This window comes from Perna viridis, chromosome 9 (genome assembly GCF_037379345.1).
Source record: "Perna viridis isolate PV_CMFRI_1.1 ecotype Kerala chromosome 9, ASM3737934v1, whole genome shotgun sequence".
NCBI lineage: Eukaryota > Metazoa > Mollusca > Bivalvia > Mytilida > Mytilidae > Perna > Perna viridis.
The window spans coordinates 20,260,062-20,321,009 of NC_142453.1; the positions used below are offsets into that span (position 1 = coordinate 20,260,062).

At 34.3% G+C, this 60,948-nt stretch overlaps 1 protein-coding gene, 2 long non-coding RNA genes and 2 pseudogenes across 4 annotated transcripts; 3 read left to right on the forward strand and 2 right to left on the reverse strand.

Moving 5' to 3' along the window:
- Positions 1-17,778: 17,778 nt before the first annotated feature.
- LOC148607249 (uncharacterized) lies at positions 17,779-18,877 on the forward strand (annotated as a pseudogene).
- A 7,648-nt stretch (positions 18,878-26,525) lies between these two features.
- On the reverse strand, positions 26,526-33,468 carry LOC148607250 (uncharacterized). Its single transcript, XR_015915241.1, has 3 exons — positions 33,067-33,468; positions 30,431-31,190; positions 26,526-30,253 (listed from the first exon to the last, which is right to left on the reverse strand). It is a non-coding gene; the product is annotated as an uncharacterized LOC148607250 (long non-coding RNA).
- A 153-nt stretch (positions 33,469-33,621) lies between these two features.
- Positions 33,622-36,569, forward strand: LOC148607251 (uncharacterized). The gene is made up of 2 exons (XR_015915242.1): positions 33,622-34,282; positions 36,438-36,569. It is a non-coding gene; the product is annotated as an uncharacterized LOC148607251 (long non-coding RNA).
- Positions 36,443-37,755, forward strand: LOC148607252 (uncharacterized; annotated as a pseudogene).
- Positions 37,756-48,618: 10,863 nt separating this feature from the next.
- On the reverse strand, positions 48,619-56,629 carry LOC148607253 (uncharacterized). 2 transcript variants are annotated; one of them, XM_088545826.1, is made up of 10 exons: positions 56,570-56,629; positions 55,164-55,325; positions 54,588-54,691; positions 53,998-54,143; positions 53,040-53,161; positions 52,271-52,424; positions 51,539-51,678; positions 50,974-51,105; positions 50,161-50,398; positions 48,619-49,168 (listed from the first exon to the last, which is right to left on the reverse strand). In XM_088545826.1, exons 2-10 carry the CDS (start codon positions 55,273-55,275, stop codon positions 49,033-49,035), a joined length of 1,284 nt encoding a protein of 427 aa, XP_088401952.1. In that variant the 5' UTR covers positions 55,276-55,325; positions 56,570-56,629; the 3' UTR covers positions 48,619-49,032. The 2 variants fall into 2 exon arrangements, with proteins under 2 accessions (XP_088401952.1, XP_088401953.1); XM_088545827.1 differs by lacking the exon at positions 56,570-56,629 and adding an exon at positions 56,476-56,497.
- Positions 56,630-60,948: the final 4,319 nt, after the last annotated feature.

A 60,948-nucleotide genomic window follows, 5' to 3' on the forward strand; every position in this document is an offset into this window, starting at 1 on the left:
ATTGATAATATAACAATTCCGTTATAATAATTGTATAATTGAAAAGCAGTAACAATTAGACCTCAAAACGATGCATCATTGATATTGATTTCCTTTAAATAAAATCAACACCTGCGTTCGTTGTAACAAATTTCAATTTTTTATAGGATTTGATCATTTTATTTTATCATTAATTAACTAAGCAGGTGTTTGAATAGCTTCTAACAATTGGGTCCAACTTTTCCGAGAATGATTTCAATTTCAACATGCACAAAACTGCAGTGGCCGATCCAGAGTTTTATAGGTAAAGGGGGGGGGGACATTTCTTGACAGGATCACCGGTGAGGATCACGAAGTGAGTGTTTTCCGTGATTAACACACACATTTTTCAATTATTTTTTTCTAAAGGGGGAGGGGCGGCCCCCCTGGATCCGCCACTGAACTGTGACTGGTACGATAAAATAAGTTGGATAGACCATAATCGTATTTAGATAGTACATGACTAGCCATCTTCCGTGAAATATGAATTTTATACAGCGAATGCACTACTGGTGCAACGTCACTGACTGTTTGTATGCAAACAAAAAGATCAAATCAGGGTATAACCTAGGCCAAATAAAAAAACCAAAAAGCAACCCTAAAAGCACCGAGACAGCAAAACATATGGAACCGCATTCACTTTCGTGTAAGTACATGCGGAAGCTACTAGACCATAAGCTAAATTTCTATGACAGTGGAAAGATTCTGTCAGTTCAGCGTTTGACTTTGTTTCACATTGTTCATTTTTGGTTGGTTGTCTAGGACCGTGCATCAATTTGAAAATATATTTGATATGTGGATTCAGCTGGAACTGAAAGTGTTAATGTGAGTTTAATAGATTCCTGCAGTTGATAGGCATCGTCCATTTATTTTTGAATCTACGAAAGATGTCAATTTGACAACGCTAACCTTTAAATAGTGTATTTAATTTCTTTTAAATAATTGTTAATCAGGTCCAATTGATTTGGAAATATTTTTGATCAGTGCCTATCTCTCATTTGAAGTAGTCGGCCGCCGCAGAATCATTCAAAAATAGGAGTCAAGGATAAAACGGTTATATATTTTTATTTTTCATTAATTGTCAAACATGATTCAGAGTATAACAATACAACCATGGTTTCTGTCCAAGGGAGATAACACTGATTTGCCAACACAATGTATTTTTTGTATTAAAAGGTTTAGACTTCATATGATATGAAATCATTCATTGTCCATTTTTTTTTATTTTTAAAGATAATTTAAAAGCTACCGAACTGATCGAATCTATGCAATAGTCGAAAGGAACAGTAAGAAAGCAAAGAGTAATCAAGGGAACCAAGGATATAGAGTAATCAAAAGAATGTAATCCAGGGACAAAGACCAGACATGGAAAACAGACATACACAACAATGAACATAAAGTAACTAAAATCATACATACAAAGTAACAAAAGCAAATGAGTCAACTCGGACTCCACCAAAAACTGGGAGCATGGACCAGGTGCACCGGTAAGGTAAGCGTCCTCTGCTTTTCTAGAAACACCCACCGAGTTGTGCACGTACAATAAACGGCAATATCAGGGTAATGACTGGAGCATAAATGGAGCATACATGTAACTGGAGCATGATAACTGGAGCATAATGACTGGAGCATAATAACTGGAAACCACCGCATGATTTTAAGGAGGCAGACCAAGGGTAAGGGACACAACTCTTAAAAATCATTGGAACGTTTGTATTCAGCATTTTACACCAATCTTATGTAAGCATCTAACTAACTTGGATTCATTTTATTCTGCTTCAAACGAAAGCTTGAAAGGCTTTGGTGAAATTGAATATGATACAAACATATCCCAACTTTATGAGTTATGTCCCTTACATTAGTTCTACCTCCTTAACTTAGTACAGACATATTCGATAGAATAGGTCGGTTACTTATCCTCCCGCATCCATTAGGATTAAGTAGTTAATGTAAATTTCAACAAAGAAAACCTTAACTACTTTATATCGAACATAGAAAACAAAATGTTCTTTTTTAATGGATCACCGTATTAATGGTAAACGAAGGTGCATTAGCTGCATTTAACCATGTTTGTTTCTTTTTTCTATTATTTTAATGTTATATGATTCTTTCATGGAAAATATATTTGTTTCATATTATGTTATAGCAGAATGCAACTTTCAAGTAAATTGGTTCTATTTCTAGGAATAGTTCTGAACAATTTGTAAAGGTGAGAAAGGTTTAAAAGTGCTTGCAAGGGAGATCAAATATATCTGACAGAGCTATTGTATGAAGAATCAAAGTTTTTTGACAATTAAACCAAAGATCAGTTTCTTACGATTCCACAAATACAGTTTCTTACCATAATATCCAAAAATAATTAAAACAAGGTCTTAATATAAAATACTAGAATTGAAATTTTCTCTATGTTCGACGTCAATTATGATTGTTTTCAACAGTTCTCTTATGTTTTTTTTATACTAATTTAAAGTACAATTTAAAAAAAAATTAATAGTCATTGTTTTTAAACAAGGATATCGGATTTACTATGTGTTATTTTTGCTAGCATGATAACATTATCATAAAGACTTCTAAGTACACGAAATTTTGTAACAGAACAAAGGCTAATTTGACAATGTAGATATTGTAATGCTGGTTAACAAAATTATTAGATTTTTAGGGAGATGTCGTTTTATAATGGGATTGATCCGACCGTTATAAAAATTAAACTTATTATCGATAGGTGGTAGTAAGCTTGTATTTCTGTTCCCATTTCAGCTTAACGCCGCGGATACAGCTGGAGAATTATAATACATTACATTTTCATAAAGCGATCCGATTACTCAACATTTATGATCAGAAGGGTTTGAGAAAAATAACAATAGTCCTTTTTTCATATTTTGCGGAATGCAAGCCGTTTTTTTTCAAACACACGACAACTCGGTAGGTGGTCATATTAGGGGAAGAACAGTAAGCATTTTTCTTTGAAACTTAAATTATTTTACTTCCTTAAGATCCATAAATTATTAAAAAAAACAGTACTTACCACAGCCCCCATAAATCAAATATTTGAATTTGTAGTCTACTGATGTCTTTTGCTCCAATTAGACAGGACAATTAACCAGTCTGTCGGGTTGGAAAGTTACTTCCCTTTACATAGAATTTTGAAAGAAAACGAAGTCAAAGTTCGCAAAGACCGGACGCAGTTATTCTAATCATTTTTTTAATGTAAATTATATGCGATAATTCTGTCTTAATTGCCTACATATTAAATTCATACACTGCACATGGTAGAGGTGATTCATGGCGTAGAGAAACCTACCAAACATTTTCAGTCTATATATTTTATATTATTACGTAAAAACAGTCATTCAGATAGATATGTATTTTAGAGAAGACCATACATTTGTCTCCCCTTTAAATCAACCAAATCAAGAACGATAACTTTTCCATAGTACCAATTCTATATTCTATCAATATAATTTTTATCTCGATAGTGCAACAACCGAATGAAAAACAAAGACTGGTTATGTAGTCAGTAACTGTTTCTGAATTTAGTATAAAAGTATTTTTTGTTACTGGCGACTCATTTTCATCATCATATGGTGTTTACAAATCACAATAGGTTCGAGTTTTTGTAACAATGTTTCGGATTTTAACGGCAGAAATATTTATACAACCGAGTAATTAATACATCAAGACTTTTTATATTACAAGATCGTAAAAACTTTAACACACTATCTCAACCGATACAAGTAATTTATTCTCAAATACAGATGTATTTGTAAACGATTTATTCGTGCAAGTATGTCCCAACAAGGAACTCAGGCCTTTTTGAACTGATTTTAAGGTGTGTTCATTTGTGTAATATGTTTAAAACAGTGGCCAGTTTTAAAAGGGGGGGGTGTGATCACACCTTTTTATTAAAAAAGTACTTTAACCTCGCCGGATTTTTTGCGCCTATCCAACGTCAAGAATTTCTGGCCACTGTATGTATTGTTGTGTTTTCATTTTCAGTTTACTTTTAGTTTGCTAGTGTATATGGGGTTAAATATTTCGCTGTATCTGTGTATAATGTTGTTTTAGGGGTAGCTGCAGCCTGCGTTGTGGTGTGAGGGTTTTTTCGTCAATCATTAAAGACTCATGGGTTGCCTTGAGCTGACATATTATTTTATCCCGTTGAGGTTGTTGTCTCTTTGACATTCACCATATCCATTCTCATTGCATTTTGACATGCACGAACCGTCCCATCTGATTTTTGTAAACTTTAAGATGGTTGCTTATGATTCTTAATCAAGTTCACATATTTTTAATGGACACGACAGTTTTAAAAGTTAGCCAAAAACGTTTATGAAATTGTAAGCAATGGCAGAACAGTTTGAGGCTTCAATGTTATCATTTTAGAATATCAAGAAGCCGTTGTAAAAATCATGCAAAATCTGAAAAATGTGATACACCCCAAAAATCCATAAATTTTTTGTAATTAAATTGTTTTATGAGTCTATATTGTGAAATTTGTAATTGTTCATTCATATCTGCCCGCTCTGAGGAGATAATCATCAGTGAAAATCCAATAGATTCTATTGTATTTAAGTGTCATTTACAGTGTTATCTCCCTTAATTTTGAAATCTACAGTACATTCTATATAATTTTCATCTCATATGAACATGGGTTATATGAAAAACCACATGTTATTTTAACCATGAATCACATTTTGCATGATTCGTATGTGGAGTGCTACTTAATCTTTGATTTTTTTTTTCATAATCAAACTAAAGTGAAACCTGTCTGTTCCGCAAATTGAATCAACCTACAAATATAACACCTTCATTAACTGACGCCTTTCTTTTATTTCAAAGATTAATCAAGGGAATTAAGGTTCTAGCGGTAATCAAAAGAATGTAATCCAGGGACAAAGACCAGACATGGAAAACAGACATACACAACAAAGAACATAAAGTAACTAAAATCATGCATACAAAGTAACAAAAGCAAATGAGCAACTCGGATTCCACTAAAACCTGGGAGCATGGGCCAGGTGCCCCAGTAGGGTAAACGTCCTCTGCTTTTCTAGAAACTCCCGCCGAAATAAAGCAATTCGACTGTATGTTTCTGTTTTAAAAAATGACATAGAATTTTACATAATAACATTGATTTAGATAAAAATATACTTGTACTGATATTCCGCGAGGTGAAAGCCGTCCCTATTTTGATTTACACTCTATTAATAAACAAAAACATTTCATTTCTTTAGGGGAAACGAAATATGATTGTGACATCTGTCAGCCCTAATAAACGAATTTAAATTATTGGAAATAGAATAATAATTGTCTCGATCAAATTGCAGAATTTTATCTAACTCTGTTTTTGCGTTACTAAATTTCATAACAATGTGTATCGAGCTGCAACAATCGAGTTCATTTATTAGTACTATCTAGAAGAGTGTGCTTATTGTGTAAATCATACTGGCAAAATAATTATTACTACAAATTTGGTATGCATAACCGCTTTGGATACTTTAAAGTAGTTTTGTAGGTCGTATTCTCTTAAGAATTTTTTAAAGACGCTTAACTATGACCTGTTGCCATAACAAAAATGAACATACTTTATACTAAATTTAGGCCTGGCAATATATTACGCTAAGCGGTTTTAATTTGCAATTAGTTATGTTTGCACGAATGCAAAAATTCCATGCACAAAAAATTGCTGTATTTGAAAAAAATGTTATGATTTACATCAAAAACTTTCAATGCAATTTATAATACTTTTCATCAACTAAGTGTAAATGAACACCACTTAATTTTTGATAATTAAATAAGTATCATGTTTTGTCAGCTGTTTTCTAGGTGCTAACATGTCGGCCATGACAAGGTTGTCACAATCATTTTTGTTGACACGCAACTTTTTGAAGGGAGCTTGAGAAAACTAACAATAAACAATAAAGAATTAATTATAAGTGATAGTTTTATCCAATAACGGTTTATATTATGATCATGACAATTCATTATTGAATATTCCTATATCATATCAGATGATGGTTTTTGGCACTTGCTCAATTTGATCGACATTATATTAAACCTTATGACGGAGCTATAAGATTTTTACTCAAATAACACTGTTTATATTGTCTTCACCAACAAGAATACGCAAACCTTCTGAAAACAGCCGCGCTGCGCCTTACATATTTACTTCCAAAGTCATTTGCGACTAAATTTAAATTCGAAAGAAACCACACTAAAGCCCGGTATTTTCAGTTTCTCTACGGCTCTCAAAAGTGTAATGTTCACGTCGTCCTTATTTAGCTATTCCTGCGATAAATCTGCCCTCACACAGTTTAAATACGCGGTCGTTCCTCAAAACGTATTACAATGTTCCCTGTAGAAAATATTCACAACAGTTTAAATTTCGCGTTCCGTGTCTTACAGCGAAGGTAGCGAAAACAAAACTACCACGAAAGATTCAGGGTTAGTGGCATAGATCTGTCTCATTTTTGCTTTGCACTTTTATCAGATATTTGCCACAGATTTATTATTACTAATGGCTCTTATGCCTGTTTTAATCGAAAACCATACACAAACCTTTCCCTAGAAAATAAACTCCTTAAAGAGTAATCAAGGGAACCAAGGTTATAGCGGTAATCAAAAGAATGTAATCCAGGGACCAAGACCAGATATGGAAATCAGACATACACAACAAAGAACATAAAGTAACTAAAATCATACATACAAAGTAACAAAAGCAAATGAGCAACTCGGATTCCACTAAAAACTGGGAACATGGACCAGTTGCACCGGTATGGTAAGTGTCCTCTGCTTTTCTAGAAACACCCGCCGAGTTGCTCATAAAAAGTTGAATCCAGGGCAGACAAACGAGGAAAGGAAAAGTATGAACCGTTGAATAAATCAGTTTTCATGTTGTAAAACATTTATTCTCATAACATTCTTTAAATAACACTTGTCGTTGGACGTTACTGTTCATATCGCATGACTGATTTAGTTAGGAATTAACAAAATTTGCGATTGCTGTTTGCATTCGTTTAAGATTTAATTATTTTGTAAAAAAAAATACACCTTAAGAAAAAAAAACAAAACATTACAATAACAAAAAAAATAAATAAATAAATAAAAATATAAATAAATAAATAAATAAATAAATAAAAATATAAATAAATAAATAAATAAATAAATAAATAAATAAATAATAAATAAATAAAAAATAGAAATAGAAAAATAAAGGACACTACTATTGCATTGTTTTTGGGTGGGGGCTTGGAAGGTTATATGTATTTCGAAGGTGCGCATTATATGATGATATGTTTTGTATATAATTTACGACTCTATATCCTATATAAGGGCAATATCACAACATCAATATCTGATATCGTATATATCCTGGAGATTAGTATCTACTGATTACCAAAAATAGTACGTGCTTCATAATGAACCACGAGACGTTATAAGTTACCAAGCTCCATGCAGCGGCAGGCATGCGTTTCCTCTCTTACTTACCGATACAGACAGGCCTTCCGAAATTCTTGGGCGTAATTCAAATCACACGTCGTTTGACAATCGGATAACGTAGTGTAAAATCATTCATTTCTTCCCGAATTTGCAAGATCCTTGCATTTTCTGAAAGGGCTGGCAGCAGCGTCTAGAGTGAATTTCTAACGTCAAACGCTGTTCGGAGCTTGATAATTTTCATGTATATACGAACTTAACTGTTTACCCTATAACTTCCGGTTCAAATGACAATCTGTACATTTTTATGAGCAACTCGGCGGGTGTTTTTAGAAAAGCAGAGGACGCTTACCCTGCCGGTGCACCTAGTCCATGCTCCTAGTTTTTAGTGGAGTCCGAGTTAACCATTTGCTTTTGTTACTTTGTATGTATGATTTTAGTTACTTCATGTTCTTTGTTGTGTATGTCTGTTTTCCATGTCTGGTTTTTGTCCCTGGATTACATTCTTTTGATTACCGCTATAACCTTGGTTGTCTTGAATACTCTTTGAGGACAATAAATTCAGTCTTAAACAAAGAAAACACGCCTCGTTGGAAATACTAAACCGTCCGACTCTTTTATATACGGTATGATTTATGAAATATAAACCGACATATGAACAAGCAATTAATTTACAGCAAGTACAGCATAAATTAAAATTGCTTGTCGATATCTATGATATTTAGAATATTTATGGGCAGGATGGTGAATTATGTCATTTTATGAATATCCAGCTTAATCTGATAACGAATGAACTAAAAACGCCTTTACTACTTTTCAGTATGTATATGTATGAAGTCTGAACGCTTCTTTATTTATATTTAATAACCTTTCAGATTTAGTTATGGTTTAATTGGTAAATGTGACAACGTGTGCAAAATTGTACAAATTTCCCCATTTTTGTTACTCTTATTGGTAATTAAAACTAAGAACGACAATGGTGAGACATTACGAATACGTCAGCCTAAACCTAAACCTAAATCAGTAAAAATAGTAAACACCAGAAGGTCGATCTTCAGCAGTGTATACAAAGGAAAATATTAAGGGTAACGTAAGACAGACTTTTCACATTCGCAATACCTACATAACACTGGTGTAATGCTTATAATTTATAGTTAGTTACATATTTATGGACTCTCCCTTACAAACAGCTATGTTGTTCAGGGGAGAAAGTGGTTCTCGCCTGAAATTACATTTAAATTTGTTTTTGTAGGAAAAAAATCGGTTGCTACTATAAATCTGAATATTCTTTTTCATTTGCATTTTACGGTAATGACAAATCTGGTATTATCTGTTCATGACCACATAATTTGACGTTTATTACAGAAATAATACGGGTAACTCGAAACTTATGAGTTTCTTACAAATTTGTGGAGTTATAGGATCACTTACAGAAGACAAACGATATAATATGACCAATAAAATTTGTGTCACACTGCTAGTAATGTAGTTTTACTGTGGTTATTCTTTGTTAACTTATTAGACAGTGTGGATGAAGGTTAAACGAGTGGCGCTTAGACACGAGACCACACAATGTAACAAACATTTCACAGGGGTTGTTGTACGAATAATGTTTAATGATAGAAATCTGTCATATTTTGCCTTTGACTTGAGTCTTTACCATCTTGAGTATATATATTTGCATGATATCATTTATAAACTTTTACAGCACCAGAAAGTGCAATATGCATTTTTTTTACATATTCGATTTGTACATTTCGCAATAACAAAACAATGCATTATCCAGTAAAACTTATGAAATGTTTTTAAACATTCAAGTCTGTATGAAATGATTTCCCTTGACTACTCTTTTATAAATTAAAAGCATTAAATATATATGGCATTTTATACGTAAACGATATAAAATCCAATTTAAGTACAATTCCATGCAAAGAAATCAAAACCAGTTTACAAGGGTGTGTAGCAAGAGAGAGTTATCAAGGAAACCAAGGTAATAGCGGTAATCAAAAGAATGTAATACAGGGACAAAGACCAGACATGGAAAACAGACATACACAACAAAGAACATAAAGTAACTAACATCATACATACAAAGTAACAAAAGTAAATGAGTAACTCGGACTCCACTAAAATCTGGGAGCATGGACCAGGTGCACCGGTAGGGTAAGCGTCCTCTGCTTTTCTAGAAACACCCGCCGAGTTACTCATAAAAAGTCAAGTCCGGGGTAGACAAACGAGGGAAGGAAAACTATGACCCGTTGAACGATGGTTACCTAATTGTAAATTTGCATGTTAAAATGATTAACATGAAAAACAAAAGATAAAAGCAGTAGCAAATATGGATAAGATATACCAATATATTAATATATATAAATATCTGTGTGAATCATCTCCCTTTGTTCTGTTGTGCTGTCTTTTTAAGATATCATTAAAAAAAACAGAAAAGTATTAATGCTCGTAGAAGAAAGCATTTAGTATAGGAACCAAACTAAGCAAAAATCCTTAATAATTTGTACGCTTTGTAAAGGGTTTAGGTGTTTTTAGGGTGACAAATATAAACAAATAATTGAACTGACAAAGATTATCTTCCCTACTAATAGTGCATCCTACGTAAATGATTTATCTCCAATGAAAAAGTGCCAAATTAGAAAACTAAACATTCTTGAAAGAAATGTTAACAAACAATACGAAAGCACATCATAATTTGGAATCAATTTATTTCACGTTCCACATAATATTAAATTTTATACGCTTTAGATCATTATTTTGGTCTAAGATACGCAAACAACTTATTATAGGATAAAAAGATTATATAAATTGCATTATGAATTGAAAAACTCATAAAATTGCAAAAGAAAGTACAATATTTAACTTAAACATATCATTTATCTCAATTCATTTTCAAAAAGTGACCTTTTAACCGATCCATAAAATTAACAAATAACATATGCACAATCGCTACTCGCTCAGTTAACACTTAAATTAAATTTTTAGAATAGCAAGGAGATTCTGTCAATATGAGAGGCTGGCGGAATCCATTTTGATTTTGTTAGTCAGGAATTTATCATTTGAATACTGAAATCATGATATTTCATATTTTATGCACTCACTAACATAACACCCCAGCAAGATAGATTCCTAATACATGAACGAACGGAAAAAGCGCTCACAGGTTTGATATATTTGCAAACGCCTTTGTGGTCTAGTAAGAAAGCTCTCACAATGAGTAGAGGAGTATCAAATTATGCCAAAGGCTTTCAAATTAGTAGTCATTGCTCTTATAAAATAAGGCAGCATGATAAAGGAAAATTGACGCCTGGTTTGCTCAAAGTGTTCATGTGACATGCTTTCCTGTTGTCTTCTTTAGCTAGAACACCAAAAACACGGCTCACTGTAATGGTCTGGACCAATGCAGGAAGACGAAATATGGCCAAAAATGAAAAGCGTCAACAGTGGGACAATTCAAATGCCTCAAAAAAAAAAAAAAAAAAAAAAAAAAATTCCGAGTGCATGGCCTGCAAGTGAAAACAGAAAACACAGATGACATACAATCACAATGTAGCGAACCCAATACAATAGATTACATTTAAGGACTGAAGATAAGGAAAAGAAGATGTAACACGAAAAGAGTAAAAATAACTAAAGCATTAACATCAGGTGCTCCAAAATTTTAAGCATATCCTACTCCGCCAGCGACACCCGTCATTTTGCAAGCGTGTGTAATCCGGTTATTGTCTAGCAATAATAATGCAGATCTCCCGACACGGGTCACAATTGGGCAATTTCATTGAATTAAAAAAAGCATCATGATGTGAATAAAGTAAATAATGCAGACTGTTTTTACACTTCATACTTAGATTATATTTTTAAGAGCCTTAATTTGAGGTTTGTTATAAAATTATATTGGTTGCTCTAAATGTGTGTTTCCTTGTTGAGCAATATGGGAAAGGAGTATGTTAAGAAAATATAAAAAAATCAGCCCCAAAAAGTAAAGTATTTCAAATAAACTTGAAAATTGCATAATTTACTAGTTGAATATGTGCCTTTTGTGAAAAACAAAGTTGTATTGCTGTTACTGCATGTGTTGCACTAAAATCGTTGAGGTAAATAACGCAAAATTTTAAAATATAGTTGAATTGTATTAAATAGCTTATTTCATGAGACATTTTTATGTAGAAAATATAGGGCGCATTTATCGAACTCTTTGATATTTCTACAAAAATAGCCGTCTGTACCATTAAAACTCCTGACAAAATATTTTGTTGTTCATAGATTGCGCTCCATATTTTTGGATTAAACTACTACCCATAATCCTCACATTTTCGTGAAAATTCCTCGAAAACTGTGTAGAGTTTTGTGCCCTCCTTATGACAAAATCATCACGCAACAGTAAGTATTTTCTGTATATTAGTATTCAGATAATATTTTAACTTTAAAACAGGCAAATAGAAAATTTCAAAAAGTAAGTTGAAACTTTGGCAAAATAGTAGGCAAGAAACTAGAATTAGTGAGTTTACTCCTTTACTTAGGACAATATAATGTATGGTATGACAAATAAACTTAATTATGTCAAATTGCTAGTTATTTTTTGTAGGATTTCTTCGTTAATTCATCATAAAATGATCATGAAGGTTAAACGAGTGAGGCTTGGGCACAGGACCACATAAATATTAAGTACATTAAATGAAGATGGTTATGAAAAAGGGTAAATTAAAAAAAAATCAGTCATAAATTGTGGCTTTTAAACAGAAAATCTTATATGATGAAAGTTCTCAATCAAACACAGAGACATAAAGTAGATTGAAAACTCTGCAAAGGGAAATAACATTTCAACAATGACTGCAAGCCTCTAGCTAACCATGTAACATCCGGAAAAAATAATGTGTTCAATTTGTAAATGTAAAACTTGTATATTTAAACAGAAAATAAAATAACAGTGTAAATGGAAAGGAAAGAGTTTAAAAGACAGACTCAAATGCGCAAAGTAAATCTTTGTATATATTTAGAAAGCGAATAGCACGCATTCTATTATCCATACGTGAAATCAGGTACACCGGAAGGATGTGTAGTTGCTGACTCTGACAAAAACTCCGCCGTGCTGTTCGGTAAATGTTCAACGCGTCGACGGAGGACGAATATTTATGATAGGTACATGTTTACTGGAAGCTAACACACCATAACCAGGTCCTAATGACGATGGTAGATTTTGTCAAGTGATGATTGTAATTTATTTGCAACATATCCTTCTTCCACTTGCTTTTGGGTAAGCCTGTAATCCTTGGATAATTGTTTGCTGCCGCAATATCTATCAAGCGCAAGAGTTAAGTTATTTCCCATTCTATGGCAAGTACTTTTACTAGCGTTTCCCCCTTCTCTGTAAAAAGGTAGCTTTGGAATTAAAGTCTTCAGTCTTATAATAGATTTGGACATTGATTGTAGTAAAAATATGGAAAAGAAGTAAATTATTTGTTTCAATATTAGTTATGGTGAAAGAAATGAAATACAATCTTTCAGTTTCTGATTACTTTGATGAACTCATAAAATAAAATGTTCATAGTATTGTCACGCTTCTAAGCTCGCTGTTGCAAAATTAAAGACAAATAAATAAATAATCAAGAAAATAAAATATATTCATGGAACTACACTACGAATGGTCTTTATCTTATAGTGTTTTTTCGAGTTGATTGTCATACTTTAAGTTCTGATAAAAATATTGCAGCTATGTATTGGTTCAAAAGTCTGCGTATGGAGTATTCGTATCACAACTCATACGTTATGCCAGAGCTTGCCAAAAAACTACGCAGACGTTTTTTTGTATCTGGCTAGAACTCTAACAAATAGGCTTCTGGAACAGGGTTATGTTGCTATAAGATTGAAGTCATCACTTCAGAAGTTTTGTGGTCGTCATCATGAACTCGCGGATCGTTACGGTGTTTCAATTTGCGTCATGCCAGAGCTTGCCGAAACTACACAGTTTTTTTTGGTATCTCACTTAACTTCTAACAAGTAGGCTTCTGGAACAGGGTTATGTTGCTTCAAGATTGAAGTCATCACTACAGAAGTTTTATGGTCGTCATCATAAACAAGTGGATCATTACTGTTAGTTTATCTGTGCCATAAAAACTGATTTGTTCAACGTGTCATAGTTTTCCTTTCGTCTGTCGTCTACCCCGCACTTGACTTTTTATAAGCAACTCTGTGGGTGTTTCTAGAAAAGCAGAGGACGCTTACCCTACCATTGCAGCTGATCCATGCTCCCAGGTTTTAGTAGAGACCGAGTTGCTCATTTGCTCTTGTTACTTTGTATGTATGATTTTAGTTACTTTATGTTTTTTGTTGTGTATGTCTGTTTTCCATATCTGGTCTTTGTCCCTGGATTACATTCTTTTGATTACCGTTATAACCTTGGTTTCCGTTTTTTTTATTTGGGAGTTTCTTCCTACGTATTCGCCATGAAAGGATGTCGCTATGTTAACCAAATGAATTCTATTTTGTTTGTTTGTTGGAGTTTAACGTCCGAGCAGCAATATTTCAGCTCTATTCAGACGATGAACATGAAATGGATGATAAAATGAACATGAAATGAAAAATGGGATGGGACACGAGGATGATATGGTCAACTAATTTTGATGACCACAAGATAAAAGGGAGGGATAAGTAGGGTCGGGCAATTTAGCCTCCTGTGACGGAGCGCAAAGGTTCCTACTCCTATCGAATACCACAGCAGGGTTCTTTAACGTGCGAGGAACGTGGCATCTTTCCCAACACGGTGCACCACTATGGTTTGCGGTCAGGTTTTCCGTATTAAAGCCTGACAACCCCAGCATGTAACACTCCAGAGGTACCCCATTCCACCACTTGGGGCACACATCCCAGTTGCTCTGTGCGCAGAGCGCCCTAGCCCCCGGCTAGGGGTTTGAGCACTATTTAGTCACCTGTTACAAGCTAAGCGCTGCTGCAGGCTTATTCTTTATACTCCCGGACCTGCACGTGGCCAAATGAATTCTGGGGTCTGTTAACCGAGATATCCTAAAACATATCTTAGGACATTGATTATGCTTGTCTTATGACTTACTTGCGACGAAGCTTAAGTTACACAACAAAGCTATCTTCAGATCATCGTTATAAAGATATTCTTATGATTTCAATATTACGTTATTATATTAATTACATTTCTTAAGGGACAAATTTATGAATTGTTCTTGTGGTGTAAAAGAATACTTGTTTATCCATGTTTTGTTTTTAATTAACATGACTAGAAAGTGAGTGTCTCACTGTGAAATGTGTATCATATGCATGCACGTATGTATTAATATTCATAATCAATTGGAAACGGAAACCCAAGAACTGCATATTTAACATATCTTTGTCAATGAATTTCAATACAACAGGTCAGCTACTGTCTATAATTTAAAACAAAATTGACGGACATAAAAAAAACCGCGTGTATTTTGGTCCTTTCATGCATGCATGCATTCAAATTTATTATTCAACACATGTTGCAACGATTAGAAAAAGAAGTCGAAATTTCACCGAGACAGAATATTTCTTATGGGTTCGAGAAAAATGAAACTTTGGAAAGGAATTTGCATTAAAACTAATATTCTATTCATTTCGGACAACCTTACTCCACATCCTATCATATGATGATCGCAAGACTACTAATTAGATATCCTAAATTAAAATTAGGACCAAAATATAGAGATGTCTTAACTTATGACATCTTCGGGAAAAAAGTTTGGACTTAATTATCCTAAGACCACCCTAAGACATGACGACGTTTGAGTATCAATTATCATTTAACGTTCAATTTGCAGTTGATAAAAGAAGCATAACTCTATGTAGTTTCACAGTTAACATTTTGATTTTATTACATGATATTGGTTTCGGTAATAATGGACACTAAATATGTTTTCTTACTAGATTTTATCTGTTTTATTTGATAATAATCATGACCAACATTATATGGACGATTTTTCAACAACCACGAATTTTTATTTTGTTAATACATATCAAACCTGAAGTTTTTTACCTTGAGACTGTTTATTTGATAACTTTGCCTTATTACCTTGTATGACTTTTTCGACCAAAATATATTCCGAATAAATGGCGAATTAAAAAAAAAATAAATAAATAAATTGTAAACATCTTCTGTATATTTGGAAGATGATTTGGAATTACTTTTAGAAAGTACGAGGAATCTCTACCAAGAACTATATATTTGTATCTAGGTGTACCATCTTTTTTTGTTGGATAACAACGATGTATAATGTTTTTAAGTCGGGATTTTAACTAAGTATGGGCGAACAGAAGTATACATTGTTGAAAAATCATAGGTTTTAATGTTTTAAGGCTATTATATTCTGTTAATAGTCTTGAACTGATTGTCTCCAAAATATCTTTGGAATTTTTCTGGATCCACATTGAATTAATACCACTACGCGAGTAACAAGTGTTGTGGTAGGAATGCAGACCCTCTTTTTGACAGCTGTGAGTATAGAAGTTAAAAGTTTTGAAAGAAGTTTGGTGGTACATTCTGCAGATCCAGCAATGAAACGTTGTTGTTTGTATGGATTTTTGTGGAATCCAGTACATAGACGGTAAATCACAATCATTGTCCTTGGTTTGTTTGTTTGTTGGGGTTTAACGTCCGAGCAGCAATATTTCAGCTATATTCAGACAATGAACATGAAATGAAAAAATGGACGGGTCACAAGGATAATAGGGTCGACAAATTTTTATTGCCACTGGAAAAAGGGGGATGGGTAAGGTCGGGCAATTTAGCCTGCTGTGGCGGAGCGCAAAGGTTCCTACTCCTATCGAATACCACAGCAGGGTTCTTTAACATGCGAGGAACGTGACATCTTTCCCAACACGGTGCACCACTATGGTTTGCGGTCAGGTTTTCCGTATTATAGCCTGACAACCCCAGCATGTAACACGCCAGGGGTACCCCATTCCACCTCCTGGGGCACACATCCCAGTTGCTCTGTGGGCAGAGCGCCCAGCCCCCGCCTAGGTTTCTGAGCACTATTTAGTCGCCTTTTACGATAAGCTTAGCGCTGCTGCAGGCCTATTCTTTTAACACCCGGACCTGCACGGGGCCATTGTCCTTGGTAGAGAGACCAACAGAAGATAGTACAAATTTATGGTTTTCCACAATCTCTTCCTTGGAGAGCGTGGTAGCAGTATAGGTCTTATTACTGCTATTATTTTCTACGTCTCCCTCTATAATGTGTGAATCCGAGATGAGGTGTGTCGGGTGTACCTACCCTTGGATTGGGATTTTTTGTTTTGCCTGAAATCTTAATTTTTCTTAACTCCTTCCTTGAAAAATGGCATTGCCTCGCTTTATTGTACTTTTATTCTATGTTAGTCACTCTAACCTGAAATATCTAATTGATCCACCCCTAAATGGTCCTGATTTGTATGACGAAATCATAGAATAAAGTTTTTTTTTAAAGTTTTCACTTTCCGTAAATTGTCTATGCTATAAATATGTACTTAGCAATTGAGATGTAGACTGATGAAGTCTTAGCTCTATTTTTAGTTACGTAATTAAAATGATTATTCTCCGAAAGTTTCTAACACGGTTATATAACGAGCAAGCTCATAAATACTACGCACGGAAGGTAAGTAGCTTTATTCATTGCTTAAAAAAGACTATACTTTAACATTCGCGATCAATGAGATATACGTTAGTAAGACACAATACATGTAAGGCTTACGCAAATTTGATAATAATTTGTTTTTCGCAAATGCATTTTTTGTTTCCGAAAAATCAACTTCTATTTTCAATATACCGTATAAATTGAATAGAATCAAATATACTTTGGCAATGTTCTACCTATCTAGCTACATACAAAGAAAATATAAAAGATTTAAATGACGTATAAGTACATTTTAGTTATAATCAAAAACAGTGAAAAGTCCTAATATTTTTACAGATGCATATTTTCAAAAATCAGGATTTTGGAAAGTTCCTTTAGCAATTAGGGATATTTCAAAGTTTGCTAATTATACTACATCATATATCTAAATCGATTGATTTTTTTTATCTTGTACATTTATTAAGAGAAGAAACATTGCCTTTGTTTTCATATTTAATTTCTCCGTTGTAGAGCCCGTTACAATGGGTATCAACAACCCGCAGCATTGAAGCTGATCATAGGGACATTAAAGAATTATTTGCAGCAGCAAAGATGGGAAATTGGTCAAAGATTTGGCATAATTGGAACCCCCCACCGCCCGAATAAACCATACCTACTAAACTTGATACCCGAAGATCGACGATGGGATATCCTGCAACAGGGGGTTTACTGAAACAATCAGTCTGTTATCAGAACAATTCTCATATTCCAAACCTGTGAGACTAGTTTGAAAGCTAAAGATGGTGTTTCTGAGAGAGGTCATGCTTGCGGAAATACGGCAGAAGATATTGCAAATTTGTTCGGTCATTTCGGAGTTTCTAAGATACTCTCGAATCATTTGACAACGCAAGGCGATGACGAAATAGACACCTTCTATCATGGACCGAATGAAATTCATAATGAAGAATACGGTCTGTTCTGCATTACACTAGCTGCTTACAAAAGCGCATTTCACCCGCATCACTTGAGCCGATCAAAATATCTTCCCGATTTACTGAATGACATATTTAGATACGTGAGCTCGGGGAATAATTGGATGCTCGTTAGGGATCGCATAGCCCAGTCTCTGTATCCAGAGTGTTCAAAAGCAAGCGATTGGATACAGCGCTGTACTTCAAGACAAAACTTCAACGAGGAAATTGTCAATGTTTATACAAACGAGACAACACATTTGTACACATATTTGAATACAGCTCTGCAACGGCAGCGTGACTATGACTACAAATCGACCGGAAAGGACTTGGCTCTTGGTCCATACATTTTTATGTTTCATCTGCTGTTGTTTTGTTGGAAGAGTCTTGAAAGAGAAAAACACACAACCTACCGCAAAATGAAAATAACGGCATTGGCTTTGGCAAAATATCAAATGGGAACAAAGTTCTCTTGGCTCTCTTTCGTGTCATCATCGTTACAAAAAACACTATGCTCAAGCATTTCCATCTTGTGAACCAAGTGGGGATATTAACGTCGAATTCATAATCGATAACAAGGTGAACTGCCAGTGGTAACCAGTGAACATTGAAGACTTTGCATGTTATACGGAAATGGAAAGGGTTTACCCTGCTGGAGCCACTTTCAAAGTATTGAAGCGTTCATATAAAAACGGTACACCAACTATCCGATTAAAACTTATTGGAGACGACGACGAATGCGAAATAATAACCTTTGAGAGGATACGACATCATATAAATGAACACTGAACTCACTATCGATGCAAACTAGTTTTATTACATAGTTTTGTCTTGTGCTCCTGGTCTAAAATATGTCTTTAAAATAAAATATGTACCAAAATTGTATTTCTGTATATCTGTTACTTTGATCTTTTTTTTGTTCCTAGATTACAAACATCTCGTTCTTCGTTCTAATCCTAGTTTCCTCCCATTTAATTCACGGATACACAAATAAGCATATGTCTTGTGTTCATTTTATTTCATCTATTTCATGATTAGTTTTCAAATACATGATGACAATTACTGACCATATTTGTGCCGTATTATATCACAATACGTAAATTATAAAAAGGATCCTTGCGTTATATTGGACTTTTTTCTTTTACACCGTGAGTCCGTCAAAGAAACGAGTCTTCCTTGCCGTTGATTAGCCACTTTCGCTTTGCATTCATATTTTTTTAAGAATCGACCCTTATAGCACATACGCGGATTAAGGTAACCAGAAGTTGGCACATACGAATTTTATCGAGGTGGACTTTCGTCTTGCAAGACAATACATGTATCGAAACCTATTTCATGTTTTTAATGCATTTTATTTGTGGATATCAAATGAAATTGTACAAGAAATGTATAATTTAGTAGAAATAATTCGGAGTTAACGCATATTTCAACAGAAACAAAAATTTACAAAAATGACAGCTAAGGCAGCTTCAAATTTAGACAATTAATATAACGGCTATTATCAGCAAAATACATCAGTTGAGTCCCTTTATTGTATTGTTTACTGTATTGTTTGTATGCAATGATTTGGATTAGTTCATTCAACGGGGGATAAACCCATCATTTTCAATACATTGGTATAGTTGATAATTAGAAAACACCCTTTTGGTGTTAATTAACTGATCAACAAAAAAAGGCCGCTTTTTAAAAAACAACATGTTTTTTTTTCAGTTCAAATTGGATACAATTCAGATTTATTTGAATCAATTTATAAGATTATTCGCTTTTAAGGAACCTAATGCAACAGATCGTGAAGGAAGAAGAAGGGAAAAGTTATGTTTAATTAGTGCACGTAAAAATCATTAAATCTTTTTTTCACCGGAGATAAATTATATTAAAACAACATTTGCAACCTTTGTTTTGATATTAAATACTACAATATTGATACGAGATTTTGAATCTCATACTAGAGATTTCCGCTAAATTGACGAACCAACGGACGGACCTATTGTGATGGTCTGTTTTCTTATATGGAATGATACAATTACAGTATAAGTAATGCTCAAACTAAGGTTTAACTCATTTCGATTTCATTGAAATTGTAATCAAAAATTAATGTGATGCCTCTACAAACTTAATTAGACTGAAAATCGAGTTATATCAAACGTTTCGTTCGTTCGGTTACGAAGAAATGCGTTGGAGTTATATAAGGAGAGGAAATTTAATAATGTTAACTATTACCCATTATTTCTTAGCTTTATTTATTTTTTGATTTCTTATATTTTATTATGTAACCATTATGTAAAATACATTGCAGAATTAAAAATAAAATGAATATAATTTGAAAATTTAAAATGTTAAATGTTATTTCTTTGCAAAATATTTGCATTTTTATTCCAGTTACAGACGTTTAATAGCCATGTACTATCGCTGACTTAAACATTTAGGTCATGTTTCCATTAATGTAATCTGTCCCTAATATCATGGATATAAACCTGTTACAGTCATTCCGGCTAAAGATGCATAGTATAAACGTTCAAAACTGGCGTTTTTGATAGGGGTATTTCGTGACGTTTTGTAGATATGTATGTCTATGTAAAGTAGACTCTGGGAATGACTACTGTGATACTTGATCATTCACGAAGGAAGAATATCGCCCGAGACAAAGTATGTTTGTTTGTTGGGGTTTAACGTCCGAGCAGCAATATTTCAGCCATATTCAGACGATGAACATGAAATTGATGATAAAATGAACATGAAATGATGATGAAATGAAAAAGGGATGGGACATAAGGACAATGGGGTCGGGAAATTTTGATTGCCACTGAAAATAGGGAGAGGTTGGTATGGTCGGGAAATTTAGCCTCCTGTGACGGAGCCCGTATGGTTCCTACTCCGGGAGAATACCACAGTAGGGTTCTTTAACGTGCGAGGAACGTGGCATCTTTCCCAACACGGTGCACCACTATGGTTTGCGGTTAGGTTTTCCGTATTATAGCCTGACAACCCCAGCATGTAACACGCCAGGGGTACCCCATTCCACCACCTGGGGCACACATCCAAGTTGCTCTGTGGGCAGAGCGCCCTAGCCCCTGGCTAGGGTTCTGAGCATTATTTAGTCGCCTTTTACGACAAGCTTAGCGCTGCTGCAGGCCTATTCTTTTTACACCCGGACCTGCACGGGGTGAGACAAAGTATGAGTATAGTGATCTAGTGCATCTATACTACCCTCAACTGCAATCAATATATATGTTATATCATACTGAATATCAATAAGCTCAATTTCGGACAAATTCTCTATAATTTGTTAGGATGAAATTCCTCTCTCTTCTTTGCTGGTGTCACCAAGGGGGAAATAACTTAAGTCTTTACATTTCGGATAAAAAAGAATCTGCACCTGTACAGGGCTATTTTAGTGGAGGGGAAATGGCCAATACTTTTCATTTAAAATAAATATATAATATTTACCTTAATCATATGAAATGACATTGAGAAAAGAACAAGTATAATTTTCAGATGTGATGAACGTGAACTACTTGACCAACAACAGACAAAAATAAATCAACAAAACGAAAAAATCCTACTTCGCTGCATAATTCTTTGTTTTTTATGTAACTTCCCTGAAAACCCAATTTCTTAAACCATTTTAGAAAAAAATATTAACACCAGGTTGGATCCAGGATTTCAAGTAAGGGTTTGATGTTGAGCGAAGCGAAGAAAATATATTTGGATGGAGTATTCGTGAAAAATCAAGATTTCATGCAAATAAAACTATTCTTCCTAATTCTTGGAAAGCGGGCGTTCGCCCGATACGCTCGTCCTTTGATCCGTGCCAGAATGCATTACCTCACACGTTGTGTGCTTACACTCAACGAGTAAACAAGGGAACCAAGGTTATAGTGGTAATCAAAAGAATGTAATCAAGGGACAAAGACCAGACATGGAAAACAGACAGACAAAACAAAGAACATAAAGTACATGTAACTGAAATCATACATACAAAGTAGCTTAAGCAAATGAGCAGCTCCGACTCCACTAAAAACTGGGAGCATAGACCAAGTGCAGGCGTCCTCTGCTATTCTAGAAACAGTCGCCGAGTTGCTAATAATAAGTCAAATCCGGGGTAGACAAACGAGGAAAGGAAAACTGACCCGTTGAATAAATCAGTTTTCATGCTGCAGATGGATACACCATAACGATCTACGAGTTCATGATGACGACCATAAAACTTCTGTAGTGGTGACCAATCTTGTAGCGACATAACCCTATTCCAGAACCCTATTTGGTAGAGGTCTAGCGCGATATAAAAAGTCTGCGTAGTTTCGTTAAGCTCTGGCATAACGTATGAGTTGTGATATGAACACTCCATACGCAGGTGCTGAAGGGATGTTGCCACAGATGAAAGGAAATTTGACAATTCTGAATAAAAAGTAATCACGTTTGTCGTAAAGTTTGGTCAAGAGTTTTCCTTTACCATCGATTTCTAAGTATAGGTCAAGATATGAGGCTGATATCACAGTGTCTGTAGTATCCGTTATCTCAAGTTATTTGCGTTAGATGCGATGTATCAATTCCCCAAAATTAGAATTGTTTAAAGATAATACGTCATTTATATAGCGGAAACTGAGATTAAAGGATCTAACCAAAGGATATTCTTTCTTTCGGATCAGATCAGCTATAAAGACAGCCTCATAAGAGTGAAAGGATAGGTCAGCAAGTAAAGGAGCACAATTTTTCGAAAGATCTTTTGGGGACAATCAGTTCAAGACTATTATCTGAATATAATAGTATTAAAACCTATGATTTTTCAACACTGTATACTTCTATTCCCCATACTCAGTTAAAATCCCGACTTAAAAACATTATACATCGTTGATTTTCAAAAAAAGATGGTACACCTAGATACCAATACATAGTTCTTGGTAGATATTCCTCATACTTTGTAAGAAATAATTCCAAATCATCTTCAAAATATACAGAGGAATATGTTGACAAAATGCTGGAATTTTTAATCGACAACATATTTGTCAGTGTGGTGGACGTGTTTTTCAACAAACGGTCGGCATTCCAATGGGAACAAATTGTGCTATTTTACATGCTGACCTATTCCTTCACTCTTATGAGGCTGACTTTATAGCTGATCTGATCAGAAAGAAAGAAAGAATATCGTTTGGCTAGATCCTTTAAGCTCAGTTTCCGCTATATATATGACGTATTATCTTTAAACAATACTAATTTCGGGGTTATGATACATCGCATCACCCAAAATAACTTGAGATAAAGGATACTACAGACACTGTGAAGTTAGCCTCGTATCTTTACCTACACTTAGAAATCGATGGTAAAGGAAAACTAATGACCAAACTTTACGACAAACGTGATGACTTTTCATTCAGACTTGTCAACTTTCCTTTCATCTGTGGCAACATCCCTTCAGCACTTGCGTATGGAGTGTTCATATCACAACTCATACGTTATGCCAGAGCTTGCTGAAACTACGCAGACTTTTTGTATCACGCTAGAACTCTAACAAATAGGCTTCTAGAACAGGTTTTGTCGCTACAAGATTGAAGTCATCATTACAGAAGTTTTATGGTCGTCATCATGAACTCGTGGATCGTTATGGTGTATCCATCTGGACCATGAAAACTGATTTATTCAACGGGTCATAGTTTTCCTTTCCTCGTTTGTCTACCCCGGATTTGACTTTTTATGAGCAACTCGGCGGGTGTTTCTAGAAAAGCAGAGGACGATTACCCTACCGGGGCACCTGGTCCATGTTCCCAGTTTTTAGTGGAGTCCAAGTTGCTCATTTACTTTTGTTACTTTGTATGTATGATATTAGTTGCTTTATGTTCTTTGTTGTGTATGTCTGTTTTTCATGTTTGGTCTTTGTCCCTGGATTACACTCTTCATCGAAGTGTCTGCTGTCTCGATTTGTACAACTTTGATCTTGAGACAAGTACGACCAAATAATTCATATTCCTATTCAGATATATAGTAATCCATTTTCTGTCTAAATACAATTCGTAAATTGGTATTTTATATCTATCTTTTTTTATAGGCTCTCGAAATATCGGTGAAGAAAAAACCATATTGTTTGTCGGAGCTACCGGTTCCGGAAATTCTACATTGATCAAAGCTAAGGCCAACTATATATTGGGGGGGGGGGGTACAATGGGATGATCCTTTTCGGTTTGAGTTAGTGCAAATGGAACAGTGCGATAAGGAAAGAATTGAAAAATGAGGTATGCTATAGTCAAGAGGTATTTATTTGATCTTAAGAAGCACTATAATAAGTAAAAGGGGAAAATTAGAAGAAAACAAACTAAAAACGGAATAATTTTTTTTTCAACATAACCTGCCAAATTTGTTCAGTTTTGATTCTACTGAACTTTGCTCTTTCAATGAATTAAGTTTGTAGTAATGCAATTGAAGCAATAAATGTCGATAATACTTACAGAGTATTGTGTGTTTTAATCAGAGAAGATCGATAGCTCTAATAATTTGTTGCTAGCACTTTCGAAGGTGGTAGACAGGCCATTCGCCTGGTTTAAAAATACTTTAACTCTAATTGGAAATAACAATGACGGATACACAGGTAAAGAAGATATGTCAAAGAGACTACAACCCACAAACCCATCGGATGAAAAATGTCAGCTCAATCAAGGATATGCTTAAGTGCATACATGATTTATTATTGCAATTTTATCATTATGAACCACAATTCTATTGCAATTTTGACTTAATAAAGAAAAGTCCGCTTCAGTAAGGTAAAAATGCATTTAGCCCCTGTTTTACTGTGGATGTTAGAATACCGAATTTTTGAAACAAGTAAAGACATACGCGAAGGTACATGCAATAAATAATAAAAGAAACTTACGTCAGAAGTTATAAAAACTGTCTCATTTTTCTTTAAATATTTTAGATTGATTGATTGTTTATTTTTTTACGTCCTATGACTGGTATTTCATGAATTCCATTACTTTACAGAATTACCTAAGCTAAATCTGCTATGCCTGTAGGCATTTTCAGAAAATCACATACGGAAGACCTTGTTAAAATAGAATGAGTTTATTAATCACTTCTAATGATGATCAATAAAATTCTTTAGTTGTACGTGTATGTTGCAATTGTATCCAGGAAGGGTGGTAACAATCAACAAAAGACTTCATCATGTGTACACATGTGAATTTCATGGATGACTTTATATTGGATATATGGAAACAGTAGCTTCATTTCCTAGAAATTGCTTTCCTTCGATTATTAAGAGACTTGCATTATTTGTGTATACTTGTAAACGACAAAGCCTGTATATAGGGGTACAATCTTTGGCTCAACTGACAAAAGGCCAGATGAGCTTTTGCCATCACTTTGCGCCTGTTGTCGTCGTCGTCGTTAACAATTTTTCAAAACTCTTCTCTTCTGACACTAGTTAACCAATTGGAACCAAACTTGGTATGAATGTTTCTTTGGGTAAATTACATAGAACAAATGTGAGGATTTTTGATCCGTTGAAAAACATGCCCGCCCCATTATTAAAAATAGCGGTCCGATAGCAGTTTTTTTTGCGAATATCTCAAAAGTTAAAGATTTATTAAATTTATTAAATGACACCAAATTCTGACTGGGTACAAGTATTCAGCATGGTGAAATCTATCTGTGGTCAAATTTTCGTTTTAATTTGTTCAGCCATGTTAGAGTTATTGCCCTTTTCGACGTTTATTTGCTATTTTTAATGCTATTTCATACAAGGCCTACAAAAGTTTTTTGGGATAAAATTTGTCAGACGAGTTATTGCCCTTGAAAGATGAAAAATGACTTTTTTAACAGTCTTCAGCCAAGATCTTAAAAACTATGATAGATAGAAAGAAGCTTTCAATTGCTGAAATGATCCTTATGATAAGTCCTACAAAATGCCTCTTGAGTCAAATTGTTGGACAACTTCTTGTTGAATTTATTGCCCTTGAAAGGCAAAATTAAATCAAGTGAGCGATTCAGGTTCCTGGGAGCCTCTTGTTTTCATTTTACTTCAGATCCTATGTAACACCGCGACTTTCTTGATACCATTGTAAAGCTGAGACATTTGGACACACGATGATACCTCAATCTGTTTAGTTTCTTTACACATGCTTTCCCAGGAAGGCTTTGACGCTCAAACGAAATCTTCGCTTTTTGAACCCAGTGGGGTACACATACATTGTATAGTGTTATACTGAAAAAGGATCCGTGAATATTCATTTGCAACAAATTGATTCGGTATTTGGAGGTATGAATGTACCTAAAACTCACAATGAGGTTGACGAGTTGGAGGAGGGGTGCACCGTGGACCCTCCCAGTCCATGAACTACTACCGCTGTTGATAGGAACGTTTTAACAAATACATTAAATGTAGGTTATTGAATCCAGATTAAAAAGATGAAAAACAAAACACAGCTGAAAATAATAGAGACAATTATTGAGTATTGGGATCTGAATAATTTGAGATACTAGTAATTAACAAATAAATACAAAAAAGTAGTAGGAAACTTTTACTGAAAAAGTGAGACCAGTTTTAGTTTATGTAGAAAGCTACGTTTTTAGATATTCGATGTCATGTCTCGAAGATGTCCATCTAAGGCTCAAACTAATGCATGTATGAGGCAGATGTGTTTTGGAGCTTCCCTTTCAAGTTTTTCCGACGCAGTCGGTCTAGTTTCGATTTTTACCCTTTGACCTTAAAGACGCTCTTCTATGGAAACGCAAGCCATCTGTTCGCAATTCTGTTTCCCGATTGGCCAAATACTGATAACTTAGTTGCCTTTAAAAAAAACTATATCTAAAATTAAAATTGCTTTCCATGTGTTATTTCCTGACTGAAATGTAGAAAATTCTAAGTAAAAAGAACAAATTTTACTGCGTCGACTATCTTTTTTATTAAGATAGTACTTGTGTTTTTTTCGTATGTTTTTCACTAAAAATCATTTATTATATCGTCACATGTACCGAGCGTAAAGTTTCTTGATTTCTCAACGGGTTCTTTCAGAGATCTTCATTCACTCTTAAGTTAAACTGTCCTCGCCGTCAAAACAGTAGAACTTATTTATATGAATTACAGTGATATATCTATTCTTTATATATCTAAAATTAATCCAAGTTAATCAAAATCAACTCAATAGGTTACATCTAAACCCTTAATAGAAACTTCTCACTGAGTATGCTATGGAACATTTATTGAAACAGCATGAACAAATTATTATACTTAATTTTATTTCCACTTAATCTTTATAAAACACAATAAGCTAGATATTTTCTAGCCAATGTCTTTCACTTAGCCCGAGACTCTCCCCAAAATATTACTAAATACTATTTCCCTTTACAAATATCACTCGATATACGCTGCAAACTTTATATTGCAATTTAGAGACTCGCCTCAGCTCTGTGACACCACCAGATCAAAAAGAGAAGGACTTAGCGAGTGATTGGTTTTTTAACGCCCTTGAATACTCAGTCGGGTCCCGCACGGACGTCTTAAGAAGAACTTACTACTACTATGGGTTTTTTTAACGTCCTTAAATACCATGTCGGGTCTAGCACGGACGGCCCCAAAATGATAATAAAAAAATATGATTTGTGAATTATTGAGCTGTTGGTTAATAAATACATAATTATGGAATGTCTTTGAGAAGTAAAAATAGAAAGGAAATAGGACGATGTAAAGGAGAGGACGTCCATGTAGGTCGATTCATTAATGTCATTCAATTTTTATTGACCCCTTTGCAGCTAAATTTATCAGAATGAACGAAACGATAATAGGTTTTCCCGCAAAGGGCAACAATCCCATCCCCGCTGTATTCTTCTTTAAACAGACCGGGGGTCCTTTTATCGAAAGCGGCATGTTCGGGGGTATCAGATCGGGGAATTCAGGGATGCTTTTCCCCCTCGAACTTTTGTTTTAAATGGGGACGTATCACCTGTTCTAAGGACTCTGTGGAAAGGGCCATGTACGCAGAATCCGTGTCCATAGTCCATAGAAAGTCCCTCTATCGGCAAATACATCCATAAAATCATACTAAAATTCTAACATACGTAATTTAGCATATTGATATACAAAACAGGCAATTTGTTTTGGTAAATCAAAAGTAATAATTTGTTTTGACATTTCTACTTCGAATGTGTCTTCTGTCAGTTGATAACAATTGCGAAACTAGTGGTTATTTATACATCTAGAAACGTTTGTTTCGTCACAAAAAGCAATTTTTCTATGTTTTCTTTATTAGTGGAGGTGGTTCCGTACATGGAGTTGCCTTTCACCTTTTCTGCCTCTGCGACGATCTTTTTATCCGGATCTACATCATCCTGCATTGCTGATATCCTCTAAATTTTTTATAAAACAAGCTGACGGTGTATATTCGAGTACATGGTGTATTTTCGTGACGACCAATCCGTGTGGCAGGTACCATTTCAACATTTCATGATTTTTTCGCCGTGCAGACTGCCGATCAATGACTTTCTCAGATGAGGCATGATGTTGCGCTCCTCTGCGTATTATCGCATGTGGTCGCCGATGTCGTCCCTGGAAATGTCCGTATAAATGGGTGGCATCTCGTAAAACTTCTGCCTTAAATGATCCGGCACTTTTATATTGACTTCCAAGGCTCCAAATAATTTGTCCCTGACGACGGTGTTCAAAATTTGTTCCACAGTTATTTTCAATTTATAATCGCATGGACGAGCTTTAGTTTTCATGAATTGTCGTTTTTCGGGATTCATTTTCTTTTTAATTCCAACCATTCACATTCCATAATGATCTTCAAAGTATATACTTTTCTTTTAATATAGTGGTCCCTGTTGATGGTATTTGAGCGTAGATCAGTAAATGGTTTACCGTTGACGGGATTTATACCACTGTGCTTGCGTGTTAAAGCACAATCGTGTCCGTGAAATATACAACCGTCAAATTCATACATGGTGTTGTTTTGTTTACAAAACCCATCTACCGGATGCTTTCCAATTTTTTTCTCTTTGTTATTTCCGTGATGTAGAATACGGTGTCCCGATTGACTGGCCTCCCATTCCAACCAATCAATAGCCATGGCTTCGTATCGACGGGGAGTCTCTCTTTTGAAATGATTTTCTGCCTTTCGTAGAACAAAATGTCCGGTAAGCATGTCCTGCATAATGGACTATAAATATAAGGCATTAAATATAAATCCGATGACTTTTTTGCACAGTTTGGGGTGGTCGTATTCTGCAGGGGGTATGGTGGTAACTTCTTTCTCGTCGTACCGGTGGAGAACGATGCTGGGTCCTCCGACGATGTTGATTTTCAGTTATCGGTGTACTTCTTCATTGAATTTAGCGGGAACGGTCAAATACACAGGTGGCGTTTTCTGACGTCCGCCCGGTTGAATATTTTTCCGCTAACATCACAGGAATGTTTGTCCTCCTCGTGGACTTTCATGTGACGGGTCAGACTTTTCTTTTCACCAAAACTTTTCTCGCAAATCTCGCAGAAAATTAGAGTGATCTCCTTTTGTGTTTATAAACATGGGTGTGCTGGGCACGCGTCATCATCGATCAATAATACTAAACCATTAACTGTCTGAGACGCAACAATAGAAATTTAATAGCAGGTGTCAAATAAATCAATCGATGGACGGTTGAATAGAAAGTGAATGAAAGTGAATGAAGTGATTATGATAATGACTTACCGTATAATGTTTTTTTGTTTGTTTGTTGGGGTTCAACGTCCGAGCAGCAATATTTCAGCTATATTCAGACGATGAACATGAAATGGATGATAAAATGAGCATGAAATGATGATAAAATGAAAAAAAAAGTTGGGACACAAGGATGATAGGGTCGACAAATTTTGATTGCCACTAGAAAAATGGGGGGGGGTGGGTAAGGTCGGGCAATTTAGTTCCTTCTCCTATTGAATACCACAGAAGGGTTCTTTGGAACGTGGAACGAGGAACGTGACATCTTTCCCAACACGGTGCACCACTATGGTTTGCAGTCAGGTTTTCCGTATTATAGCCTGACAAACCCAGCATGTAACATGCCAGGGGTACCCCATTCCACCACCTGGGGAACACAACCCAGTTGCTCTGTGGGCAGAGCGCCTAGCCCCCGGCTATGTTTCTGAGCAATATTCAGTCGCCTTTTACGACATGCTTAGCGCTGCTGCAGGCCTATTCTTTTAACACCCGGACCTGCACGGGGCACCGTATAATGTAAATGTCCCGGAGTGGTCTGGGAAATCACCGAGTGGGGCTGTAAAAAAAAAGAAACCATTATCTACTGAAATGAATAACATATAAGTGTTCCTTCTTATCTTCTTATTAGAAATGGTTTAATGTAATAAACAAGTTTACAACTTGTCTAGAATGTTATTCGAAGGTTTTCGACGAACGCATTTTAGCGACAATTCGGTTACATAATAAAACTTACCTTTCGCATATATAATTCGTAGCTTTTGACGGTCTGAAAAATAAAGTAAGAGAGACCGAGAAAAACCGATTAATTGGAATAATGATGAAATAAAAGAGGCAGGTGTTTTTCACGTAATGACTCATTAAAACAATCAATAGTAAGAGTTTGAAACTCTGTGTAGAACAAAGAATATTATGTCAATATAAATAGCGACTAACGTTTTCCTTTTGTAATTCTGTTAAAATTGTGATAACAAAATAGAACTCTTGGAATATTTCTGCCACTATGGATATCTGAAAATGTAGCGATTTTAAAATGACGGAAACAATTGTTGGGGTTGTGACTCACTCGAAAAACAATAATCGTAAAACAGATGTTTATGAACGTTGTGAAAAACTCTTTGAAAACATAGAGCTTGCCTTTGGAATAATAATATCCAATTCAACTTTGTGATAGCTGAAAAAAAAATGAAGCGGTTTAGAATGACAGACGGAAAACTTACTTTCTGATAAATTGAAGTTTAAAACATTGGACAGAACATTGAACAGACGTTAACGATTAAACGAAACTACCTATTCAATATTATAGATAGCTAAAAAATGAAGCGATTTAGAATTAAAGACGGAAAACAAAACAGAACTTACCTTGTGAAATATGAACGTTGAAAAAATAAATTGCAGACGTTAACTATTAAAAAAACAAGGCACTAACCTTCTTTATAGTTAAGACTTACCTTTGAAAGGTTGGTTCTCTCTGGAAGTTCACTGAGATGCACCACCTGAAAAATGATAAGCCTAGAACTCATAGTATACTACTCATGAATCCAAGACCTTTTTTTCTATTATCAAATTATCAGGAATAATACACGTATATACATCTGGAATAATTTTCGGTAACGGTGATAGAATTTTCACTCTATGATATTAAAATTATAGTGCATGCATAGCATAGCCTCTCTAAGAGTAGAGAAACAGCGAATTAGAAAAAAAGTTATAAATCATGATGGAGCACAATTTTTCATTCTTTGGGGTTATCAAAATAAACAATGCCTGATCATTCAGTTTTTCCACGGGGATTAAAGTCAAGATATCTGAAACGTAAACACTGGAATGGTTCGCATTGTTCAAAACTTCCAAATTATACTCTTTCGAGTTTCTCCAGACAGATTCAACACAAGCTGTAAACATATAAAAAGGGGCTCCGAGATAACCCTATGTTATGTAAATATATTATATCCACAAGTATGTTCCTTTAGGGGACCATGGGTAACCTCCAATATGTGTAATTTAGTACGCAATCATCTGGCACTATTTGCAGGGGGTCTCTGGTCATCATTGAGCGACAGAGATATCCTTGTGCGGTCAATCACGGTTACGAAAGAATACACAATCATATCAAAGGAACCAATATTTTAGCGGAAACCACCTGATTAAATCATTTTAGAGTACATTGCATTCGTGCCATTTCGGATGTTGAAGGTAAGCCAAAATCTGTGACAGAGAATATTTGATGAATAGCGACTTTGAAGACTTCAGTCTTTGATTTTTCGTTGTTTTACCCCTTATGTGCATATAACTTAACTAGTACTTAACATAAATAATAATAATTCTAAAGTCACATAATGCCCTACATGTAACACATTCCTCCCTTTCTAAAAACTAACAATTTTGATCAATAATGTCTAACCCACTGTCCTATGGCAAAATCAATCTGTGATTAAAGGTAATTCCAAAATCTATAAATAAATATATATCTGACGAACATCAGTTTTCTGAAAATGTTAATCATACTGAATATAAAAGAATCGTTTTCATGAATCAAACGTAATAATTACTACGTTCGTCGATTGGATAAGCGGTTAATTTTCTGACTAAATTTTCGTCGCTTTTAAAAATCACTACTTATGCAACTCTGTTTATTTTACTAGGATATGTGTCTTATCTTTAGAATGGTTATAAAATAGAAAGTTGTTTGTATAAAAATCTTTATACTCATTGATTTCTGTCGTTTTTAACAGTTTCATTTTTTTCCGATCGGTTCAAAAGTTTTGTCGAGAAACATCCTGTCTTTTACAGATAAATTTTCGATTGGAGCAACATTTGTGTTTAAATCCAAATAAAAAATATGCTGGAACATATAGTTGTGAAATCAATAGCGAACACTTTTGTACAGATGCAAAATACAAACCCGTCATTTATAAAGGGATGTAAGAATTCAATCGGAAGTAATCGTTTATTTCCGCTTGGCTAAAAATTGAGTAGTTCTGATTCTTTGTTGTGAACATGCAATATTTCCAATTTCTAGAAATGAAAAGAGCATTGGAGATGACACATGTTTCAGTTATCTAAACACTGGAAAACGTATAGAATATTAAGATACAACGGACGAAAAAGTTATTGAAAGTTACTGAAACGTGTATTTATCGCATTGCATACTTAGTTTTTAATAAACCCTTTTTCATATTCCCGATTTTGACTTGTTTTTTTTTTAATTATTTTTGACCAAGGGAAGTAACTTTCCAATCCGATAGATTGGTTTACTGTCTGATTGGAGCAATCGAAAGCAGCAGCCTTCAAATTCAAATGTTTGATATTGTAGCTGCGGTTAGAATTGGTTACTTTGAATAATTAAGTTCAAACCATTTAACTACTTACCAAAGTGTAAATAGCTTCAATTCAAAGAAAAAAAATGTTTACTTTTCTTCCTTTCCCCCGATGAGACCGCCAACAGTTGGTGAGTAACGTTTCTTTGAAAAACTTGATAAAAAAGCCTGCATTTTGTAAATGTGAAGAACGACTATTGGTGAACTACCTAACATGTACATGTAAATCGAAAGTAAAAAAGTCAATCTGACGTACACTAAAGTCCCTGTTTTTCGGTAGCCAATGATTTGTGTACAAATTATTTTAGATACAGGAGTTGTTTCACTTTCAGAAAAGAGTTTAATTTTCTGTACACGCGAATCATGTATGATTGGAAGTTCATTCAATATTAACTTCCTTGTTGAATTTGGCAATGTTCCTACATTATATCTACGTAAAATAAGAATAGATTTGAAAAACAAATACATATGTTAAATATATATATATATATATGTAACAGTAGTGTATTTTTAAATTGACTTTTTGAAAATGATACCTTTAATCGAATGCATATTTAGAAATATGTATTACTTAAAAACTTACATAATCACGGTCTATGTAGTTTTCTAAATGATTCATTTATTTCCAAACTGATACAGATACGCTTCATATATAGTGTTTTATTCAATATATAAAATTTAAAGAAAGGGCGGATCCAGGATTTCCGATATTGTGGGGGGAGGGGGTAATTAGAATTAAAGGTAGAGCGAGACGATTCAAGAAATTTGTGAAAAACCATGATTTAACGCAAATAAAAAGAGAAAAAAATCATGTTAGGGGCTGTACGCCCGGTATGCCTTTCTTTGGATCCGCGCACACTTATATATAAATAAGAAAACGCGGAGATTTCATTTCTAGAATGAAATGATAAAAATAAGAAGCATGGGTTAAAAAAGACATAATACAGACATAAAAGTAACGAAATGAATAGCCAAACCATGAACGTTTTATTTATTTATATGTTATGACTGATATTGACAATGTTAGTTTCTTTTTTTATAATTGAAGTACCACAATGGGTACTATTTCTTCGACAACCCGCAGCATTGAAGCTGACCAGAGGGATGTTAAAGAACTATTTGCAGCAGCAAAAATGGGAAATTGGTCAAAGATTTGGAGCATAATTGGGACACCCGAGCGTCCACAAAAATCTTACTTACTAAACCTAATTCCGGAGGACCGACGATGGGGCATCATACAACAGGCAGTTTACTGGAATAATCAGGCCGTAATTAGAACCCTTCTGAAGTTTCCTATCTGTAATAAAAGTCTGAAAGCTAAAGATGGTATTTCTGAGAGAGGCCATACATATAACTTAACTAGTACTTAACATGAGTAATAATAATTCTAAAGTCACATAATGCCCTACATGTAACACATTCCTCCCTTTCTGAAAACTAACAATTTTGATCAATAATGTCTAACCTAGTGTCCTATGGCAAAATCAATCTGTGATTAAAGGTAATTCCAAAATCTATAAATAAATATATATCTGACGAACATCAGTTTTCTGAAAATGTTAATCATACTGAATATAAAAGAATCGTTTTCATGAATCAAACGTAATAATTACTACGTTCGTCGATTGGGTAAGTGGTTAATTTTCTGACTAAATTTTCGTCGCTTTTAAAAATCACTACTTATGCAACTCTGTTTATTTTACTAGGATATGTGTCTTATCTTTAGAATGGTTATAAATAGAAAGTTGTTTGTATAAAAATCTTTATACTCATTGATTTCTGTCGTTTTTAACAGTTTCATTTTTTCCCGATCGGTTCAAAAGTTTTGTCGAGAAACATCCTGTCTTTTACAGATAAATTTTCGATTGGAGCAACATTTGTGTTTAAATCCAAATAAAAAATATGCTGGAACATATAGTTGTGAAATTAATAGTGAACACTTTTGTACAGATGCAAATTACAAACCCGTCATTTATAAAGGGATGTAAGAATTCAATCGGAAGTAATCGTTTATTTCCGCTTGGCTAAAAATTGAGTAGTTCTGATTCTTTGTGGTGAACATGCAATATTTCCAATTTCTAGAAATGAAAAGAGCATTGGAGATGACACATGTTTCAGTTATCTAAACACTGGAAAACGTAGTGAATATTAAGATACAACGGACGAAAAAGTTATTGAAAGTTACTGATACGTGTATTTATCGCATCGCATACTTAGTTTTTAATAAACCCTTTTTCATATTCCCGATTTTGACTTGTTTTTTTTTCATTTTTGACCAAGGGAAGTAACTTTCCAATCCGATAGATTGGTTTACTGTCTGATTGGAGCAATCGACAGCAGCAGCCTTCAAATTCAAATGTTTGATATTGTAGCTGCGGTTAGAATTGGTTACTTTGAATAATTAAGTTCAAACCATTTAACTACTTACCAAAGTGTAAATAGCTTCAATTCAAAGAAAAAAATGTTTACTTATCTTCCTTTCCCCCGATGAGACCGCCAACAGTTGGTGAGTAACGTTTCTTTGAAAAACTTGATAAAACGACTGCATTTTGTAAATGTGAAGAACTACTATTGGCGAACTACCTAACATGTACATGTAATAAATCGAAAGTAAAAAAGTCAATCTGACGTACTTTAAAGTTCCTGTTTTTCGGTAGCCAATGATTTGTGTACAAATTATTTTAGATACAGGAGTTGTTTCACTTTCAGAAAAGAGTTTAATTTTCTGTACACACGAATCATGTATGATTGGAAGTTCATTCAATATTAACTTCCTTGTTGAATTTGGCAATGTTCCTACATTATATCTACGTAAAATAAGAATAGATTTGAAAAAACAAATACATATGTTAAATATATATATATATATATATATGTAATAGTAGTGTATTTTTAAATTGACTTTTTGAAAATGATACCTTTAATCGAATGCATATTTAGAAATATGTATTACTTAAAAACTTACATAATTACGGTCTATGTAGTTTTCTAAATGAATCATTTATTTCCAAACTGATACAGATATGCTTCATATAAAGTGTTTTCTTCAATATATAACATTTAAAGAAAGGGCGGATCCAGGATTTCCGATATTGTGGGGGGAGGGGGTAATTAGAATTAAAGGTAGAGCGAGGCGATTCAAGAAATTTGTGAAAAACCATGATTTAACGCAAATAAAAAGAGAAAAAATCATGTTAGGGGCTGTACGCCTGGTATCCCTTTCTTTGGATCCGCGCACACATATATAAATAAGAAAACGCGGAGATTTCATTTCTAGAATGAAATGATAAAAATAAGAAGCATGGGTTAAAAAAGACATAATACAGACATAAAAGTAAAGAATTGAATAGCCAAACTATGAACTTTTTATTTATTTATATGTTATGACTGATATTAACAATGTTAGTTTCTTATTTTATATAGAAGTACAACAATGGGTACTATTTCTTCGACAACCCGTAGCATTGAAGCTGACCATAGGATATTAAAGAACTATTTGCAGCAGCAAAAATGGGAAATTGGTCAAAGATTTGGAGCATAATTGGGACACCCGAGCGTCCACAAAAATCTTACTTACTAAACCTAATTCCGGAAGACCGACGATGGGGCATCATACAACAGGCAGTTTACTGGAATAATCAGGCCGTAATTAGAACCCTTCTCAAGTTTCCTACCTGTGATAAAAGTCTGAAATCTAAAGATGGTATTTCTGATAGAGGCCATACTGGGGGAAATACGGCAGAAGAAATTGCAAAGTTGTTTGGTCATCTTGAAGTTTCCAAAATACTGTCAAATCATATGGTAGTAAGTAATGATGAGAACATTGACACCTTTTATCGTGGACCGAATGAAATTCAAAATGAAGAGTACGGTCTTTTTCGGCTTACATTGGCTGCGTACAAAAACACATTCCACCCACATGTTGTAAGTCAATCTAAATGTCTTCCCGATTTACTGAATGACATATTTAGGTACGTAAGCGCCGGAAACAACTGGATTGTGGTTCGCGACCGTGTGGCACAGTCTCTGTATCCGGCATGCAGGGTGGCAAGTGAGTGCATACAGGACTGTACTACGATGTTAGATTTCTATAAGATGGTAGTTAATGTGTATACTGATGAAACAACACATCTATACACTTACCTTAATACAGCACTGCGTCGTCAGTGTGATATCGGCTACAAACCTACCGGAAATGACTTGGCCCTTGGTCCATATATTCTTATGTTCCATTTGTTGTTGTTTTGTTGGAACAATCTTAAGCGAGAGAATCACACAACCTACCGAAAAATGAAAATCACGGCAACAGATTTAGCGAAATATCAAGTGGGAACAAAATTCACTTGGCTCTCTTTCGTGTCATCGTCGGTGCAGAAACAATGTGCTCAAATATTTCCGTCCTGTAAACCAAGCGGAGATATTGAAGTGGAATTTGTAATTGACAATAAAACCAATTCACAGTGGCAACCTCTAAATATTGAAGACTATGCATGTTACATGGAAAAAGAAAGAGTATACCCGGCGGGTGCTACTTTTGAAGTAGTGAGGCGTTTAAAGGAAAATGGCACACCCACTATCAGGTTAAAACTTGTTGGAGTCGACGACGACAAAATAACATTTGAGAGGATATAACTGTATATATATTATACTGGACTGGAACATATAGGGTTGTGATGTACTCTTTGTTTAAAATTTAGTAATTTTTCTCTAGAAATAAAATAGTAAAAAGTTATAAGATATATTATAATGTAATTTTTATTTCATGCCTTAATGCACCTTTCCACATTCACCTCTTATACAGGTAAAAGTATGTGTCTTATACAACTTATGAAAAACTGAGGGAAATTAATGTTCAAATAAAATAAAAACAAACTGTAATGTTACTGGACAATTTTGTTTAAGTAGTATATTCAGTATCTCCATGGTCGTTGGTATATGTCTGGTCGTTTAACAAAAATCGGTTTCTAACTTAACTATTGACCAAACTTTACGACAAACGTGATAACTTTTCATTCACAATTGTAAACTTTCCTTTCATCTGTGGCAACATCCCTTTAGCACCTGCGTATGGAGTGTTCATATCACAACTCATACGTTATGCCGAAACTACGCAGACTTTTTGTATCGCGCTAGACCTCTAACAAATAGACTTCTGGAACAGTGTTCTGTTGCTACAAGATTGAAGTCATCACTACAGAAGTTTTATGGTCGTTATCATGAACTCGTGGACCGTTATGGTGTATCCATTCGCACCATGAAAACTGATTATTTCAACGGATCATAGTTTTCCTTTCCTCGTTTGTCTACCCCGGACTTGACTTTTTATGAACAACTCGGCGGGAGACCGAGATGCTCATTTGCTTTTGTTACTTTGTATGTATGATTTTAGTTACTTTATATTCTTTGTTGTGTATGTCTATTTTCCATGTCTGGTCTTTGTCACTGGATTACATTCTTTTGATTACCGCTATAATCTTGGTTCCCTTGATTACTCTTGAGTTGTACAAATATGTGCATGTATGAGTAAAACAAGTTAAGAGTTTGTCTGATCAGTTAAAATTCACCACACTGATTCTTACACAAATTGAAAGTTTAATGAAAGCTTCTTTCTGGCACTGGACAGAAAACATTTCAAAACAATACAATGTATATCACTGTGCTCTACATTGTACTATCATTGCAAACATGGCAATGACTTTTGAAATGGTATTCAAAAACGGAATGATTTTTAAATATGATATACATGTTATGTTAAGGTATAACTGTCCGTGGGGTACCAATTTTCGTTGTTTTCGTTAGTTTGGTAAACCACGACATTTGGTTTTTAACCAAAAGAAAATGAACTTTTCCAATTCGTTTGTATGATAAAAGTGTCAAACCTACGAATTCAAGAATCTACGAGCTAATAACTTTTCCATAATCCACGAAAATTGTTACTTACGAATAAAAGTACTTTCAGAGGACCTGCTTAAGTTGGCATAGCACTTGCTTTTGTCCTACAAATTAATTTTAATTGAAGAGATATTTGCAATACATCAGTATATATATGCATAACCTATGCTGTTCAATACTAATTTATATGTTACTTCGACGTAGAAAAAATGCTTCAATGTACATTTTAAAACATTGCAACCATTCGACTTAACCATTTGATAGACGTGGCGAAAAAGATATCAGTTTAAATTTGATATCAATTGCATGAAGCCAAGTATTCTAATATACAGAAGTATTATGAAATTAGTTAAGTGTCGATGATACTATGTAGGTTTGCATAAAACTCCACGGACCAACTCTTTCAACAAATCAATCTCAGTATCATTTTCGGACAGGTACATAAATGTACATCGAGCTGCCTTTTACACAGGAAAAAATGCAACATACGTTAATTTTTTTATGTTTTGAAATATATGGAAACATATGTTTCAAATTTAAACTAATGGTTTTGTGTCTATAAAAACACATAGAAACATTTATTTTTCCTAAGATTACATGATAGAGATACCTTTTTAATATATTAGGCCAATGGAAGACTTGAATTTCCTACATGATTTATCTTACCTTGTTTTTCATCAATACATTTGTTTGTCATAAACATAAGTTTTAAAAATGTTTTTCAAGATGGTCCTAAACATATAAAAAACATAATTTGTTGTAAACAATATAAGTTATTATTAGTTGTTATCATGACAATATTTCTTAGCATACAATTATGTAAATTTACACACGGATGAAATTTCGTCCACGTGAACACATTTACTCGCGTGTGTAAATTATACGTATGGATATGTGCAAAGGTGTTTTGGTGAGCATCAAAATTGATTTACATATTAAATAGAAAACTCATATCCCCATTTTTGGAACAAATTAGTTATTTAAGTACATCTCTGTCTAAGAATCAAGCAAAATGTAAGTAAGGTGTTGTAGATCTTATAGCTTCATCCAATTTATGCCTCATGACTTCCATAAATGACCATAACACGTTTATTAAGTTTATATGTCTTTAGTTGAAAATGGCAGAAAAAAAATATCAAAAACTTTTTTTCCCTTTATAAGCAGAAAAAATATCAATGTCACAGATGCTTCAGGATAAATTTAAACAGCATTTTCGTTGTTTTCTAGATGCATCGAATATATTTGGGGCAAACAAGACCAAGTTAAGAAAAATGATGTCCCATTCATTGCTTGACGTTTTTTTATTACACAGAATGGTACTTTAAGTGCCACTAGAAAGGAAATTTGAGTGAATAAGAGGATGTGCTTAATACCAGACTGATAATGCCTCATTTATTCACTAGGAATTAAAAGTTTTTTTTCTAGATGCATCGAATATATTTGGAGCAAACAAGACCAAGTTAAGAAAAATGATGTCCCATTCATTGCTTGACGTTTTTTTATTACACAGAATGGTACTTTAAGTGCCACTAGAAAGGAAATTTGAGTGAATAAGAGGATGTGCTTAATACCAGACTGATAATGCCTCATTTATTCACTAGGAATTAAAAGTTTTTTATGATAAAACTTTCTTTATCGATGTGCTTTAGGCTTTCAATTTCGTTTTTTTTCAAACTAGAATCATTAATTTCAGATATTTTTACTGTTCTTTGCCATGCCCGATATTCTTTAAAGTATGGTAGTTTTCTAGACTACCGCAGAATATGGTTGTCCGAGCCGTATCGGGGACAAGACCGGATAACTCCTGTGAGCCGTGCCGGGCATCCATAGCCGTATCGAAGAGTGCATACATGTAGATAATTTAAGACATTTCCATCGCACTCTTTTGTTATGTGGTGACTTCGGGTGATTGGTGTTTTTCTATAACAATCATTTACAACCTTGTGTATTATTTTACAGATACTTAACAAATTCTTGTTCAGCTTGCAGTTCAAATAATTATTTTAAATACAGGTACAGTGTGTGTATCAACAATCCACGGTGGCTTTTAGATGTGCATTCTGTGTTATTGGTAATTAAAAATAAAATCATAAATCATAATGCACATGTTAATTATCTTTGATAGTTGTGGCTACATCCCTTCAGCACCTGCCTATGGACATTTCATATTACAACTTACGTTATTCCAGAGCTTGCCGTAAAACTATGCAGACTTTTTTGTACCGCGCTAGATTCTTACAATTAGGCTTCATGAACAGGGTTATGTTGCTTTCGATTGAAGTCATCACCACAGAAGTTTTATGGTCGTCATCATGAACTCGTTGATCGTAAAGGTGTATCCATCTGCATGAGAACCGATTTGTTCAACGTGTCATAGGTTTTCTTTCCTCTTTTATCTACCGAAGACTTGACTTTTTTAGCAGCTTGGTGGGTATTTCTAGAAAAGCAGAAGACGCTTACCATACCAGTGTACATGATCCATGCTCCCAGTTTTTGGCGGAGTCAGAGTTGCTAATTTACCTTTGTTGCTTTAATTGTTGATATTATTTTGATTATTTTATGTTCTTTGTTGTGTTTGTTCGTTTTCATGTCTTGTCTTTGTCAGTTTAAATATATTCTAATTCTGAGTAAACCGGAAGCCTGTCTAAGCATAACAAAACAGAAGATAAAATTTAAAATAAGAAAACGGGATTGAATATTTTAAGAAATAAATAAGCAGGATCTTTTATTGTCCATTTTTTTATTTATACATCTTACATTTATAAGTAAAAAAGACAGGAACGAAATTTCCTCACAATGAAAAGGCAAAATGGAATTTTTATCCTAATACTATCCCTAAAATCATAAGGTTGCTTCCTTATGCCACAAGAGGGTTAGGCACCAGCTATTCACATACATTTGCATTTTTTTCCAATAAAGAATGTAACAAAAATTGTTACTGAACATAACAAAACTCAAATGAACTCAACTTAAATATACATGCATACTGCTATATTTACTGTAAATGGTTCCTCCAGAATTTATAATGAATCATGTGCTGATATGAAGATGTTCCGTTGAAAATTACAATCTGGTTTAATCTTGGAAAAATTGAGAAATATAAAGTATCCGTACAAATTTACCTATATATATTTGTGCTTGTAATAAGCAGTAACCTAAGTAAGAAGGGAATTTAGTCAAAGCTTTAAAATTGATGATGCCACAAACAGTTCAGAATTATCTCAGGTTTAAGTAACTTTAAACTTTTGTGGCGCTGGTCCTGGACTGACTTACTAACATTTTCTTACCTATAAGAACTATGTTTCCATTGCTTAAGAATTGCAGAAGGAATACTGCATTAATTTAATACATTGAGACGAAATCATGAAAGAACAATTACATACACATACATATATCTGCACACTTTAAGCGGTCGCAATTTTTTCATATAACATTCATTTATGTTCCAAACTTTTTTCTATCATGTAGTGTGAACAACATACACAGACAATGTTTTACAATAGAGTCATAAGTAATTCAATAATGAAGTCGGACAACAAATGATCACTTTTTAGGAGATTAGTTACCGCTGTGTAGTAATATTTAGGCTATTGTGTAATCCTGTCTTGCTAATGAATAGTTTTGAATGTTTGAAATAATCTATTGCAATCGGAAAAAAAATAAATCGAAATATGAATTAGAACGTTACCCCAAATCACAACCCTCACTTAAAATTAAGTACACTGTGCGTTCATCAGCTCTAAATCTGTCAGAATATCAATGTAACCAAGATTTTCAATTTCAACATGCCTACAAGTCCATGAGAGAATATTGTTAGATTTACGCGAAAAACTGTTGCCGTTCCTGTTGCGAATAGTCTGCATGTTTGCTATGTAGTGGTATATCCGGGTGGAGGGTACATAGGGTTGAAAATCCCATTTTTGGACAAAACTTCTGTAAAGTTTGATAGAAAGCGCCTTCAGGTTTCTTACGCGGTAAACAACATAATTTATTAAATTATTTTTTCAAAAGAAAAATATAAAGTAAAAAACTGCATCAAATCTTTATTTTCACAGATTCTTTTCTCATAGAAAAAACACAAAGATAATGTATAAAAATGACATCAAACGAACCCACAATACACTCAAAATACTCTCGGAAATTCAATGGGTATTCATCGAAAAACACTTAGAAATCATTATTGATTTAGAAAATTTAAATGGTTCTTTTTTTAATATGTCAATGGTATGACAGAAACGTATTGTTTAATTAACAAAAAAATAAGGATGTTATCATTTGACATATACAGTCAATATTTTGACTTGTTAAATCAAAAATTAATATGAAATTTATTTTTAGAGATTGAACTTTATTCCCCTATTCTGAATAAAAATTGATATTTGTTTTTGTATTATTAAACAGTAAATGTTGTAAACGATTTTTTCATTTCTTAAATGAACATATTACTCCCTTACACGACTTAAGCTGATTTTGTCACTTTTAGGAGGTATACACCAGCTAAAACAATGAGAGCAATACCAGTTATTCCACCGATTACAACTGCTACTATTATGTCAGTACGTAAATCCTCCTCTGTAAAAAATGAATGAATTAAGAAATGAAAAGAAGAAAACAAATAACTTTACAAGATGTTAACATCGGTGAAGCGTATACATTACAATTCAAACATCAAAATGAAATTTAAATACTTTTCCTTTTCATCAAAAGATTACCAAATTACAGAAATATATTTAAATACCATTAAAGAAAACCATTTTTAATTCATGTAACCCTTAATTTTTAATGCCTGAATAGCAAGGAAAGAATACCAAATGCGAAAGTATATGATTGTAATTTCAAAACAATAGTTTTACTAGGTAAAGCAACACTAATCTTCAAAACATAGGTTTATTATTTATAAGAAATTGTTCCCGTCGAAAGCTGATTTCATTCTTTTTATATGCCTTTAAAGTCCCTGTCTTGTCTAAAGTATGAAGAATTAAAGTCCTAGTAAAGTACTTATATAAAACATGCGGACTTTCTTTTATCTACAGAATTGACTGGCACAGAAATGACATTTTCAATGTGGTAAAATGTACCATAGCATTCTTCTTTCTGTTCTGCTCCTATACTTCTTGTGGTGTGGCCAATGTCACACTTAATACAATTAAGCTTATTTTTCAGATGTTGATAGTATCCCCTTTCACACAGAACACACACTCTTCCGTCAAAATACGAACAAGGCTGACATTCTGAAGAAAAAGTTAAAAACAACTTCGTCACATAATTTAATGCTATTTAGAAAAAAGATTTTCAAACGTCTATTAAACTTTGCAGACCATATTGGATTATTAGATCAAATACATAAAGTGCTGCTTTCAGCAGAAATTTAATAACATCAATTGCCGATTTGGCGACTTCTAGTGCAGGTCAGGGTGTTAAAAGAATAGGCCTGCAGCAGCGCTAAGCTTGTCGTAAAAAGCGACTAATAATGCTCAGAAACCTAGCCGGGGCTAGGCGCTCTGCCCACAGAGCAACTGGGATGTGTGCCCCAGGTGGTGGAATGAGGCACCCCTGGCGTGTTACATGCTGGGGTTGTCAGGCTATAATACGGAAAACCTGACCGCAAACCATAGTGGTGCACCGTGTTGGGAAAAATGCCCCGTTCTTCGCACTTTAAAGAACCCTGTTGTGGTATTCGATAGGAGTAGGAACTTTTGCGCTCCGCCACAGGAGGCTAAATTGCCCGACCTTACCCATCCCTCCCTTTTTCTAGTGTCAATCAAAATTTGTCGACCCTATTGTCCTTGTGTCCCATCCTTTTTTTATTTCATCATTTCATATTCATTTTATCATCCCTTTTATGTTCATTGTCTAACTATAGCTGAGATATTGCTCCTCGGACGTTTAACCCCAACAATCAATCAATCAATCAATCTAATGCTAATTCGGCGGTATCCAGGCCGAACTTGGCTACTTCGAGAACTCCATCTGCAACAATGAGTACTAGCCGTGTTGTGTTAACAAAGTATTGTGAGACTGTTACTGCTGCTTGTGCAATTTCAAACCGGACCATAAAGATTCGAACTACCTATTTCGCAGCTTCTAACGCATCGTATGCTTTTCCTCGTAAGATACGACATGCTGCGTTTGCTAATTGACACGGAATATCAGGAATTCTTAACGAACAACTTGACCAGCTAAACCAGGGATATTTAATCCAACCACCGCACCATCTAAACCTCACTCCGGGAATGCAAATCCCCGAACACGACCTGATCCTGCATACATTATCTACTTTTCTTTGTGTATCCTGTAGTCGTTTTAAGGCGTCATTCAAAGGATATTTTGCTTTTTCCAAGTGGGTTTGGCAACATTTAACGATATAATCGCCCAGTCAAAGGCAGAGTTAGCGCTACGTAACTTGTCCTGGGCAATGGAGAGATAGCTTCTATCCGATACTAGTCCATTTGTAACAGATTTCAACACACCTTTTGCCATTTCTAAACTTTTGTTAGCAGCGTTTGCAATCTCCTTTGACAAAGAACGGAGCCCATCCAGATAACTTCCACTGAAATTGTTTTCTTCCTCTTTTACTAAAAAATCACCTTTAACTCCATATTCCAACGCATACCAGCCTTTTCCAAGTGAGGCCTCAAAATTGATTCGTGCAAAAAACAAGCCCCAAATATTGCTTTCTATTTGAAACATCATCATACTAGGTGTAATTAATATATCACTTGATACTTTTATTCCCAAGACTGCTACTTGTGCTTTGAAGTGAACCACAAAGTTGTATTCATACAGGAGATGAGGCCATGCTCAGTAAAGAGGATGATCGTGCTTTCATAAAAAAGCCGCAATGATTTCTGTCCTTGAAGAATGTTGTATACTTTTTGAAACTTGCTGCACTGGTCCACCCTATCAAGTGAATATACTAATTCTACGTCTGCCTGTCCAAAACTAAGTCCTATTAGATTAATGTCTACCGAAAAGTTAATCCCGAATCCTTTATCTTGCATTTAAATGTTTAGTAGTTCATCTTGGATTGTCCTGATCATATCGGGTATCTTTCGGCTAATATCTTTAGCCTTAGTTTGTAAGTACTCTTTCATTTCATGTACCAACGTATGAATGTCAAACTCTATATTATATGATAGTTTATTTACGATATTTATCACAGTACCCTTAAATGTTTGCCATAGTAATTTTGTCACTTTTGCTATACGGAAGTCTCTCTGTGCAAGAAAGTCATCAGTTGTATTCAAAAATGATAGTACATTCTAAGTTCAGTTAGTAATTGTATCACGGATTCTTCTACGTGTTCTCTAATTCTGTCCATGAAACTTGTAATAATAGTATAAAAATCATTAACAATCTGTTTCAAGTCTAAAATATCCTTTAATACATCAAATGGTCTTTCTTGTAGCTGTCCTCCGCTTGAATTGGTTGCATGGATTGCGGAAATTTTAATGTTTGTATTAAATACCCAATCTTTTATACGCGGCAAATTCTTAAAGGGATTCAAGTTCATGTTAAAAGACGCATACAATCCCTCGGGATTCGCTCCGTTACCACACCAGACACCTTTGATGAGCCTGAATCGTAGGAATGCTTAAATGTTTGGTAATCTATATGCTTTGTCATGTTCGGAAGATCTAGGGTTGGACACATCGGTTAAGCCATGTTAAAAAGTTTTTAGTGTTATTTACGGCCTATCCCTTAGCAGGTGGAATGCAAGCTGTAGTAGAGTGACAAAATTTCAGCTTAAATACTAACAAAACTAGCTAGGCGTGCCGTTGCAGAATAAAGGCTTGGTTTATTTTATTGATCAAATATTATTTTTCTGAAAGGCATACTGAAATAAATCAGTTGCTCATTTGCTTTTGTTACTTTGTATTTATGATTTTAGTTATTTTATGTTCTTCGTATGTCTGTTGTCCATGTCTAATCTTTGTCCCTGGATTACATTCTTTTGATTACCGCTATAACCTTGGTTCCCTTGATCACTCCTCCCTAATACCAATACAGTAATAACCAATATATCAATATATCTATTCATCTATCTTCACATAGATTTTGAAGATAAAATCCATTAAATGTTATTTAGACAGCTTTTTAGGCCTCAGAAGTGATAAGCACAAGACATACGTTTTTTGCAACTCAAAGGCTCCGTCTATTAGAAAATATGAAGAATCTTGTCCTATTCGAGTAGAATCAAATCACGAAAACTCGATCATTATTTTTTACCACGGGCTGGTTAATTGTGTCGTTATTTAACCCCTCGATACACATCGGGGTTCAACAATACGAAATAATTGGCTAGCTCGTTGTAAAATAGTGATAAAATTGAGCTTCCGTGATTTATTTCTTAATTAATAAAAGAGAAAATAAAATATGGTGATGTATTTAATAAAAAAAAATACGTTCCTATCAAGAACAGTAGGCTATGTCGTTCACTAATATACGTAATTGAAAATAAAAAAGAAACGGTTCTTAGAAAATACAAATGTAACTTTGCTGTTTCCAAGAATCTAATAACTCATACGCAAATGATTGATCGTAACCATTCTTATTACAATTAAAACATATTCGAACAACTAACGATTTTATTGATTATCAATAACAATGCAAAAAAACTTGTTTTCCAATTCGGAGTTGATTTTTTTTAAATGTAGCGAAAAAATGGCAATCAAGTGCTCATGCGCACTGCATTAATCGTATATACCTTCGTAAACACACGTACATGTACTTGTATTTCACTTGTATTTGAAAGTAAGCCTATAGTCTACAATGTAACAATGTCACAAGTAAAACAGTGGACAACTAAGTGTTTTTTTTTAATACTAATGTGGAATTTTCTCAAATATGTAGAAAATTTAGATTTTTGGTAGAAAAAAAAACGCTTTATAAATCAAATATGAACTTCAATATATAACAACGGAGTGTTAAAGAACACTTCTAGTCTTGGAGCCACCTGATACTTAAAATATTTTAAATTTACATGATCATTCATTTCAACCAAGGATTTAAAAAAATAATGAAGTGACTAGGATTACTCCTAGAAGGAACTATAACAAAAACGGTACATGGAAGACAAACATACGAATTTAACTCCAATGACTTCTTATCTAATCCTTAACTTTTCAGTATGCCAGAGCTTGCCTTAACAACATTGACTTCTTGTAGCGTACCTGACTTATCACAATTAGGCTTCAGGAACAAGGTTATTTAGCTACAATGTTATTTTAGTCGTCATCATGAACTCGTGGATCGTTATGTTGTATCCATCTGCATGCACCTTCAGAACCAATTTGTTCACCGTGTCATAGTTTTCCATTTCTCTTTCGTCTACCCTGGAAGTGACATTTTATGAACGACTTAGTGGGTGTTTTAGAAAAACAGAAGTCGCTTACCCTACCGGTGCACTTGGTCCATCCTCCTAGGTTTAAGTGGATTCCGGGGTTGCTCATATACTTTTGTTTCTTTGTAGGTGTTAAAAAATCGTTTTGATTGTTTAACAGAAAGAAAACAAAACACAAAAAATAAAACCATACAAACAAAAGCAAATCAAGACAAAAACACACTGGAAGTTTTTTTGGGTCATATACATGTACCTTTAGAACTGAGCGCGGAATATAAGACGGTGAAGAATAGCTTAAGAAATTCATCGTTTGTTTGATATGTTCATTGTCGTCAATGGCCTTACCCCCATTTACTAAACACTACAAAATTTCTTTAAAATGGATCAACAATTTTTATTGAGTAAAGTAAATTAGACACATGCAGTAACATAGTAAAAAGCAAGCAATTGGACGGACGGCGATCACTATCTTTAAGGATGTTTCACATCCACTGTACTTCGTATCTCTCTTCACAAGTTTTTTTTTTCAGAAGACAAATTTTCTTGACATTGTCAAATCAAATTTCAGTATGTATTAGGACAATATCAAGTAGACAAACTACTAAAAATAACTATCATGAAGACCATAATATTGCTCTGTTATCGTAAAGTACTTGTCATTTACAATGTAATTAGATTTCATCAGTTTACGCCAGTGATCGAAACTTGATATAGAGTATAAGAAAATCTTTTAAATAATATCAAGCAAATGGTTAAGCAAAAAATATTCCTATCATCGAAACTTTACGCTGATTTCATGCTACGGATCTCGTTTTCAAGCACTTGAGTGACCCGGATGGCTTCACAGGCTTTCGGTCCCCCTATTTTGTTCAAAGCTACTAGTGCTGCCTCTCTTACGTTAGAGATAATATCATTCCTCCTGAAAATATAGCAACAAAACGGATTATTAATTAACTACAGAATTACGCTCATCGCACATTTTCATTCTATATTACATGTAAGCGTCAGTATCTGTAAGAATCAGGCAGTGGGTTAAACATGGTAGTATGAAAAACCCACCATTTTGAGTTTAATTTGACTATTTTCACCATCGGAATCAAAGAAAACAGACAAGATTTTCCATATCATGCTGCACCATTGGGTCACAACTTCACTGAAACACACTGGAAATGAACATTTCAAGGGCAGTTAACTCTGTCAGAAACCTCATTTTATAACATTTCTAAACATTTCTGAGCAAAGCCAGTGATGCAGAAATCAAATAATAGTCTTTTCAAATAGAGAAAGCATCTTTGAGTGATAAATTTATTGTCAGATCGGTAGGGTTTTGACATGCATGTTTCTGATTTTTCCCATTTTGCCTGTTTCTTATATGCACTTATACTTAAGTGTATTCAATATATGAGCAATGTAATAAAACTAGTTTCTCGATGTTAAAATGAGTTTTCCCTTGAGAATGCTTCCAGTGCCGTCCAATCTATGGTTGATTGAGATGACATATGAATTATTTATATTAAGGCAAATAAAAAATAATATTGCAACTTTTAACAAAGGCTGCACAATGAATATAGAAAAAGAAAGTGGAAACGGGAAATGTGTCGCTAATAAAGTTGACAACCATATCAAACGATGAAAGACAGCCAATTGCAGATTATGGGCCTAACATGAACGGTCATTCTAAACACCCCCATTAGTTTTTCACAAGCCCCTACATAAATGAGATATGTTTTAATCTCTCACAAAATAGTCCTAAACTATCTAAAGTACAGTTCATTGCCAGATTCAGAACAGTTATAGGACATTTCAAGAGCCAGCCCTTCAGACAGTTCTAAAAGAGCCGGATTTAAATCTGTTCTCGGACAGGTGGTTGTTCTGTAAAACATTGCACCGATTGTCCACTAAAAAGCTTACCAAAGATTAACTAGTTCTTCAATGGCGTCCTCAACTCCTAGATGTCCAAGGGCAAGACACGCTGCTTCCCGCACAATCCTGTCCTTCGCTCTCAGACATTTCCGTAGAGCCACAATCGTTTCTATGTCTTGAGCATTAGTTCTAGCAAGGGAGATAACCGCCACTGCAGCTACATTGACATCTTTGTCAGTAAGTAGATCCCTCAAAGCACCAATGACAGTTAAACTTTTGAATTTACCTGAATACATATAAAGTACTTTAAAGTCTTTAAGGAGGCAGACCTAAGGTAAGGGACACAACTCTTACAAATCATTAGGACGTTTGTATTCACCATTTCACATCAATCTCATGTAAGCGTCAAACTAAATTGGACTGATTTCATTTAGCTTCAAAGGAAAGCTTGAAAGGCTTTGGTGAAATCGAATACAATACAAATATATCTCCGACTTTAAGAATTATGGCTCTTACCTACATTAGTAGTACATTAATCAATTAGTACATGTAAAAATTATGACCTAAATACGTTCTTTGATATAAAATAGACACTCCAAGAGACTCAACGAAACTTTAAAACAAGGTTAAACCCAATTTACTAAATAAATGTTAATGCATGGAAGGACCCGGTTTTATAAACAATCTCAAATTGAGGATTTTCTTCCATTACTTCGTCAACTTAGAAAGTACACCCCATTGGATCGCTTGAAATTTTAGAATTTTAAAAAGTTTGTTAGTACGAAACTGGACGCAGCTTCTATTAACCTTTGTGTTAAACATCAAACGTTCATCAGATAAGACAAGGGGTCCAATTCCTACCCAAATTTTCAATAGCATCCACCCGGACACTTGAGTCCATATTGAAGACGTCTCTCATTGCGTAACTTTCCCTAGCCTGCTCTTGTATCCGCGACCAGATAGGTAACACCTTGTCGTCAAGGGTACAGAACTCTGGAAAATATAAAGGGACTGCCTAAGAATATATTTTAAATGGATACAGAAATATTGTGGTAGGTAGGTACATAAAGTGTTGTCAGGTCTCGATTTTGTGAGAGAAAAAAACAGGTTTTTTATTTTAATATTCAATTTTTAAAATAAGACTGCAGAACAAATTTATAAGGAACGCTGATAATAAATTTGAAAATATTACTTCCTCAAATTATGATATGGTGTTCTTCCAGGAAAATATTGACAAAAGTTATGTTTTTACTTTACTGGTCTTACCGCGAAAATAGCAAAGAAAAACTGTCGCCACAATTTCAGGCTTTACTGCATATGCATGCATTCAGTTGTTTCGATCTTTTATATATTTTATTATTCTACGGAGATTTCAAAAAATAGAAAAGAAAAAAGTACAAATCTAGGTTAATATTGTTTTTTGTACCAACAAAATTAGAGAAATGCACGAGTTCATCTTGCACCATCAATTCCCTGTGTAATATAGCCATCAACCATTCGGTATCTTCTTCGCCAAACGTCTGCTCAAAATCCTGTTTGAAATCTTCCAAAAGCTTGGCTTTTAGTCTAAAAAAGTTGGCAATGAATGACTATTTAAATGATGAAACATTGGTATCTTTTTGTGGTAGACAAAAGAGACAAAGTAATTCCCCAAAAAAAACATTTACCAGTACGATATAATGAAAATGTACATTTGTTCCCAAACTATGAGGAAAGAAGCGATACAGATATATATCTACAAAAATAAGCAACGCTGTTTTGTTTGCATGTTCAATTCATTGTAAATTTACAAGCGCGTTAACTTTTATATTTACAGGGTTAAAGGGACAAGTCCCAGAGGTTGGATCCTTCTCTTTCTAGGAAATTGTGCTGTGCAATATTTTGGCAAAAATGGGCTGCTGATAGCCTGAACCCCCTTTCACAAATCTTCATACAATGTTAAAAAAAAAAATCCTTTAATATCGTCTGAAGTTATCATATGGAATCAGTCGGGGACAGACAGACGAACAAGCAAATTTTCAGAAGATATCACATAATACCTCGCCATTTCGTGAGGCGGGTACGAAGAGCAGTTTGGATTTAATTGTTCCATTGGGAGACATAAACGTCAATACTAAAGTAGTATTTGTATAAGGAAACCCTGAGGATATTAAGTTACCTTTCCCAGGTTAACTTAGCAACAGCACCAAATGTATTAGACCAGTAAGCTTTTCCATCTTGAAGATGTATTCTCGAAGCTTTAATTCTTGAACGTGATTTAGCAGATCTGAGGTAACGTTTTTTTTCCTCTGACTTTTTCTTTGTTTCTTCATCTGAAAAATTAATTATGACCATCCTTTCTTGGCTGTAAGCATGCGCATGTCTACCAGTGGGCTACACCGTGCCTCCTTCAATAATTCTTAAATTACATTTCTCTAGCTGTTTTTTTACCGTTTTTCCATTTCCAAATTTAGAAATAAGGGACTTTTTTGCATTGGCGTCTCAATATTGGATCGAGTGTATGGCTTAATCCCAGATGTTACAATGAGTAACGGTCAGGGAAAGGTTGGGTGGGTCAGGGTATCGGAACATTTATGTTTTTGGAAAGTTTGTTAACTTATAAATAAATAATTATGCATTAATAGCCCGGATGCTCTTCTTCAAAATTTCTTGATGCGCACCTATTAGTAAAAAAAATTGAACTAGAAATAGAAATATAACTGAGTGATAAAACACAATTTCATAATACAGTCCAGTCAGGAGACGCCACCCTTTAAAAGATAATAAAATAATTCATTATATTTTTATCATAATTATTATCATTATTTTTATTATTAAAACTTCAGAATGTTTGTAATTATATGTATTTCGATCGTTTATATCTTAAGCAATTAAACTTGTTTAAGCTATAGAGTACCGCAAGTCATATTGTATTTACATTATGCTACCTTTATTTGAAGCATGAACATCCTCTAGCATGTGTTTTACTCGGTCAACTAAGGTTGGTAGGTCATCCTCTAAAATCTCGCGATCCAGAAAGGACCACTCGAATCCTGCTAATTGCAATCGCCTGCAAGAAAATAAAATTAATTAGTTTTACTTGTATCTTTTGAAAAGCGTTAAATAATAAAAGACATATAAAACAGTCTACAGTAGTCTTCGAAGTGGTTTAAGTTTTACCAAAGACAGATGACCTTAACAGACAGAGATATACATACACATTAACTTATGCACTGTATCAAGGGAATATGCAGGAAAGGCACAAAGCACTCACTGTTACGCTCCAGTGATTGTTTTTCATTTCAACCATTTATTTTTTTTCGAAAAATGAGCCTCGCACGTGATATATCATAATGTTTTGCATTACTAAAAGATTTTGGTATGGAACGAATTGTTATTTTGCAGATGCCGTGTATTTTACATGTATGTAAAAAGGTGATGGTACAAGGGGTTGGCATCCCTCCTTTTATTTGAAAATTTATCATTTTCATGTGTAAAAATAACACAAAATTGAAAATAAGGTCCTAGCATGAAAAGACAGGGTGCAAACTGGGCTTCCTTAGAAAAGGGAGGATGCTAGTTGCTTTTCAAATTGTCCGGATTCACCCCTGCTTGTCGGATAAAGAGGCTGTCGAAGGTAAGTGTTGAAGACTTTTTGGTAATGGTTGTAAGTATTTGCTTTTTTTTTTAAAGATATTTGTTCGCATTTGTTCTGTTTCACCATACATGTCCCCTTTTTCTATAGTACCGATTTGGGAATCAAGTGCCAGTTTTACTAAGGTGTATGGTCTTACCTGTTCATCTGTGAATAGTAGAAAAAGCAACTACGTCTGCGATTTACCATTTTTGGTATTTGTAGATTAACTTTAGAAAAAAACATTGAAATGACTTAAATGTATGACTTACATGCCATTGTCCATTTCTTTCGTTACATCACTTTCGTCATCAATGGTGACCGGAAGTATAGCCTTCTTCGAGACGTAGGCAAGCGCAAGTTGATCCTGGCATAACTTTGACTTTACTGAGTCTACACTAATTAGGAATAGGAAAACCTGTTAAATAAATTTGTTAAAGTAAACAAAACATAATTGTGTATACACTATTATATTATAATTAATGTAGTAATATAATTTCGATACACATGTAGTTGTGAATAAGGTTTGTCATCTCTGCTAGAAATATTGGACTTCCGCTATGCCTCAGTCCAATATGGCTAGCCTCGGACCAATAACTAAGCCAATATGGAAAACCTTACGCAATAATTCTATAACATTGAACTCATCACTCTGTATTAAACCAAGAAATCACATTATGAAACTTACATGTACATACTAAATTATAGCAACACTAACTGGTCTGTTCCAAACCAAATCTTAATTTTCCCGTTGAATTTAAAATATGACTAGTTGAGAAAATCATAGGCATAGAAAATAATTGACTGCATTATTAATTTAGCTGTATACATAAATCGTTCTTCTTAAATAGTAGTATAATACCTTAGCATCCACAACTGCTTGGCCAACCTTACTAAGGACATTGGCAGTTCCTCCTAGCTCATATGTTTCTACCCAAACGGCAATCCCAGATTCTTTCAATTTGTCTGTAGAAAAGAAATTTTTGCTACTACTGAATATATACAAATTGTCGCACTGCAACTTTAAACATGTACAATATAGCTGTCGGTATGGAAGGTGTGGTAGCCCGTACAAATATATTCCGTACATGTGTGTGGGGCGTGCCGGCCATACAAAATAATCAAGTTTTACACAGCACCAATACTGACCCTTTTAGAATGCAGTGTAGCAGTCTTGCCGCTCCGGATCGCCACACAATTACACATTCGGATACTTTTCTCTGGTGTATGTAAAATATGTAATTTGTGTTTCGATGAACTTTTCATCAAATTATTCCTCAGACAGAAGAGAAAAGCTATTAGGTATTTGCAAGTCAGTCACTCAATATGTGAATGATAATGCATTTCGAACGTTCACATTGTACGTACAGATGGAACTTGCCAAACAAGGAATATTGTACTCCACGCAACATAATAATATTATCCTCTCTATATTAACCTCTGATTTTAATAACATAATTCTTATCTTCAGGATCATAGCTAATGATGACGTCATTGCCTGTGGGTACAGTGGTTATAACGGCAAGTTTAGCTTTCACACGGTCATCCATGATTATTCTTTATCACCAAACTACTGTTATGTTTTTCATTCTTGCGAAATCTGTAACAAACGCAGGTTTCAGGTCGCGTAATCACATGTGTTTGCCAAATTTTACAATTACAAATAAACCCAATGTATTTCATGTAACTTTAGTTCAGTATTAAAGTTTACAATAAAAAGTCATGCCTAGCTTTAACAAAAATTATCCATAGCCTGAAATATTTATGCCTGGTCTGGACTAAAATATGCATGTGTACCCTAAAGTAAATAGACCAAGCCTTAGTTAAGTCGAAGCATAAATGTTTGAGGTTAGGCATAATTTAAAGCTGGATTAACTTTTTTAGACACTAAACGGGCATTTTACTAAACTTATTATATCATCGAGATGTTATGCTAATGTGATAAGGTCCTAAAATATTTATATATTTTAGCCATTATATGGCACTGATGATGAACAATACCATTTAAAAGAATGAATTTTTTTTACGTTCTCCCCTTACTTGAAAAACACAAAGTTTAAATTGCAAATTGGCACTAAGTGCTAATATAAGCTCTATGTTACCAATACTATGGACGACCCAAATAACATTGCATTTTTTTTTGGTTTTTTATGTGCAAAGATATAAAAACATTCAGAAATCAATATAGTCCAATCAATAATGAAGACATATTTTTATCTGGCATACGAGTATTCTCAACACAAGAAAATTTAATGAATAATTTTCACGTTATTTTTAGGGAAGCTTGGAGTTAAGCCCCATTTTCCTTTTTTTAATTTCTGGATCCGCCACTGGTAGCCGATAGCACTGGAGTACATCATGGAATTTTATCTTGAGTGTTTGCTGTTTGAAATGTTCATGAGTTTCATCTTAATTTCTTTCAAAGATATTGATTTATAGATCAATTTGAATAAATACTAGTCTATACCCGAAGCAAGTGGAATGTTTATTGAAGCTTTATAACGTTTACTACATTATCTGTAATGTTTTTAAGGGTTTTAACTCGCAATGGCTTGATAAAACTAAAAGAATTGCATCTAATTATCATTCTGAGTTCCACAGACTTATTCGCCTGAAACATAGATATAAAGGCGCGATTTGGCATACTTGAAATAGCATTTTAACTGCTCATTCGTAAAATCAATAAAGCCATCGTAATACAAGCTTGGAGTTAATTGTGTCAAACATGAACGAATATTAGATTTCTTTACCATCGATTATTATGTTAAATCACATGAAATTAAAAAAGTAGTACACAAAAGAAGATATCAAACGTAACTACAGAAAAGGGAAACGAAAACAAACCTGTCAGAAATAAACCGGATGTTTACACCGGCGTGTTTATATACCCGACCTTGGCAATAGTTTAAATGTCGCGACGATCGATATTAACCGGTTCACTGAAGTGTGATGTTTATTAACTATATGAACTTTTTAATTTAAAGAAAATCAAAGCCTTCGTTAGCGTTTTTTTTTTATCGCAAGAGGACAAATTATTGAACAAAAAATCCATGTGCATGCTACTCTAGCGCAAATGTTACAGTAATATTGAAGAAGACGAAACTTACATTGTAATTAGGGGTTTTTGCAATATATAGAGTTTCGACAGCAATATTCACACGTAGTATCATATCTAACGCTTTTTTTTCTTTAGCACATGCACTGTTTGCAAATCCGTGCGCCATATTATGACAATTTATTCTTAACGGTAAATCAGTCAATTACAAAAGTAAAACATATTTTTTTCTTGCTCATTAACATTTCGCTACTGTTTTCTACGCTAGAAGTATTGCTTATAAATATGCATAAATTTTAAATGATCTACTTCAAGCACAAATTGTTCAGATACGATTCCGTGTTGTACAATTTTAGTTGAATTAAGGTTTAAATAAGTGAAAATTTGCGACTTGAAATCTCATTTTGCTGAGATCATGTTGCAGATCGAATCGAGTTTACTTTATAAACATAATAATATCTATTTGATTAAATGTACAAGCAAGTTATAACAACATTATGGAGGTCCTCTACCATACAAACAATGATTACAAAGAATGCATAATGACGGCAATTAAATATAACTGAAAAATAACATTAATAGAAAACAGGAATAGGCAATGCAAATTGACATGTACGATATGAAACTAAAACAAGGAAATGGAGAAATGGGGGTATAGGTTACAGACCACCAATTCAACCAATGAGCATTTGGAACGTACGCAAAAATAGTCCTACGCAGAAATTACCCCTGTTCCTCATAGTGCTGTGAAAAAAGTTCTCATCTTATTTAAAAAATTTAAACAGTTTCTGAAAGGAAAAACATTTCTGTACATTTTATAGGTGCATTTTGCTTCTTGTGATGTGAAGCCTAATCTCCATAATGATTTTTAAATATACCCCTATCTTGTGAAAACACTGGGATTTCCCATGCTATTTATAGACCCTTCACTTCCGGTGACCAGTACTGCACTGCAAGTCTGCTAACCCCACATGCCATTCTGAGGATTGTGAGCTGACATATGTAGAATCATGCTGATATATAGTGCTCTGCAGGTTAAAGTTAAGGTAAAGTCCAGAGAAGCCATTGAATATTGTGAAATTAGCATAGAAGCCTATGGAAAGTGGAATTAGTGGTTTTTAGCCTATAGCAAAAAGGGCGGGATGAGGTTAACAATAGAATTTCTGTTAGTTTGTTTGTTTGTTTGTTGGGGTTTAACGTCCGAGCAGCAATATTTCAGCTATATTCAGACGATGAACATGAAATTGATGATAAAATGAACATGAACTGATGATGAAATGAAAAAGGGATGGGACACATGGGGTCGACAAATTTTGATTGCCACTGGAAATAGGGAGAGGTAGTTAGGGTCGGGCAATTTATCCTCCTGTGGCGGAGCCCTATGGTTCCTACCACAGTAGGGTTCTTTAACGTGCGAGGAACGTGGCATCTTTCCCAACACGATGCACCACTGTGGTTTGCGGTCAGGTTTTCCGTATTATAGCCTGACAATCACTGCATGTAACACGCCAGGGGTACCCTATTCCACCACCTGGGGCACACATCACAGTTGCTATGTGGGCAAAACGCCCTCGCCCCCGGCTAGGGTTCTGAGCACTATTTAGTCGCCTTTTACGACAAGCTTAGCGCTGCTGCAGGCCTATTCTTTTAACACCCGGACCTGCACGGGGCTTGTTGGGTGGTGACGGAAGATCGAGGTTGTGTTTTTTTTTATTTTAATTTTGTTATTCAGTACAAAATATTTAGATATACATTGTAATATTATACGTTGTCTTATTTTCTTTTAATCATTGAAAATGCACGAAAATGCAACCAATTTTACGGGCATTTTTTTTGTCCAGTGAATAAGTAGTCAACTTTTGTCGGGAAATATTTGAAATTCAATACAAGAGGTGTTTACATGTTACCTTTTCCCCGATACATACAACGCACGATTTCACTTAACTACATATCCTAGTGTATTAGGGTCGTTTTACCCCTACTCTAATTAATGCAAAATAGTAGAATGCTTTACATCTTTTCATGTAAAAAGAATCATGCTATCCAAACACTATGTTGAGTAAGTCATGTGATTGTTTTCTACTACATGTAGGAAAATAAAATGGGTGTCCGATGAAAATGAATTTTGGATAGAAAAGACTGAACCGACAAAAGCCGAACATAGCATAGTTGTTGAAATATCCATGAACGTATGTCGTTAGGGGACTAGTATAGCCATTGCAAGATATCATATTTTTTTCTTTCAAATCAATTTCCATAAGTGTTCATAGAGACCTGTCTTGTTATCCGGGGCTAAATCTATGCACATGTTACACTCCAAAAAGTGCTCACCAAAGAAGCATTGAAGTTTGACTTTGGACTTTCTAGAAAATGTATTAGTAGTAGTGTTGAACCCTGACTTTTGACCTTACACGTTGACCAATCGAAAAACAACAATGTCATTGAAGCATCTAAGTTATTAGACGAAAGTAGAAAAATCATTGATACACAAGAAAGTCAAGACTCAAATGTTATATTAAACTTGAATTTACAGATCATTACTATTGAAAAGGTGTCTGAATGTGAGTAGCTGTCAGAGTGGTAGTCATGATTCTTCAATAAAAAGAAAGTCGATCCAATGTACACATAGGGCACTTAAAGACCAAAACCCCAAAGTTAAAATGGAAGCACTGCACTGACGAATAGCAGCCTTGGAGGCCTGAAGCTTAGAGATATCAAGTACACAGGCAAAATTATTTCACATGATTTTCACACGAATTTCACATGATTTTCAGCTGAATTGAGCAAATATACTAAGTGACAGAGTTCACGTGAAATTTGGGTGAATGGAGCCTTCACGTGAAATTCACACGAAATGTTCACATGAAATTTGTGTTTAGTGAATTTCACATGAAAATCATGTTAATTTCATGTGAATTTCACGTGAAGCTCGATTAACATGAATTTCACGTGAAAAGTATTTGCCTGTGTATATCAGACGCAAATACAGCACTTCAATCAAATAAAACCATAGCGAGATGGAAAGTACTGTCAAAGGTCTTCAAAGTACAATCGTAGATTTACAATGCAGGTCAATGAAAACAATTTGGTGAGAGAAGAGGATACCGAAAGACCTCTTTTCGGTATTCCGTTATTCCTACAAGACAAACTACCATATATAACTACCACATAAAGTTTGGAAACGTGCACCGTTTTGGTTGTAATCCTAGAGGGATGCGTCTAATCGTTGCTTGTTTTATTTTTTATAAAGGCCTTCAAGATGGGCTGAACAATACCTACAATATCAGTTATGCACCTTATGGGATACGTCAACAATTCTCTTAGAGATTGAATACAGAAGGAAGAAACTATATCTAATTCTGAAAGCAGATCGCAAGAAAAAGAACATATATTGCCCACACCTGATAGTGCTGGCGGTAAAAAAAAAAATTAAAATCGAGATCAATTTTTGTTTTGTATATTTTTTAACAAGTCCTCGGTAAGTCATTTTTCAAGATATGCATAATAATATGGTATTATTACGTGATGATAATTATTGGCCAATAAAACCAAAACAGAAATCATCACTTAAAAATACAAATAATACTTAATCAAGCTGAAGAAAACCAAGATGCCTTAATCGGTGTTATGTTCGAAAATAAAAATACATCACCTACATGTAAATTTAAAAAAAACCACAATATTACAGATGTGCAAACGCTGATTCTTTTGTTTCCGAAGTAATGAGCGTTTCGGTTTCATATTCATCGTGTTGCGTCATTCTGGGCAATAATGATGAACCGGGTACAGTGAGCTATCTGATTCAAAGTTGGCATTTCCTCACGGTCTGTTGTTCATTCTCTGATTCTAAGTCTTGAAATCAATATTTTAAATTTATGTTTGGCTGTAATTTGTGTTCATATTTCATTTTTTATTTTTTATAGGATAAAATCATCCGTTTTTGCCGCTAAAAATATATGAAACTTGTCCTTGATATAAAAAAATGTTAGACTGTGATATCCTGATCACGATTATTTTTAACACTGGTATCTCGATCGTCAATTTGATAAAGAAAAAATGAAACAGTTCGCTGAATACTTGTAACATTATGACAAAAAGTGTCTGCTGCATTCTGACATGGTTATACCCTTGACCAAAATCTTACTACTTCGAATTTGGTTATATCATT

Coding starts and splice junctions, on each gene's coding strand:
- LOC148607253 (XM_088545826.1), bottom strand. CDS start 55,275: ATGGATGACCGTGTGAAAGCTAAACTTGCCGTTATAACCACTGTACCC. Junction 54,144..54,587: donor AAGCAGTTGTGGATGCTAAG/GTATTATACTAC, acceptor TTTATTTAACAG/GTTTTCCTATTCCTAATTAG. Junction 51,679..52,270: donor GCTAAGTTAACCTGGGAAAG/GTAACTTAATAT, acceptor CAACTTTTTTAG/ACTAAAAGCCAAGCTTTTGG.